Source organism: Oncorhynchus nerka, linkage group LG3 (assembly GCF_034236695.1).
Source record: "Oncorhynchus nerka isolate Pitt River linkage group LG3, Oner_Uvic_2.0, whole genome shotgun sequence".
NCBI lineage: Eukaryota > Metazoa > Chordata > Actinopteri > Salmoniformes > Salmonidae > Oncorhynchus > Oncorhynchus nerka.
Genome location: NC_088398.1, coordinates 54,295,683 through 54,367,771, shown reverse-complemented (window position 1 = coordinate 54,367,771; position 72,089 = coordinate 54,295,683). Strand labels below are relative to the sequence as shown.

Genomic DNA, 72,089 nt, shown 5'->3' with positions numbered 1-72,089 from the left:
ATTTGCAGCAAGTAAATTACCCCTGATTACATTAAGTGGGTAAGGGACCTCAGCATGTCACAGGGATAATATAGTCCCCCAGAATCCCCCTCTGTCACATGGTACAGGAAACAAGAAGAGGTCATGATGCAGCAGAAACCAGCTGCCCAAACAAAACAGCCTGCTTCCCTCTATAATCTATACTAGGGGAATTCAACACTTACCCTACAGCCTGCTGGTTTTCTATTCTACCAGATAATGAATTGTACCCACCTGGTGTCCCAGGTCTAATACAGTCCCCGGGCAAGAGGTGAACAATGAAAAAACACAGTGGAACTGGCTTCGAGGTCCAGAGTTGAGTTTGATGGGTCTATGCCACAGGAGGTTGGTAGCACCTTAATTGGGGCGGATGGGCTCGTGTTAATGGCTAGAGCGAATAGGTGGTATAGTATTAAATACATGGTTTCTATGTGTTTGATGCCATTCCATTTGCTCCATTCCAGGCATTATTATGAGCTGTCCTCCCATCAGCAGCCTCCACTGGTCTATGCAATGGCACAGTAGTCCACCAGGCAAATCATTCATGTGTCTCCTTTAACACCAAGACTTACTGTGGGAGAAGTGGTCTGATGAACCAATGTACATATCTTGAAAATAGCTCCATCCCATGAAGGGTGTGTATATTTGGCATGGGTCCTCAGATCCTCAAGAAGTTCTACAGCTGCACCATCGAGAGCATCCTCACTGCTGGGATGGCATCTGCTTGGCCTCTGACCGCAAGGCACTACAGAGGGTAGTGCATCACAGTACATCACTGGGGCAAAGCTTCCTGCCATCCAGGACCTCTATACCAGGCCATCAGAGGAAGGCCCTAAAAATTGTCAAGACTCCAGCCACCCAAGTCATAGACTGTTCTCTCTGCTACCGCATGGCAAGCGGTACTGAAGTGCCAAGTCTAGATCCAAAAGACTTAACAGCTTCTATCCCCAAGCCATACTGTAAGACCCCTGAACAGCTAATCAAATGGCTGCTGAGACTATTTGCATTGCCCCCCCCCCCCTTTTATGCTGCTGCTACTCTCTGTTTATTATCTATGCATAGTCACTTTAACTCTACCTACATGTACATATTACCTCAATTACATCGACTAACCGGTGCCCCCTCACATTGACTCTGTACCGGTACCCCCTATATATAGCCTCACTATTGTTATTTAACTGCTTCTCTTTAATTATTTGTTACAGTTATTTTTTATTTAACACTTATTTTTCTTTAAACTGCATTGTTGGTTTAGGGCTTGTAAGTAAGCATTTCACTGTAGAGTTGTATTCGGCGCATGTGACAAATACATTTTGATTTAATATTTGGAGATATTCTTGTCTTTCATTGTGATTCAATTTATTTTTATGTTTCTACCTCAAGACCTGGTGTGACCAGTTTGCTTTTGTGGTGGCTAACTATCACATCATTTTAAATTGTTCGCACACATATCGTATAATTTAGGTTGATGCGCTTACTTTTTACATATGACAGAGAAACCACTGGACACTGGTGGTTCAACGAGTCCACCAACCTTACATCTCCAAAACCATCAAAAGGGTTCATTAACTATCATATGGATCGTGACAGAGTGTCATTGGCTCTCTCTCTCTCCATACATCGACCCCAAGTCAGGTTAGTGCCATGCACCAACATGAAAGGCATCTCTCCTGCAGTACACTGAACATCCCCCAGGAGAGGCCCTAGTGGTTCAGACGGAAAATCTTCTCCGTAATTAAAATTTTACTGAGTGTCAGAGAGCTAGCTGAGTTAGCTGAGGCTCGACGCCTGGGGGTTTGTTCAGAAGGCATTTTAGATCGTGATCGCCTGAGGTGTCTTGAAGATGTTTCTATTGATATTCACTTTAACAAGCTACATGTGCAGACAACTAAGACACCCCAGAAAAGAAAAGCAGATGATTTTGCTAGCTACTAGCACATAACAGTGCGAACATAACCCCTTACATGGCCGGTGATAAAATAGTAGAAACCATTTTACATGGCCTTGTGGTTTTGCTTCCAGTTTATATGAGAGTATTATTCTTGTGAAAGTTAGGAAGGTCATTCTTTCAAACCACTTGCATGCGCCCTAACAAATACACAGTTAATTATGAAGTTATAAAACAATGTGTTTGTGTGTGCGTGCTTCTCCGCATTTGTGTGCTCTTCAGTTCTCCACCAGCGTGGCTTTACAAGGAATGCTAAATAAAACGCTGTGCTGTGGCCAGCAGTTCACATTTACCTAAAATGGACTCCAGCTGTACAGCAGAGTAGAGCAGTGAGGTTTCCCAGCTGTGGTGCGATGCAGACATGGGTTCAAATACTATTTGAAATCTTTCAAATACTTTGAGTGTTTTCTTTAGCCTGTCTGGAGTGCCAGGTGGGTGGAGTTTGTACTTTTGCGACTATTGTATTTTATCCATTGCGACAGGCAAGATCAATCAAGCCCAGCTAATGTATTTGAAATGATGACAAATAGTATTTGAACCCACCCAGCTGTGGTGCGATGCTGACAGCGCTGACAGGCCTATCTGCCCAGAGCCCCCGCCTGCCTGCATGCCCTCCTGCCCTCACACAGGAACAGGAAACCCATCTCTGTACCAACAGCTCTAGCAGGAGCAATCAGCATACCCCAAGACAGCCATGTTATTTCACAACCAATCAGTTTTCAGGGAACTCTAGGAAGACACTTGTTTGGTATTCTCCAGTGTAGTGCCTATGTTGGGTAAAAGTGTTCACTAGTCCTTTTACTTTTTCACTTTGGTCATACATGTCAGAATGAAAATGTACACACAATTGATGAACAAATAAAAGATGAACAGCAAACAGATAACTGCAAATAGAGACAGCTCGTTTTACTACTTTAAAATGTTTTATCTTTCCTTACACACAGACATGTTAACAAAGCTAAAGAGGTCTACCACCGTGGCACTCGAACCGTAGATCCCACTGGGCACAGACGTTAATTACATGTCGATTCCACATTGGTTCAACGTCATTTCATTTAAATGACGTGGAAACAACATTGATTCAACCAGTGTATTCCCAGTCGGATGTCACTGTATAATCCACCTGTAATTATTCATGATATTGCCCTTTGCAAATCAGCATCTGTTGTTCAATATCCCTCCAGCTGCCTAAGTGACTCTGTTGCACTTGGGAGTTTATTAAGACAACATAAAACAAGCTCTGATTAATACACAGTAATGACACTGATCATTATTTCATCTAGATGCCCAAGACACTGAAATAGCACTGAACAAACAAATCAATAAATTCATAAAATCAGCATTAGAAAGGCAATTCTAGTTACACTTTAAGTGTTGATTCTTATGTCGACCTGTGCTACTTGCTACTAGCCCCCCAGAACATGTACAATACCCTCAGTCATTCTGCCCATAGGGATGGAGAGAGACACTTACTAGTGTAATTTAAGCATAGTGCTAAACCCCACACCAATATCTGGGCTTTTAGCACTAGCAACATGTCAAAACCTTCCATTTTAGGTGGGAAAGGATTCTCACACGTCGCATCAACATGGGTGGGGGTGCAGGGCCAAAACAGTTGGACTGGACTGGCATTATCACTAGCTAGAGACTTTGGTGGCTATCACTGTGGTACTGTGCATTCCTCTGGACATCCTTGTTAGTGAATTTAGTCCTCACAGTTAAACCTGACTCTCATGTTAAACAACACATTTATCATAAACATATGAATATTATCATTTGCAAACAATTATTGACTATTTTATCCAGGAATCTTATAAGCAAACCACAAGCCTAAGTACAGTGCATTCGATAAGTATTCAGACCCCTTGACTTTTTCCACATTTTATTTGTTTGTTATACAGCCTTATTCTAAAATTGATTAAATTGTTTTTTTCCACCTCATCAATCTAAACACAAAATCCCACAATGACAAAGCAAAAACATGTTTTTAGAAATTGAAATATCACATTTACATAAGTATTCAGAAGCACCTTTGGCAGCGATTACAGACTCACGTCTTGGATATGATGCTACAAGCTTGGCACACCTTTATTTGGGGAGTTTATCCCATTCTTCTCTGCAGATCCTCACAAGCTCTGTCAGGTTGGATGGGGAGCGTAGCTGGATGGGGAGTGTATTTTCAGGTCTCTCCAGAAATGTTAAATTGGGTTCAAGTCCGGGCTCTGGCTGGGCCACTCAAGGACATTGAGACTTGTCCCAATACCAATCCTGCGTTGTCCTTCCTGTGTGATTAGGGCTGTTGTCCTGTTGGAAGGTGAAACTTCGCCCCAGTCTGAGGTCCTGAGCACTCTGGAGCAGGTTTTCATCAAGGATCTCTCTGTACCCTACTCCGTTCATCTTTCCCTCGATCCTGACTACTCCCAGTCCCTGCTGCTGAAAAACGTCTCCACAGAATTATGCTGCCACCACCATACTTCAGCGTAGGGATGGTGCCAGGTTTCCGCCAGATGTGACGCTTGGCATTCAGGCCAAAGAGTTCAATCTTGGTTTCATCAGACCAGAGAATCTTGTTTCTCATGGTCTGAGTCCTTTAGATGCCTTTTGGCAAACTCCAAGCGGGCTGTCATGTACCTAATACTGAGGAGTGGCCTCCATCCGGCCACTCTACCATAAAGGCCTCATTGGTGGAGTGCTGCAGAGATGGTTGTCCTTCTGGAAGGTTCTCCCATCAGGAACTCTGGAGCTTTGTCAGAGTGACCATTGGGTTCTTGGTCACCTCCCTGACCAAGGCCCTTCTCCCCCGATTGCTAGGTTTGCCCAGATCTGTGCCTTGACACAATCCTGTCTCGGAGCTCTCTGACAATTCCTTCGATCTCATGGCTTGGTTTTTGCTCTGACATGCACTGTCAACTGTGGGACCTTATATAGATAGGTGTGTGCCTTTCCAAATCATGTCCAATCAATTGAATTTACCACAGGTAGACCACAGTCAAGTTGTAAAAACATCTCAAGGATGATCACTGGAAACAGGATGCACCTCAAATCAAATCAAATCAAATCAAATCAAATTGTATTTGTCACATACACATGGTTAGCAGATGTTAATGCGAGTGTAGCGAAATGCTTGTGCTTCTAGTTCCGACAATGCAGTGATAACCAACAAGTAATCTAACTAACAATTCCAAAACTACTGTCTTATACACAGTGTAAGGGGATAAGGAATATGTACATAAGGATATATGAATGAGTGATGGTACAGAGCAGCATACAGTAGATGGTATCGAGTACAGTATATACATATGAGATGAGTATGTAGACAAAGTAAACAAAGTGGCATAGTTAAAGTGGCTAGTGACATAAGAATGCAGTCGATGATCTAGAGTACAGTATATACATATGCATATGAGATGAATAGTGTAGGGTAAGTAACATTATATAAGGTAGCATTGTTTAAAGTGGCTAGTGATATATTTACATCATTTCCCATCAATTCCCATTTTTAAAGTGGCTGGAGTTGGGTCAGTGTCAATGAGCTCAATTTCGAGTCTCATAGCAAAGGGTTTGAATACTTACGTAAATAAGGTATTTCTGTTTTTTATTTGTAATAAATTTGCAAACATTTCTAATATGAAACTAATATGTAATCAATTCTAGATTAAGGCTGTAACGTAACAAAATGTGTAAAAAGGCAAGGGGTTTGAATACTTTCTGAGTGCACTGTATGTTGTCAAACAAATAAAGTGAAATATTTTTGACAAACCAATCATTCTTGAAAAAATCCACCATGATTGCTATGGGTTTTAGCCACTAATCATAGGCCAGTTTAATGGTCATGAAGACGCCCATTATATTCTGTGGCAATTATGGGGCCAGTTGTTGCAGAGGGAACGTGATCCCCAGGTCCAGGAATATTGGCCTCTCCCACCACTCTCTTCGGCCCTATCAACCATTGACTAAAGACATCTGTGGAAGACATCTTTATCACTGGATAACCAGAGGATATTGTGAGAACATTGGCCTGGCCTGGGCTGTCCCTTAAGTACACTGTTAGAACAAGGTCTCGGAGGACAAAGGGGTTTCTGGTCTAAAGCCAGCTGGAAGAAGAATAAATGAGGTTAGGACATAACTGGAGTGATTGTCCTTTAAATGTGATCCAACTGTGGGGCAGAAAGAATGTGAGGGATGTTCTGTCACAGAGTGAGCATGTGCGCAGCACGCATGCACATGCTCACATGTTAATACTTATGGCTTAATACTATCTGTAGTTGGTATCAGCCAACAGTCAATAAATATGAGATACAAGAAGAATACAGCCTCTCCTATCCTAGTAAATCACTTGCCTGGCTACCCAGGCTCCTTGCACTGGCCAAATGCTACGGCAAGCCTACGGACATTAGTTTCTTGTCTACAATGAGTCTGGATCTTAGTACCTCCCTGACCCTTCACTGAATGAGAACACATTCTGGGCTGTCTGATTGGTGCAGACACCAATGGGTTGTGGGCCAGAGCCAGATCACACATGGGTAAAGTGGCGGATTAAAAACGTGTCATTGGTTTTGATACTCTGGTCAGAGATGATTCAGTCGCCCCTCGTCACCACAAAGGACTTCAATGATGGCAGTCTTAGACTAAAGTATGTAGCAAAGAATTTTGTGTGAGTCGTCAGGCTAGTAAATCACATACGTGGACTAAACCAATAAAACATTTCATTTCATATCAGTGTAGTCTATACATCTCCTCTCCCACCAGACCACGTTTTAAAATCCATGGATAACAGACAGACAAAATGAAGACAAAATAATGATCTGGCAGCGATACAGACAGAGCTCTCTCTGACTTAGTGACAGTCTGAAAATCCTGCTCTCTCACTCTGAATAGAATAAAAAATCTGCCTGCTTTGTATTTCAGAGTTAAAAACCTTACTGTGGTTTTCCATTTTCCTCTTTCCGGCCACACCACTAGCCAGGGCCGGATTACCGAACAGGCACGCAGGGAAATGTGTAGAATAGCAGTACATTTTCTTTAAAACTGAAAACATTTATCTCAGCCTCATGGAAAAATGGGAACAGAAGCATGAGATGACCTATAAAACAAACAAAAAATAGTTGCCACATAGAAAAAAAGCGTTGAATTAAAACATTTTCTCTTGAAATGCAGTAAGTTAGCTGAGGGTGGTTGGGAGGTTGGTGCCCTGGTGCCCCAAATGCAGTAGTCCGGCCCTGCCACTAACCTTTGTGACAGCACAGTTCCAGGACCCAGAATCCCTACTGGGTTTTGGCCATTAGCAATGCAGAGAAAGAGACATTTACTGAAAAACAAACAACAACAAACAAAAGTGAGCGGGGGGACAAAAATAAACTTGCACATGACATAAAATAATTGCCAGTCACAATTTCAAACAGATGTGTGTTTAGATGGAGTTGGCCCGGCCAGGCGGCTCAGCGGCTAGTGTCCCTGTTAAATATAGTAATTTGATTCGAAAAACAAGCAGTGAGTGAGTGTGAGATGGGCTGAGGGCCAATGGGACCATTCAGAGAGCATTCTAATGACTCTGGAGGTCAGGGGTCGTCAGAGTAAAAGCAGATCAGAGAGGATGTGAGGCCGGCGGCCAGGACAAGGCCCATAAATCCACCCATCTCAGCTCCCCTCTCTCTTTTGGAGGAAGCCATCTTTTCGCTTGCCATTAGAATTAAAACACAATCACAAGCCTCATATTGTGCTACAGCCAGGGCCAATCCTAGCGGTTATAATTCAAAGAGGTCAATGAGGTCATGTATTTTAAGAGCATTTGAGGAGCATTGTGTTGCTGGCTCCTCTCTGGGTGACTGAAGGGTTGTGGGAAACTGGCCTGGACTTTATTTGAATTAAAACTGAGTGAACAGTGCATGCACTCTGTAATGTGGAATACAACATGATTTGGGACATTTTCTGTAAGTAATTATTCTACAAATGCTGCATATTACAAACATAAAAATGCAATATTTCAATCAATTAGGATAAAAAATTCAAGAAGACTGCCATGAGAACAGTGTTGTATTAAATGTCCTCTAAATCACTGTAACAAAAAATATATGCGAGTGCAAGAAAATAAACAAACCGTCTCCAGGGAAAATCCCAGAATTAAATAGTTATTCTTCCTATTTTCAGCCAGCCAGTCAGCCATTCGTTCAGCCAGACAGCCATACAGAAATGTTTTAACACTGAGCGGACAGCTGCAGTTTATGGCAGAAATGGTGCAAGACGATCAGGGTCATTTTCATGGCTTGGCCCTTGAGAGAACACACACACGCCTTTCAATCCTGCATGTAAAAACTTTCAGCAGGACGGCAAACAATGTCTGAGAAAAAGTGTGAAGAAGGGAAAATGGTTCTTTCACTCAACAACAGCTCAGGCCAACTTGAGTGCTCGGAGTACTTCACTGTAGAATAGCTGTGATATGCCCTCTAGTGGTGAAGGAGTAGAATGGTTCCTTTTAAAATTCCAAACTGGAGGAAAAAGCAGATTGGGTTTTGTTCCGATACAATCCATGAGTTACAAAGAGTAGATACAGACACCAAGTATCTCTGAAAAAGACATATAGAACATCCAATCAAACATTTCAAAGAATAAGCATGTGAAGCTAAGATCAGTCATTGTAGATCACATGTTTTACACAATATCAGCCATTATCATCATGAACAGTATGTATATGTGTTCCCTTTCCACGTGAGAAATTACTCTCTGAAGCATACTATCCCCACATTCCTAGCCCCCCCACCACCCGGCCCTCAGGGGCTGACAGAAATAAACACAGAACAGGGGGCATAATGTCACACTCTGTGGCCCTGCATGGGGCATGACCCTTGGACCTGATGAAGACCTGAGTGGTCAAAACATTGTTAAATAAATCACATGGGAGCATAGAATGCAATGACTGAACTGTAGAGACTCTTTTCACCCTTGGAGCCCCAACCATGACTATCTCTAGGACTCTGCAGCAACATGCCACCCCTCACATCCCAGTCTTCAACCAGCTCCAGTGGATTCACCTCTAACCTCTGACCCCTTACTTCTAACCTCCTGACCCTCAGCCCATGACATGGTGTGGATTCCTTTAAGCTTGGCCACTCACCCCTGTCCACTAGAACCTAGAACATGAACTCTGGGTAACCAACGTGCTATGGCGTTAATGCTATCTACTGACATCCACCAGGCCTCACCATATAGATAGCTCAACCTAATGTCAGATGAAGATCTGTGAGTTTGGCTGGTGTAAGAGGAGCTGGGGCATCTCTGGAATGCTTTAGAGCTGCTGTGATGTGTCGTTTTTCAGTGGCAGATATTGTAAAACGCAGGTGGACATCTTTGTTTTAGACCCTAGAACAAATCTCGGAAACGGAACAGTCTGTCACAAACAAGAAATGACCCTAAATAATACAATATCTCAGGAGTCATGCTGCTAGAAAATCTGATAACAATTCAATAGGATGTCAGTGAAATAAGGACTTACAAACCCCAAACTATTTTTTGTTGTAATTTTGTTAAATCTAGAGGAATCTTAAATAATAGCTCTACCGTATGTTAAGTACTCAGTATTCAGACTCCCACAGCCTAACACCCCCACCCCTGGACCAACTTTGGGAAACCCTGACCCAGAGAATACTGTCATAAAGAGATACGTTTGTCATCATAATATCATTCTGGCAGCTCTCAATCCCCTGAGCATGAGGGAGACCTCAGTCATGACCATAGACATACATACATCATTGGCCATTACCACCACATCCACATTAAGCAGGTGTCTCCAGACCTTCATAAATAGGGAGACCTAGCAGGTGACACGGTTCCCAGAAGGATCAATCACACGCCTGTCTGTCATTCATCCAGTCAGGTACTGAGAAGAGGAAAGTGGACACAGGTAGAAGAATATGGGCCAGATTTAATAAGCTTTCCCCTACGTTTGAATCTATTTCAAAAGGGAATTTAACAGGTGATTTGTCCCTATTGGTGCAAACGCTTAGGACATCTGGCTTTTGTATCTCTTTGTGTCTGATCAGGCACCATCTTCTGTGCAGTGACCCTGCAGACCTCAAAAGTCTGCCACAATCTACAATGTCCCAGCATGCAAAGGGACATGTCACCTCCCATGAGCTTCTCCGATTGCAGCCATCTGCCACTGTAATGTATGGACTACAATTACCTGCTAATCATCAGGACACGACACCTTTGAGTCACTCAGGCTACCATCAAAAGTCTTACCACCCTCGCAAAGCCTCCAACTATTTATTGTCCATATTTGGGAGATTGGCTCTCAGTAGTACTTCATTTTGGTCTAGAAATATCTTGGTTCAGTAATGACCGAGGGCACTTACAGTTATCGTTTATTTGTATTGATGAGTAGTTACTTGTCATAGGTGACTTACTTCTTGTAAAACGCAAAATAAATAATGCATATACAATCCTTTTTGAACACTCACACAAAACAGGACAAACTATTTTCATGCCACACCGATACAGCTATGACCCGAAGTGGTTTTCCTAGCAGGTGACGAGAGCATTTTTTCACTAACCCATTTCCTAACCTTAACCTAATTCTCCTATAACCTGCTACAAAAAAGTTACTTCCGGTTGTAGCTGTATCGAAGTGGCATGAAAAGGGTGTTTGAATTTCTCTTAGACCCATAGAGATAGATAGAGGACTCTTCATGGATATAACTTGTTTTAGCATTGACATTGCCATTGCTATTGGGCATTGCCATCACCCACCATGTTAAAGTAGTCAATTGTGTGGGGATTGCTGTAAGTTGTAGCCTCAATGGTGTTGCTCATGCTGTCACAGACGTTACAATGGCACAGATATAAATATGATTCCTCTATCTCTATGGTTGGACCTTGCGTATAAGGGGCACACTCTTTTCATGGCACTTGGATACAACGATGACTGGAAGTGATTTTCCTAGCAGTTTTCCTAGTCTTAACCTAATTATTCTAACCTGCTACGTTCATTCTCCTAACCGTATGCCTAAATTCTCCTAACCTGCTACAAAAAAAAGTAACTTCTTCTTTTAGGGTACCTGTTAGTCCCCTCTTGTGCTTGAGGCGCCATCATCTGTCAGACTTGGGCAGTGCGTCCTTCTTCAAAGAGAGCATGATGCCTCCGATGCCAGCATTATTGTGCTCTGTTTTGGAAATAAATGTACAAGTTAGATTTGACTCACTTCATTCAATGGGACCACATAGAACAGTTGATCACTGCCTGCAATCTTATGCTGTACTATGGGTAAACTGGAGCACCAATGTTGGATACTGTGACATATTTGACAAATCCTCATGTCACCATGATAAACTAGTTCTTCGACTTTAGTCACTGCATCAATGTGTCTTCTTGCATTGTTGAAAATACAGAATCTGCCTATCAAATGCAGAAAGGACATAGTAGCCTACATATATGATTAAACCAAAATAACATATACTAAAACCTGAGGCAAATAAAAGATACAGGGTTAATTTGGGAGATACCTGAGATTCTCCAGACGTTCTGTCTGGAGAGTCGGTCATATATTTATTATGGTAGTTGCTTGGGGAAAATATCAAAAAAAATTTAGCCATACAGTAGCAAGACATTGAGTGTTGGCCTGATGTGAGAATGTGGAGGGTAAGAATGGTCTGCAAATAAAGGTCTGAGCTTTCAGCATGAGTGAAATATATCAGCATATACCAAGGTTGTACAGTACCAGTCAAAAGTTTGGACACACCTACTCATTCCAGGGTTTTTCTTAATTTTAACTATTTTATACATTGTATAATAATATTGAAGACATCAAAACTATGAAATAACACATGGAATCATGTACTAACCAAAAAAGTGTGAAACAAATCAAAATCAAAATCAAAATACATTTTATATTTGAGATTCTTCAAAGTAGTAGTAGTAGTAGTTCATTAGAGTTACCAGCCTCAGAAATTGCAGCCCAAATAAATGCAGAGTTCAAGTGACAGACACATCTCAACATCAACTGTTCAGAAGAGACTACGTGAACCAGGCCTTCATAGTCAAATTGCTGCAAAGAAACCTCTTCTAAAGGACACCAATAAGAAGAAGAGACTTGCTTGGTCAAAGAAACACGAGCAATGGACATTAGACCGGTGGAAATCTGTTCTTTGGTCTGATGAGTCCAAATTTGCGATTTTTGGTTCCAACCGCTGTGTCTTTGTGAGACGCAGAGTGGTGAACGGATGATCTCCGCATGTACGGTTCCAACCGTAAAGCATGGAGGAGGTGGTGTAATGGTGTGGGGGTAATGGTAACATTGTCAGTGATTTATTTAGAATTCAAGGCGCACTTAACCAACATGGCTACCACAGCATTCTGCAGCAATACGCCATCCCATCTGGTTTGCGCTTAGTGGGATTATCATTTGTTTTTTAACAGAACAATGGCCCAACACACCTCGATGCTGTGTAAGGGCTATTTGACCAAGAAGGAGAGTGATGGAGTGCTGCATCAGATTGCCTGGCCGCCACAATCACCTGACTTCAACCGAATTGAGATGGTTTGGGATGAGTTGGACTGCAGAGTGAAGGAAAAGCAGCCAACAAATGCTCAGAATATGTGGGAACTTCAAGACTGTTGGAAAAGCATTCCAGGTGAAGCTGGTTGAGAGAATGCTGAGTGTGCAAAGCTGTCATCAAGGCAAAGGGTGGCTATTTGAAGAATATGTCCCATCTCTGAAACTGCCGTACAGACTAAGGAGAGGCGAATGTCGAGAGCCGTGCATCCTCCGAAACACAACCCAGCCAAGCCACACTGCTTTTTGACACAACACCCGCTTAACCTGGAAGCCAGCTGTACCAATGTGTTGGAGGAAGCACCATACACTTAGCGACCGTGTCAGTGTGCATTGCGCCCGGCCCACCACTGGAGTCACTAGTGTGCGATGGGACAGGAACATCCCTGCCAGCCAAACCCTGCCCTAACCCGGGCGATGCTGGGCCAATAGTGCACCCCCACATGGGTCTCCCAGTCATGGATGGCTGCAACAGAGAACTAGATTCGAACCAGGTTCTCTAGTGGCACAGCTTTAGACCACTGCGCCACTCGGGAGGCCCTTTCCATAGACTTTTTTGGTTACTACATGATTCCATGTTATTTCTTAGTTGTGATGTCTTTACTATTATTCTGCAATGTAGAAAATAGTCCAAATAAAGAAAAACCTTTGAATGAGTAGGTGTGTCCAAACATTTGACTGTTACTGTATGTTTGCAAAGTAGATCCCTAGTCTGGATTTTCATATCATTTGTGTAGAGAACAGGGGATAAAACTCAATACAGCACTACATCAACAGTGCATATCCATTATTTTCAGGTCAGTAGAACAGATGTAGCACAGAAAATAAGGAGATTGGGGAAGCCACTTTTACTAGTAAAATACATCTCAAATTAAGTTTCGTTTCAACTGAAACGCGCCGAATTGAGGAAGTCGAAGGAAGGAATACCATTTTTCCAGAAGAGACGGACAGCTAAAGCTCACCTCCGCATGCCATTTTTTCAGTATAACACATACTCATTTAAAATACCTATTTCAACCAAGTCTTTGAAAATCTGTAATATTTCTATACTAGTGTTCAATATAATTGGTTTGGAAAGACTTGCTATTATTTACACCATATTTCAGCGAAGACGAAAACTTGCCAAATTGCCTACAGACAACGGCCCCCATCTTCCGCATTCTTAGGTTTATTCTCTTTCGACCTAATCGAACAATTTCCACACCGACCGTCGTTTCTGCTTACCAGTGAGACCGGAAAACTATTTCATGTTGCTGTCAGGAAAGCTATAATAATGAAAGGTAAGTTTGCAGTTTTACATAACGTTATAGGCTACATAGACAACGTTTTACATTGTAAAATATGTTCAGTCTGTAGTATCGAACACCTCTCGCAGTTAGGCTATACATTATCCGGATATTACATACATTTCTAGAGTTAATGCCATTAAAACGCCTATTTGAACCGATTTTCGTGCATTATGAAAATCAATGACATGATGCATATTAAACTTGAGAAGCCTAACATAACATAATATAACGCCTAAACTATAAGAAAAGTGGTGGCCTACACTACTTTTTAAACATTTAAAGCCTCAACACTCTTAGTTAAATAATTCAATTCTCAACACTCTTAGTTCGTGATTCAGCCAATATGCAGCCCTGCCACACTTGCTATAAAAGTGAGAAATGGGTCTGGAGAAATGTAACCACTCAAATTGATAGAGAGAGCTGGTATGGTTGCAATGACGGACAGCCCATGAGATCAACATGTTTACATACATTTGAACAAGAAGGCAGTTTGTTTACATGGGCCTAAATTATATTTTTTAAGAATCAATTAATCTTAATTGAAATGACTACTGAACAGCAGTTAAATTGTATTTCTGTTACATGGTATTTACTTGGTACTTAGAAATGACATGGTAAAAGTAATGCAATTTTTTTATCAGACGTACATTTGCGGTTTTGTCTATTCTCTCCTGAACCAACCTGATTTTCACAACCACATCTTGCCTTATACAGAGTGGCTGCTATATAGTAAGCATTCAGAGACTGAATCCAAACTGAATTGCTTCATTTCACTTTTGTTTCACTTCATGATTTAATATATTAATTGAAACTGATTGTGTCTGTAATGAGGGGCATTAAAGCGATTGGATCAGCGAGTGCGCCACACCTTGGTTAGAATGTTTGTGGTGGTATCCTTACAGTTTCACAATAATATCATCTACCCTTACTGGTTTTATGTTTACAGCATGTTGCAGCTACACGGCAGCACAGCATTTATGCGGAAATGGTGAAAACAGAAAACAAAGTGGTAAATCACGTTTTTTGTTTCATGGTATTTCTCTCTGGTTTATTCAATGGGTGACTGACTATATTGCATTTCATGTACTAAACTATTTTTCCATTTTTCCATCAGTTTGACTGAGAAACCAGTTCACTGACAAGGATCCAAAGGATTTCAGTAAGGCTGAACAAGTCCAAATGGAGGTATTTATCATCTAATTCATAACAAAAATAAGAATAATATTTACTGTACCAGTTTTACACTTTTCTGTTTACTACATGATTCCATGTGTGTTATTTCATAGTTTTGATGTCATCACTATTATTCTAGAAAATAGTAACAAAATAAAGAAAAAACCTTGAATGAGTAGTTGTACAAACTTTGGACTGGTACTGTATATATACACTACTGTTCAAATGTTTGGGGTCAATTAGAAATGTCCTTGTTTTTTAAAGCAAGGCACATTTTTTGTCCATTAAAATCACATCAAATGGATCAGAAATACAGTGTAGAAATGTTTAATGTTGTAAATGACTATTGTAGCTGGAAACGACAGATTTTTTATGGATTATCTACATAGGCGTACAGAGGCCCATTATCAGCAACCATCACTCCTGTGTTCCAATGGCACGTTGTGTTAGCTCATCCAAGTTTATCATTTTAAAAGGCTAATTGATCATTAGAAAACACTTTTGCAATTATGTTAGCACAGTTGAAAACTGTTGTTCTGATTAAAGCAGCAATAAAATTGGCCTTCTTTAGACTAGTTGAGTATCTGCAGAATGAGCATTTGTGGGTTCGATTACAGGCTCAAAATGGCCAGAAACAAAGTACTTTCTTCTGAAACTCGTCAGTCTATTCTTGTTCTGAGAAATGAAGGCTATTGTGTCCGAGAAATTGCCAAGAAACTGAAGATCTCGTACAACGCTGTGAACTACTCCATTCACAGAACAGCGCAAACCGGCTTTAACCAGAATAGAAAGAGGAGTGGGAGGCCCCGGTGCACAACTGAGCAAGAGGACAAGTACATTATAGAGTCTAGCTTGAGAAACAGATGCCTCACAAGACCTCAATTGGTAGCTTCATTAAATAGTACCTGCAAAACACCAGTCTCAACGTCAACAGTGAAGAGGCGACTCCGGGATGCTGGCCTTCTAGGCAGAGTTCCTCTGTCCAGTGTCTGTGTTCTTTTGCCCATCTTAATCTTTTCTTTTTATTGGCCAGTCTGAGATATGGCTTTTTCTTTGCAACTCTGCCAAAAAGGCCAGCATCTCGGAGTCGCCTCTTCACTGTTAAAATTGAGACTGGTGTTTTGCGGGTACTATTTAATGAAGCTGCCAGTTGGGGACTTGTGAGGCATCTGCTTTTTTTGCTTTTCTTTTGAAAACAAGGACATTTCTAAGTGACCCTAAACTTTTGAACGTAAGTGTGTGTGTGTGTGTGTGTGTGTATACATATATATCAGCAAAAAAATTAACTCCTCACTTTCAACTGCGTTTATTTTCAGCATACTTAATTAACATGTGTAAATATTTGTATGAACATAACAAGATTCAACAACTGAGACATAAACTGAACAAGTTCCACAGACATGTGACGAACAGAAATTGAATAATGTGTCCCTGAACAAAGGGGGGGTTCAAAATCAAAAGTAACAGTCAGTATCTGGTGTGGCCACCAGCTGCATTAAGTACTGCAGTGCATCTTCCCCTCATGGACTGCACCAGATTTGCAAGTTCTTGCTGTGAGATATTACCTCACTCTTCCACCAAGGCACCTGCAAGTTCCCGAAAATTTCTGCGGGAATGGCCCTAGACCTCACCCTCCGATCCAACAGGTCCCAGACGTGCTCAATGGGATTGAGATCCGGGCCATGGCAGAACACTGACATTCCTGTTTTACAGGAAATCACGCACAGAACGAGCAGTATGGCTGGTGGCATTGTCATGCTGGAGGGTCATGTCAGGATGAGTCTGCAGGAAGGGTAGCACATGAGGGAGGAGGATGTCTTCCCTGTAACGCACAGCGTTGAGATTGCCTGCAATGATAACAAGCTCAGTCCGATGATGCTGTGACACACCTCCCCAGACCATGACGGACCCTCCACCTTCAAATCGATCCTGCTCCAGAGTACAGGCCTCGGTGTAACGTTCATTCCTTCGACGATGAACGCGATTCCGACCATTACCCCTGGTGAGACAAAACCGTGATTCGTCAGTGAAGAGCACTTTTTGCCAGTCCTGTCTGGTCCAGCGACGGTGGGTTTGTGCCCATAGACGCTGTTGTTGCCGGTGATGTCTGGTGAGGACCTGCCTTAGAACAAGCCTACAAGCCCTCACTCCAGCCTCTCTCAGCCTACTGCGGACAGTTTGAGCACTGATGGAGGGATTGTGCGTTCCTGGTGTAACTCAGCCAGTTGTTGTTGCCATCCTGTACCTTTCCCACAGGTGATGTTCGGATGTACCGATCCTGTGCAGGTGTTGTTACACGTGGTCTACCACTGCGAGGACGATCAGCTGTCCGTCCTGTCTCCCTATAGCGCTGTTTTAGGCGTCTCACAGTATGGATATTGCAATTTATTGCCCTGGTCACATCTGCCGTCCTCATGCCTCCTTGCAGCATGCCTAAGGCACGTTCATGCAGATGAGCAGGGACCCTGGGCATCTTTCCTTTGGTGTTTTTCCAGAGTCAGTAGAAAGGCCTCTTTAGTGTCCTAAGTTTTCATAACTGACCTTAATTGCCTACCGTCTGTAAGCTGTTAATGTCTTAACGACCGTTCCACAGGTGCATGTTCATTAATTGTTTATGGTTCATTGAACAAGCATGGGAAACGGTGTTTAAACCCTTTACAATGAAGATCTGTGAAGTTATTTGGATTTGTACGAATTATCTTTGAAAGACAGGGTCCTGAAAAGGGGACGTTTCTTTTTTTGCTGAGTGTATGTGTGTATATACATATATCTCTCAAATAAAATATATACAGTTGAAGTCGGAAGTTTACATACACTTAGGTTGGAGTCAATAAGCTCGTTTTTCAACCACTCCACAAATTTCTTGTTAACAAGGTATAGGTTTGGCAAGTCGGTTAGGACATCTACTTTGTGCATGACACAAGTAATTTTTCCAACAATTGTTCAGACAGATTATTTCACTTATAATTTACTGTATCACAATTCCAGTGGGTCAGAAGTTTACATACACTAAGTTGACTGTGCCTTTAACCAGCTTGGAAAATTCCAGAAAATTATGACATGGCTTTAGAAGCTTCTGATAGACTAATTGACATCATTTGAGTCAATTGGAGGTGTACCTGTGGATGTATTTCAAGGCCTACCTTCAATCTCAGTGCCTCTTTGCTTGCTATCATGGGAAAATCAAAAGAGATCATCCAAGACCTCAGAAGAAAAATGGTAGTCCTCCACAAGTCTGGTTCATCCTTGGGAGCAATTTCCAAACGCCCGAAGGTACCACGTTCATCTATACAAACAATAGTACGCAAGTATGAACACCATAGGACCACGTAGCCGTCATTCCGCTCAGGAAGGAGACGCGTTCTGTCTCTTAGAGATTAACGTACTTTGGTGTGAGAAGTGCAATTCAATCCCAGAACAACAGCAAAGGACCTTGTGAAGATGCTGGAAGAAACAGGTACAAGAGTATCTACAGTACCTTGCGAAAGTATTCGGCCCCCTTGAATTTTGCGACCTTTTGCCACATTTCAGGCTTCAAACATAAAGATATAAAACTGTATTTTTTTGTGAAGAATCAACAACAAGTGGGACACAATCATGAAGTGGAACGACATTTATTGGATATTTCAAACAAAAACTGAAAAATTGGTAGTGCAAAATTATTCAGCCCCCTTAAGTTAATACTTTGTAGCGCCACCTTTTGCTGCGATTACAGCTGTAAGTCGCTTGGGGTATGTCTCTATCAGTTTTGCACATCGAGAGACTGAAATGTATTCCCATTCCTCCTTGCAAAACAGCTCGAGCTCAGTGAGGTTGGATGGAGAGCATTTGTGAACAGCAGTTTTCAGTTCTATCCACAGATTCTCGATTGGATTCAGGTCTGGACTTTGACTTGGCCATTCTAACACCTGGATATGTTTATTTTTTAACCATTCCATTGTAGATTTTGCTTTATGTTTTGGATCATTGTCTTGTTGGAAGACAAATCTCCGTCCCAGTCTCAGGTCTTTTGCAGACTCCATCAGGTTTTCTTCCAGAATGGTCCTGTATTTGGCTCCATCCATCTTCCCATCAATTGTAACCATCTTCCCTGTCCCTGCTGAAGAAAAGCAGGCCCAAACCATGATGCTGCCACCACCATGTTTGACAGTGGGGATGGTGTGTTCAGGGTGATGGGCTGTGTTGCTTTTACGCCAAACATAACGTTTTGCATTGTTGCCAAAAAGTTCAATTTTGGTTTCATTTGACCAGAGCACCTTCTTCCACATGTTTGGTGTGTCTCCCAGGTGGCTTGTGGCAAACTTTAAACAACACTTTTTATGGATATCTTTAAGAAATGGCTTACTTCTTGCCACTCTTCCATAAGGCCAGATTTGTGCAATATACGACTGATTGTTGTCCTATGGACAGAGTCTCCCACCTCAGCTGTACATCTCTGCAGTTCATCCAGAGTGATCATGGGCCTCTTGGCTGCATCTCTGATCAGTCTTCTCCTTGTATGAGCTGAAAGTTTAGAGGGACGGCCAGGTCTTGGAAGATTTGCAGTGGTCTTATACTCCTTCCATTTCAATATTATCGCTTGCACAGTGCTCCTTCGGATGTTTAAAGCTTGGGAAATCTTTTTGTATCCAAATCCGGCTTTAAACTTCTTCACAACAGTATCTCGGACCTGCCTGGTGTGTTCCTTGTTCTTCATGATGCTCTCTGCGCTTTTAACGGACCTCTGAGACTATCACAGTGCAGGTGCATTTATACGGAGACTTGATTACACACAGGTGGATTGTATTTATCATCATTAGTCATTTAGGTCAACATTGGATCATTCAGAGATCCTCACTGAACTTCTGGAGAGTTTGCTGCACTGAAAGTAAAGGGGCTGAATAATTTTGCACGCCCAATTTTATTTGTTAAAAAAGTTTGAAATATCCAATAAATGTCGTTCCACTTCATGATTGTGTCCCACTTGTTGTTGATTCTTCACAAAAAAATACAGTTTTATATCTTTATGTTTGAAGCCTGAAATGTGGCAAAAGGTCGCAAAGTTCAAGGGGGCCGAATACTTTCGCAAGGCACTGTATATCCACAGTAAAACGAGTCCTATATCGACATATCCTGAAAAGCTGCTCCGCAAGGAAGAAGCCACTGTTCTGGGGGGGGGGGCTTGCAAGCCGAAGAACAGCATCCCAAACGTGAAGCACGGGGAGGGGGGCAGCATCATGTTGTGGGGTTGCTTTGCTGCAGGAGGGACTGGTGCACTTCACAAAATAGATGGCATCATGATGGAGGAAAATTACGTGGATATATTGAAGCAACATCTCAAGACATCAGTCAGGAAGTTAAAGCTTGATCGCAAATGGGTCTTCCAAATGGACAATGACCCCAAGCATACATTTACATTTACATTTAAGTCATTTAGCAGACGCTCTTATCCAGAGCGACTTACAAATTGGTGCGTTCACCTTAAGACATCCAGTGGAACAGCCACTTTACAATAGTGCATCTAAATCTTTTAAGGGGGTGAGAAGGATTACTTTATCCTATCCTAGGTATTCCTGAAAGAGGTGGGGTTTCAGGTGTCTCCGGAAGGTGGTGATTGACTCCGCTGTCCTGGCGTCGTGAGGGAGTTTGTTCCACCATTGGGGGGCCAGAGCAGCGAACAGTTTTGACTGGGCTGCGCGGGAACTGTACTTCCTCAGTGGTAGGGAGGCGAGCAGGCCAGAGGTGGATGAACGCAGTGCCCTTGTTTGGGTGTAGGGCCTGATCAGAGCCTGGAGGTACTGAGGTGCCGTTCCCCTCACAGCTCCGTAGGCAAGCACCATGGTCTTGTAGCGGATGCGAGCTTCAACTGGAAGCCAGTGGAGAGAGCGGAGGAGCGGGGTGACGTGAGAGAACTTGGGAAGGTTGAACACCAGACGGGCTGCGGCGTTCTGGATGAGTTGTAGGGGTTTAATGGCACAGGCAGGGAGCCCAGCCAACAGCGAGTTGCAGTAATCCAGACGGGAGATGACAAGTGCCTGGATTAGGACCTGCGCTGCTTCCTGTGTGAGGCAGGGTCGTACTCTGCGGATGTTGTAGAGCATGAACCTACAAGAACGGGCCACCGCCTTGATGTTAGTTGAGAACGACAGGGTGTTGTTCAGGATCACGCCAAGGTTCTTAGCGCTCTGGGAGGAGGACACAATGGAGTTGTCAACCGTGATGGCGAGATCATGGAACGGGCAGTCCTTCCCCGGGAGGAAGAGCAGCTCCGTCTTTCCGAGGTTCAGCTTGAGGTGGTGATCCGTCATCCACACTGATATGTCTGCCAGACATGCAGAGATGCATACTTCCAAAGTTGTGGCGAAAACGCTTAAGGACAACAAAGTCAAGGTATTGGAGTGGCCATCACAAAGCCCTGACCTCAATCCTATAGAAAATGTGTAGGCAGAACTGAAAAAGCGTGTGCGAGCAAGGAGGCCTAGAAACATGACTCCGTTACACCAGCTTTGTCAGGAGGAATGGGCCAAAATTCACCCAACTTATTGTGGGAAGCTTGTGGAAGGCTACCTGAAACGTTTGACCCAAGTTTATAAATTTAAAGGCAATGCTAGCTAAATACTAATTGAGTGTATGTAAACTTCTGACGCACTGGGAATGTGATGAAAGAAATAAAAGCTGAAATAAATCATTCTCTCTACTATTATTCTGACATTTCACATTCTTAAAATAAAGTGGTGATCCTAACTGACCTAAAACGGGGAATTTTTACGAGGATTAAATGTCAGGAATTGTGAAAAACTGAGTTTAAATGTATTTATCTAAAGTGTATGTAAACTTCCGACTTCAACTCTATATATGCACTACCGGTCAAACGTTTTAGAACACCTAGTCATTCAAGGATTTGTATTTATTTTTACTATTTTCTTTCTACATTGTAGAATAATATTGAAGACATCACAACTATGAAATAACACAAATGGAATCATGTAGTAACCAGAAAAGTGTTAAACAAATCAAAATGTTTTATATTTGAGATTCTTCAAATAGCAACCCTTTGCCTTGATGACAGCTTTGCACACTCTTTGCAGTAGTAGTATACACATCACATATTTGGCTTGTGGGTAGAGATGAATATGCGCTAAAACACCAACAAATGTTGAGTAAACCTGCTCAATTGTGAATGATTTTGTTGTTAACATCTTTACGGCTTATGAATTTCAATCAAATCAGCCTATTTATTTTCAGAATGAAGAGGAAGGCAAACCAACTGACCTGCCAGATGACATTAAGGATTGGAATAAACATCACGTGAAACAATGGGCTCTCGACAAGGCTTGTGTGGATGGTGAATTTGCGGATATCTTGCTTCAGCAGAACATTAATGGGCCCAGTCTTTTACTTTTAGAAAAATCTGATTTACTAGAGGTGGGTGTCACACTGGGGCCTGCAAAGTTGATCATTCACAAGAGGGATGAACATTTGAAATTTAAGAAAGAGCAGTTGAGTAGCCCAACAACAAATCAGTCTGGGAGACCGTGCAAGCCGTACCCTTTTCATCGACACCATGATGCCTGCAGATACAAGGCGAACAGCGTTCTTGATGTAACAGAATCCGGTGCATCAGACTATATCGAACCCTGTCATGAATATAAAGGATACATCCATATGTCAGAGGCAGCTGTGGAGAGCAAAATGAAAAAGTTCACTGATGAGGTTATTCGATTTGCAGCAGCCTGCATGAATAGCCGCACTAATGGCACCATACATTTTGGAGTTGGTGACAAGCCAGACTTTGTTCATGGGCAAGTTTTGGGAGTTAGAGTCCCGGACAAAGAGGCATATGTCAATGCTCTGCCACAAGCCATTGAGGGTCATTTTGAGAATAGACATATCCAGACAGCCAAGATATGCATCAAACCACCTCGATTTGTTGAGGTTCTCAATCCTGATATGACATCCTCAGAGAAGTATGTGATAGAAGTAGACATCGTGCCAGACTTTGTGATCTGTCAAGAGAACTTGTATCACGTTTCCCGCTTGGCTACAAGGAAATCAAAGAAGTCCAAATGCAAAGAAACAGAGAAAGAGGAGAAAAAACTCTTCTTCATTCGTGATCACAGCAGCAGCAGGGATCTCCTTGCACTAACCACTTTTGCCAAGCCAAAGGAAGAATACAATAGGTTTCTCGACGATGTGCCACAGCTGTCACTGCTAAGAAAACAAGCGGAGGAAAATCGCCTTAGTGTGGTTAAAAGTAGTGTCCAGGGCTCCAGACTAAGTGAAATGATAACAGGTGGATCCCAATCCTTAGACAAGTCCCACTTCGAGCGGTATTTGATAGTGACAAACAAATCACATTTAGTTCAATTGGAATCCCTGGGATTTATTCCTGAACTAAACCCAACTGCTGTTTTGGACTTTGACCCTGAGTCGGCAAAACATGGATTGATGAAGCACTTTGAAGAGCAGAGTACAATAAATATCCACTTGCCAGTACAATATAAAATCACAGAGGCTGTCGAGGACATTGCTAGCAAGCTAAAACTGACTCGAAACACCAGCTGGATCCTCTGCAATGGGGGTATCGAAAGAGAGAGACCCTCAGATGTAGATGACTGGTTAATAGAGAAAGGAGCGTCTGTACGAAATGTGATTTCATTTCTGTGTCGGAAAGATGTGCTACCACACAAGAGATTCCTGGTTATTTTTATATTGCTGTCTACTGTGAGTGAGAAAATGGACCCTCTGCTTGAGACCTTCAGCACATTCTGGCAGGAGCTCAGAGGAACAGAGCAAATACTTTGCATCTGTGAAAATGAAGAAGCATTCACCTGCTGGAGGGACCTGATTGAATCCCGCTGTGGATTAGACATTAAAGCAAGATCAATCTATGAGCTCAGTTTTGCTGAAGTTAACGGCACCGTCCTCAGCCTGTGGTCAGACAACCGGAAATCCAGCCGTTTCCTACCCTGTGGAGGAGGCAGCAAAGTGATGTTAACAAAGAAAGAAGAGGGCAGCCTAGACCTCCTGAATGTTCTGTGTGTGAATCAGTGTGAGGGAGGAAATGAAGACAAGGCCATCATACAGGAGAAGTTCTACAAAGGAGGAAAGGTGTTATGGTGGAACTTCTATTTCTCTGAGCAGCCAGGATCCATGCCATTCATCAAACGGGACAAGTTTGACTTCATCATGAACACTGTCCTACCAGCTTTGAGCTCTTTGAGAAAAGCTTGTGTGTCCTTCAAACTTTTGCATGTCCCAGGATGTGGTGGAACTACACTAGCCATGCATATATTATGGGCACTGAAAGACAAGTTCCGTTGTGCTGTTCTGAGGGACAGAACCGCGGATCATGTTGTTGTTGCCGAGCAGGTGGTCAAGCTACTGATGTATGAGACAAAAGAACAATCTCCCCGGATTCCTGTGTTGCTCATGCTAGATGACTTTGAGGAGATGGATGACGCATATGATTTGCAGCAGCTCATTGAGAAGGAATGTGTCAAGAAGGACATTGGATCTAGGTCCCCGCAGGTCATTCTACTCAATTGCATGAGGACTGAGTCTTGGGAGAAGACTGAATCAACTGAAGACACTGTGTTCATTGGCAATAACCTCTCTGAAATGGAGCAGAGGCAGTTCGAGAAAAAACTGGAGGAGATTGAGAAGACCTACAAGAATGCAGATACATTCTACGCTTTCATGATCATGAAGAAGAACTTTTCACCCGAGTATATACAGGGTGTGGCTCGCAACACCCTAAAGAGCTTCAACATAAATCACAAACATGCACAACTCATTGCTGTTCTGGTCTTGTTGAATGTCTACTGCAAGGGTGCAACACTCTCAGTCTCTCTCTGTGAAGAGTTTCTTGGCCTCCAGACCAAGCCACATAGTGGGTCCTCTGATGTTAAGGCTGGATTTGGGAAGTTTTCCACTCTAGTGACCTGCTGCACAGAGGAGGCTAAGGTTGTATTCGAGGCAGTGAGAATGATCCACTCAAGCATGGCCGTGCACTGTTTGAAGGAGCTTACAACCACATACAGTGTAACCAAAGCTGAGATCACTGATCTACTGCTCACCACAAACAAGCTTTATGAGTGCATACAGGGCAAAGATAAACTCATGAAGGATGTTCACACCATGTTAGTGAAAAGACATCACTCAGTCAAGGGTGAAGATTCTCACTTTTCACCTCTCATCCAGGATATTGCAAACGAGACACCAGGTGTTGAAGAAAATGTTCTATTCAATGCAGCCAAGCGCTTTGAAAAAGATGCTGTCATCTCTCAGCTTCTTGCCAGATACCAATACCTGAAGAAAAGGGATTTCAGGGAGGCAAAGGACTGGGCAAAGAATGCGAAAGATCTTTCCAGAGATAACTCCTACATTTCTGACACATCTGCACAAGTGATCAAGCATGAGCTAAAGAGTGAAATACAAAGTGACAAAGAAGATCCCATAAGACCTGAAAGGCTCAAAGGCTATCTTATAATGGCCCAGTCAGCAACAGAGGCCTTCAGGGATACACAGGACATTGCAAAGAAGGAGGCTACTCTGAGAGTACAAAACAAGAGAGACAACAGCCCTTTCAACACTGTAGGGTGCCTTGGAGAAATTCAGGTTGCAGTCATCATCATCAAAATACTGGAAAAATGTCCAGTGTTTTCTTCAGGCAATGTCCGTCATGACATTCTGAGTGAAGTTCTGTCTAGCAAAATTACAATCCAAGATGTTGCGAGGAATGATTCCAGACTTAACAAACATGCCTCATATTACCACATTCTCAGTCAATTTGAAGGTCTTCTGTGCAACCTTAAACATAACATGAAGAGGCACTTTGATTTTCTTGACAGCTTTTATGTCAACTTGGGTCCCAGGTTCACCCTGAAAGACAGTCGAGAGGAAAGAACTCGACAGGAGCTCTTCCAGTGCTTTCAAAGATACAGTGACCTCTTTTGCAAGACAGATTCCACAGAATTAATGAAAAACAAGAACCTGAAAATCAGCATCCAAATTCACAAGGCAAGGCAATTTTTGGAGAGTAGAAAAACTGATACTCATTCAGGGATTCTGGATTGCCTCTCCAACGATACCTCAGGTGACATGATGCAAAAGATAGTCCTGCAGTATGACTTCATTCTGAGTAAAGATCCTGAAAGGAGCGTTAGAGAAATGGTCAATTTCATCTATGCCAATGTTGTGCTAAGCTGTGTCAAACCTGAATCTCAACACCTTCGCCCGTATAAGATCCTCATTGATCTTCTTTGCCAGGTTCTTCAAGGTCAAATCCCATATGGTGAAAGTTTAGCATTGCACTTCATTGCTGTAGCTCTGCTGTGGCCACAACATATCCTCATGCCACAACCAGTGGCATCTCAGAAGTTGGGAAACTATGTGTCACAGATGAGGACATCATACTGGAACGAGATGAAATCTGTTTTCAATGGAAAGTTGCCTGTTGTCCATTTCTTCTTGGGGAAGAAGCCGGGCTATGCTTGCCTAGTTCGCCTTAGGGAAATCATGTGGTGTGTAAGACCAGAAGAAGACTTTGATTCACTTTGGACAAATGGCAAAATATGGAAGCATGAGAGAGTCAAGGAGCTCCTTTCCAGAGTGGAAGGGGAGGTACAAAGGAAATTCATTCTGGCAGATACCAGGAACGCAGGCTTAAAGATAGAAGTCAGTGCAATGTACAAAAGTCAACTCTGTGGAAAAAAGCAGGGATCAAAAGTATCATTTTTCATTGGTTTCTCAATGAAGGGCCCACTGGCTTTTGACATCGATTGAAGAAGAGCCCAATTGATATGCAGTCAGACATACACTATCATTTTTTTGTACATTAAAATAACATCAAATTGATCAGAAATACAGTGTAGACATTGTTAATGTTGTAAATTACTATTGTAGCTGGAAATGGCAGATTTGTTATGGAATATCTACATAGGCGTAGAGGCCCATTATTAGCAACCATCACTCCTGTGTTCCAATGGCACGTTGTGTTAGCTAATCCAAGTTTACCATTTTAAAAGGCCAATTGATCATTAGAAAACACTTTTGCAATTATGTTAGCACCGCTGAAAACTGTTGTTCTCATTAAAGCAGCAATAAAACCCGTCCTTCTTTAGACTAATTGAGTATTTGAAGCATCAGCATTTGTGGGTTCGATTACAGGCTCAAAATTACCAGAAACAAAGACCTTTGTTCTGAAACTTGTCAGTCTATTCTTGTTCTGAGAAATGAATGCTATTCCATGCGAGAAATTGCCAAGAAACTGAAGATCTCGTACAACGCTGTGTACTACTCCCTTCACAGAACAGCGCAAACGGCAAACGGTCTCTAACAGAATAGAAAGAGGAGTGGGAGGCTCAGGTGCACAACTGAGCAAGAGGACAAGTACATTAATGTCTAGTTTGAGCAACAGACGTCTCACAAGTCCTCAAATGGCAGCTTCATTAAATAGTACCCACAAAACACCAGTCCCAACGTCAACAGTGAAGAGGCGACTCCGGGATGCTGGCCTTCTAGGCAGAGTTCCTCTGTCCAGTGTCTGTGTTCTTTTGCCCATTTTAATATTTTCTTTTTATTGGCCAGTCTGAGATATGTATTTTTCTTTGCAACTCTGCCTAGAAGGCCAGCATCCCGGAGTCGCCTCTTCACTTGACATTAAGACTGGTGTTTTGCGGGTACTATTTAATGAAGCTGCCCGTTGAGGACTTGTGAGGCGTCTATGTTCACCGACTCGTTATCACAGGGCTCTCTCCCCCCGACGCTAACCCAAGCCTCCATCTCGTATACTTAAGAAAGATAAAGATCCGGCGGAATGTGGTGGATATCGGCCCATTTCACTTTTGAACGCTGATGTTAAATTATTAGCTAAGGTTCCAGCATGTCAGTTGGAACCCTGCCTTCAGGATCTCATATCTGATGATCAAACGGGTTTCATTAAAGGGTGACAACTGTTTTCCAATGTACGACGGCTTTTGAAAATTATACTGTCTCCTATCTCCCCAGACCCCCAAAAAGTTGTTTCTCTTGATGCGGAGAAGGCTTTCGACCGGGTGGGTCCAATTTCATCTCATGGATACGTCTGCTCTATTCTGCTCCTACGGCTAGTGTACACACAAACTTGCAACATTCAGAATACTGAACCCTCTCCAGAGGGACCCATCAAGGGTGCCCTATGTCCCCGATCCTTTTTGCTTTTGCGATAGAACCACATTCCTTGGTCTTAAATGTATCACCATCATTCACTGGAATCCACCGAGCTGGTGAAAAGCACAAAGTGTCACTGTATGCAGATGATCTACTATTATATACAGTTGAAGTCGGAGGTTTATATACACTTAGGTTAGAGTCATTAAAACTCGTTTTTCAACCACTTCACAAATTTCTTGTTAACAAAGTATAGGTTTGGCAAGTCGGTTAGGACAACAACAAAAAATTGCACAAGTAAAAATGTGTTTTACTCGTTTTTCAACGAGTAAATTGGAGGTGTACCTGTGGATGTATTTCAAGGCCTACCTTCACACTCAGTGCCTCTTTGCTTGACATCATGGGAAAATCAAAAGGAATCAGCCAAGACCTCAGAAAAAAATTGTAGACCTCCACCACAAGTCTGGTTCGTCCTTGGAAGCAATTTCCTAACACCTGAAGATACCACATTCATCTGTACAAACAATAGTGCGCAAGTATGAACACCATGGGACCACGCATCCATCATACCGCTCAGGAAGGATACTGTTAAGGGATTTTTTTTATCAATGATGACTAATTATGTATACATTTCAATCAGGACTGACTAATCAGAATACTATAATGTTACCGAATATGTACTAATCAGAATACTATTATGTTACTGTATATGTATGAATTTTCTTTTTAATCTTAGTACTGAATATAATGTGTGTAAATATAATCAAGAATTAGAACAATGACTGTCTGTACCATGGTAGAAATTAATGAACTTATAGCCAGTCTGGCTAGAAGGCTTATCTACACAAACTGACCTTGGCTCAGTCCATATATTATCTTAATAGGGAGAGACATGTGAGAACCATACAGCCATTGTACTAGAGAGGAGATGACACGGGCTGGTACTGAAACTAATGACGTCATTTTCAGTTTCTAACCTGTGGTAAAATGTGTAATGAGCAGTACTCTCGTGAATAAAAGCTGCTGGTTGACTTTAAGACTGGGCTCTATCCATTTTATACAAATAAGGGTCATACAAATCCTTATGAATTGACAGAGTGTTTGGATTTTAATTGGGTATTAAAACAGGAATTTAATTCCTGCAACAGATACGTGTTCTGTCTCCTAGAGATGAACGTACTTTTCTGCGAATCAATCCCAAAACAACAGCCAAGGACCTTGTGAAGATGCTGGAGGAAACATAACCTGAAAGGCCGCTCAGCACGGAAGAAGCCACTGCTCTAATACCGCCATAAAAAAGGCAGACTACGGTTTGCAACTGCACATGGGGACAAAGATCATACTTTTTGGAGAAATGTCCTCTGGTCTGATGAAACAAAAATAGAACTGTTTGGCCATAATGACCATTGTTATGTTTGGAGGGAAAAGGGGGAGGATTGCAAGCCGAAAAACACCATCTCAATTGTGAAGCTCGGGGGTGGCAGCATCATGTTGTGGGGGTGCTTTGCTGCAGGAGGGGCTAGCTCACTTTCACAAAATAGATGGCATCATGATGGAGGAAAATTATGTGGATATATTGAAGCAACATCTCAAGACATCAGTCATGAAGTTAAAGCTTGGTCGCAAATGGGTCTTCCAAATGGACAATGACCCCAAGCATACTTCCAAAGTTGTGGCGAAAAGGCTTAAGGACAACAAAGTCAAGGTATTGGAGTGGCCATCACAAAGCCCTGACCTCAAGCCTATAGAACATTTGTGGGCAGAACTGAAAAAGCGTGTGCGAGCAAGGAGGCCTACAAACCTGACTCCGTTACACCAGCTCTGTCAGGAGGAATGGGCCAAAATTCACCCAACTTATTATGGGAAGATTGTGGAAGGCTCCCTGAAACGTTTGACCCAAGTTAAACAATAACATGTTGTGATATTTTTTATTTTTGTGTATGTGTACATGTGTGCATATTTATATATTATTTCCAATCGTAAATATATTTTATTTTTGTATTTATGCTGCTTTTGTTGTTAAAGGGAGGGAGGTGGTTCAATAAGTATATGGGGTACAAGGATGTATCTGTTCAATTTTGTATTTTGTATTTCTTTATATGTCCAATAAACATTTAAAAAAAGAAATATAAAAATATATACTGTATATATATATATTTTTTTTTAAAAGACTAACTACCAATTGGGGAGAAAAAGGGCTATTTTAAATAATATGGTGTGTATATGGTATAGTGTGTTAAAGTGATCATTTGTCTCCTCGGGTGTCCCTTATTTTAGATGTGGTAGGGTGAGGTGCCCCATTATCAACAATTGCCATAAAAAGGTGTGCAGTTCAAGCATGCGAGAACTATAATATATTGATGCAATAACTCTTTTACAATAAAATACAAATAGCTTATTAATGATAACACTAAACATATATTTTGTCATACATTGATCAAAATATGTTCCTGATGCTTTTGTTATTTATTAATGTACAACATACTTTCACCACAACTTTTGTGTTGTGCTACAAAAGTGAACGTAATACTTCACAGGAAAAGCGCTCGAGAGAGAGAGAGATGCCAAATCATGTTGTCAAGTCTGGCCTTGAGGCTGGCCAGGCTGGTAACTGACAGCCACCAGCAGGATCTACTTGAACTGGCCCCAGGATCCTAACCAGCTACAGGCATGCTGGGTAAGCTGAGACCATGTTATGGAGAGATTGGTGTAAGGATAGCCTACATACAGAGGAACTCCCTTGGCTCAGGCCATCATCGCGGACCTTCTTTCCGTCCACACTCTCACTTCAGGCCAACAACTTAGGATGCCTTGCTATAAGAAAAACTTTTTTGAGATGTTTTGTCCCAGGTGCTGCTTGTTGTTACTTGACTACCTGACAAATTTACTTTTAATAACTGTTTAATCAAAATCTGCATTTAACACTATTACCAACGTCTTAGTTTTTTCCTCGCTCAACCTTTTTCACCCCAGACGCTTTATCTGGACATGGTTCTACAGGACCTCCACCAGCTGAAAAAGCTTTAACACTATGCCAAAAAAGCTTTAACATTAACACTATGAAAAAGCTTTAACATTAACACTATGAAAAAGCTTTAACATTAAAACTATGAAAAAGCTTTAACATTAACACTATGCCAAAAAAGCTTTAACATTAACACTATGAAAAAGCTTTAACATTAACACTATGAAAAAGCTTTAACATTAACACTATGAAAAAGCTTTAACATTAACACTATGAAAAAGCTTTAACATTAACACTATGAAAAAGCTTTAACATTAACACTATGAAAAAGCTTTAACATTAACACTATGCCAAAAAAGCTTTAACATTAAAACTATGAAAAAGCTTTAACATTAACACTATGAAAAAGCTTTAACACTATGAAAAAGCTTTAACATTAACACTATGAAAAAGCTTTAACACTATGAAAAAGCTTTAACATTAACACTATGAAAAAGCTTTAACACTATGAAAAAGCTTTAACATTAACACTATGAAAAAGCTTTAACATTAACACTATGAAAAAGCTTTAACACTAACACTATGCCATCTAATTGCATTCGCTGTACTCATAATTTACAGGAGAACTATCGCCTTATGGTGAGGATAGCTTCAGATGCAATTGTTAGGCATGGGAAAATTAAGTGTAGGAAAGGATAAAACATAATTTGTGCCACCAGTAAGTACAGATAGTAGTTCAAATGTCCCTGCGCAGTCCCCGCAGCCGGGCAATTTTCTCAAGGCTTCTGGAAAGAAACGCTGTTGGCATACTCAACCAGTGTCGCTCATTCAGCCTACAGAAACTTTCAACCGGTTCTCCCCATTAAGCTACGATTTGGAGTCTGAGGCCGAGCCTTCTCAGGTCTCTCCTCCACCTGTTACGGGGTCTGAGCCGCCAAAACCTCCCACCATAAGCTCTGACAAATTGAAAACCCTTGTCATTGGTGACTCCATTACATGCAATAGACTTAAAAAGAATCATCCAGCGATCATACACTGTTTACCAGGGGGCAGCCTGAGGCCCCACTAACCTAAGCCAGCCCAGGGCACAGGGGGACAAACAACCAACCCAGAGCCTCTGGAGGAGATAACCTAACAACATGACGACCTCAAACCCTAGCTAGCACTCCTCACTGTTCCTCACCCTCATCACTACTCACTGATAGAAACACACTACACATGACCACAAAACCCCTAGTACTTCTCCATGGCATTTTCCCAAATGTCCTTGATACCTTGTGTCCTCCTCCTCAAAATGCATTGGAAGAGAAGGTCCAAGGAGAGGGACCTGTAACAGCCCAATCTGAGGTTCTAAAGCAAATTTTCATATGAACTCTGTACATGTCGTCAGATGTGTTTGTTTTTAGAAATGGTCTCATAAATAAATATAAACAATACAACTCTGCTTCCATACTTTCTCACCTCATCAGAGACCAGCACGTGGATCCCAGTAGGTCCTTGTCTGTAGATGTGGCTGATCTGCTGGGGAGTTACATTGTAAAGGAGAGCTATCTTCTCTGAGAGGTCCCCTTGTGGACATGGGTGGAAGAGATCGTCATCAGTTCAAACAGATTTCCCAAACAGATTTTTTCCAGCCTAGTCCTGGACTAAGAGGCATGTTCAATGGAGATTTTGTGGGATGTAACCTACCTTCACCCCCCCTGGCTTAGTCTGTGGTTGATTCCTTGCATGTTGCTGACACACATAGATGGTGAGGCGGAGCTGTATACATCAGTATAGAGGACGCAACGGGAATTAAATTGTTAAGATAGAGAGCTATGAACTTGACCAAAGAACTAAACATGTGAAAATGTGTTGCATTATGTTGGTGTGTTATTGGTACTTTTCCTGCCACTGTAGTTTTAAACACGCACACAAAACCCCTGGTTCTAAAGGGGAATTTCGGTTGGACCTTATTTACAATTAATTGGACAATAAAGTAATCTTCTATTTTGCTCAAGGTGCCATCATGTGCCAGACTTGGGAAGTGTGTCCTTATTCAAAGAAAAAAGGACACCCCATTATATATGGGGTGGCAGGGTAGCCTAGTTGTTAGAGCATGGGACTAGTAACCGGAAGTTGCAAGTTCAAACCCCCGAGCTGACAAGGTACAAATCTGTCATTCTGCCCCTGGACAGGCAGTTCACCCACTGTTCCTAGGCCGTCATTGAAAATAAGAATTTGTTCTTAACTGACTTGCCTAGTTAAATAAAGGTAAAAAAAATACAATATTGCTCTGAACAAACATGACCGCAATGTGATATCTGCAAATTATTGAAATAATTAATCAATGCACACATTTGATCAGTAGGCTAGTTTGAGAAATGTGAGTCAGATTTGACCCACTTCATTCAATGAGATGGGACAGTCATTCACTACAAATAACATGATGTGGCTCAGTGGCTGTAACCTAACTGCAGTACTGTAGATAAATTGGAACGGCAATTTAGACACTGTGAAAACATTTTTTTTTAAAATACTCACGTCACCATAAGCTGGATCTTTAATTATAGTCACTGCATCAATGTGTCTTCTTGCATTGTTGAAAATACAGTCTGTAATATCAAATGTAGAAAGGCCATAGTACATGAACAAACCCCAAAATCGACCAAACCTGAGGCAAATACAAAATACAGTATGTGAGGGTTGATATGGGAGTAAGACTAACAGGTGGAAGTTCTGTCTGGAGAATCTGTCATACCATTAAGCTATTTGTATTTTATTGTAGCAGAGATATTGCATCAATATATTATTATAGTTCTAGCCTGCTTGAACTTTACACCTTTTTATGGCAGTGATGGTCACCTTACTGATTATATGATTACTGTAACACACCATAATCTTGGCATTTAATACAGAACAAATAAGTAAATGTAATTTTTATTCAGGAAACATGATTGGAGTATTTACTACATGGTTATGATACCGAGTGCTTTGGAGTTATTTTAACAAATAATAATTTTTACAAACATCAGTGCATTTAGAAACACATGAATCAAAATGTCTCACTGGATAGCTGCACTGCACATATAAACATAAAACAATTATATCAATATAATTTTAAAAACAAACAGTAAAACAGTCAAATAAAATTGGAATGCATATACTAAATGGTAAAACCAAGGAAATATAAGCATTAGCACAGTACAAACAGTAAATCAAACTTGGAATGCATATAGTACTAACAGTAAATGGTAAAACCAAAGAACAGCAAAACAGTACAAACAGTCAAATGAAATTGGAACACATATACAGTAGTAGTAATAGTAAATGGTAAAATAGTAATATTTCCTTACTCAATATTAAACCTAAATATGTGCTTGAAAGAAATACATCCTGGAGTGTTTGCTAGAGATATAATATTGCAACAATGTGACAAAAACCCAGATTAGATCATGTATACAGTACATTTTATATTTACACTACCGGTCAAAAGTTTTAGAACACCTACTCATTCAAGGGTTTTAATTTATTTGTACTATTTTCTACATTGTAGAATAATAGTGAAGACATCAAAACTATGAAATAACACATATGGTATCATGTCGTAACCAAAAAAGTGTTAAACATATCAAAATATATTTTATATTTGAGATTCTTCAAATAGCCACACTTCGACTTGATGACAGCTGAGCACACTGTTGGCATTCTCTCAACCAGCTTCATGAGGTAGTCACCCAAAATGGAATTTCTTTCCTTATTAATGTGTTTGAGACAGTTGCGGTTGAGATCAGTTGTGTTGTGACAAGGTAGGGGTGGTATACAGAAGATAGCCCTATTTGGTAATAGATTGAGTACATATTATGACAAGAACAGCTCAAATAAGCAAAGAGAAACGACAGTCCATCATTACTTTAAGACATGAAGGTCAGTCAATACGGAACATTTCAAGAACTTTGAAAGTTTCTTCAAATGCAGTCGCAAAAACCATCAAGCGCTATGATGAAACTGGCTCTCATGAGGACCGCCACAGGAATGGAAGACCCAGAGTTACCTCTGCTGCATAGGATAAGTTCACTAGAGTTACCAGTCTCAGAAATTGCAGCCCATATAAATGATTCACAGAGTTCAAGTAACAGACACATCTCAACATCAACTGTTCAGAGGAGACTGTGTGAATCAGGCCTCTGTGGTCGAATTGCTGCAAAGAAACCACTACTAAAGGACACCAATAATAAGAAGAGACATGCTTGGGCCAAGAAACATGAACAATGGACATTAGACCAGTGGAAATTTGTCCTTTGGTCTGGAATCCAAATTGGAGATTTTTGGTTCCAACCGCCGTGTCTTTGTGAGACGCGGTGTGGGTGAATGGATTATCTCTGCATGTGTGGTTCCCACCCTAAAGCATGGAGGAGGAGGAGTTTATGGTGTAAGGGTGCTTTGCTGATGACAGTCTGTGATGTATTAGAATTCAAGGCACCCTTAACCAGCATGCCTACCACAGCATTCTGCAGTGATACGCCATCCCATCTGGTTTGGGCTTAGTGGGACTATCATTTGATTTTCAACAGGACAATGACCCAACACACCTCAAGGCTGTGTAAGGGCTTTTTCACCAAGAATGAGAGTGATGGAGTGCTGCATCAGATGACCTGGCCTCCACAATTGAAATGGTTTGGGAGGAGTCAGACCGCAGAGTGAAGGAAAAGCAGCCAACAAGTTCTCAGCATATGTGGGAACTCCTTCAAGACTGTTGGAAAAGCATTCCAGATGAAGCTGGTTGAGAGAATGCCAAGAGTGTGCAAAGCTGTCATCAAGTTGAAGGGTGGCTATTTTAAGAATCTCAAATATAAAATATATTTTTAATTTGTTTAACACTTTTTTGGTTACTGCATGATTCCATATGTGTTATTTCATAGTTTTGATGTCTTTACTATTATTCTACAATGTAGAAAATAGTAAAAAATAAAGAAAAACCCTTGAATGAGTAGGTGTTCTAAAACTTTTGACCGGTAGTGTACATTTTAGTCATTTAACAGACACAGTTAGTGCATTCATCTTAAAATAGCTACATGGAACAGCCTCATATCAGTCATAGTTAGCTACTTTGAGGAAAAATGTACTATCAGCAAAGTCAGAGTTAAAAGGGTAAAAGGGGGGGATAAAGTGTGAGTGTTAGTTAATGTTAACAGTAGGTTTATAATAGGATTCAATGTTGAACCAATTTTTAACACTCTGGCCGGGATTGCATCCGTTACGCTGTTCTAGATGTTCAATATATGTCAAAAGCCAGTGGGCCCTTCATTGAGAAACCAATGACAAAAGACACATTTTCTCCCTCAATTTTTCCACAAAGCTGGCTTTTGAACATTGGAATGACTTCGATCTTTGAGCCTGTGTTCCAGGGAACTGCCAAAATTAATTTTCTTTGAACCCATCCTGTCACCCTGCAAAGGAGCTCCTTGACCCTCTCATGCTTCCATATTTTGCCATTTTCCCAGAGCGAAGCAAAGTTTTCTTGTGGGCTTACACACCTCTCAAGTTCTCCAAGGTGGATAAGACGGTCATAGCCCTGTTTCTTCCCCAAGAAGAAATGGACAACAGGCGACTTTCCATTCAACACAGATTTCATCTCATTCCAGAATGATGTCCTCATCTGTGACACATAGCTTCCCAACTTCTGAGACTCCACAGTTTGTGACATAAAGATCTGTTGTGGCCACAGCAGAGCTACAGCAATGAAGTGCAATGCCAAGGTCTCACCAGATGGGATTTGACCTTGAAGAACCTGGCAAAGAAGATCAATGAGGATCTTATACGGGCGAAGGTGTTGAGATTCAGGTTTGACACAGCTTAGCACAACATTGGCATAGATGAAATTGATCATTTCTCTCACGCTCCTTTCAGGAGTTTTACTCAGAATGAAGTCATACTGCAGGACTATCTTTACCATCATGTCAGTTGAGGTAACATTAGAGAGACAATTTAGAATCCCAGAGTAAGTATCAGCTTTTCTCATCTCCAAAAATTGCCTTGCCTTGTGAATTTGGAGCATGATGCTCAGGTTCTTGTTTTTCATTAATTCTGTGGAATCTGTCTTGCAAAAGAGGTCACTGTATCTTTGAAAGCACCGGAAGAGCTCCTGTCGAGTTCTTTCCTCTCGACTGTCTTTCAGGGTGAACCTGGGACCCAAATTGACATGAAAGCTGTCAAGAAAATCAAAATGCCTCTTCATGTTATGTCTGAGGTTGTACAAAAGATCTTCAAATTCACGGAGAATGCAGTAATACAAGGCATGTTTGTGATGTTTGGAATCATTCCTCGCAACATCTTGGATTGTAAATCTGCCAGACAGAACTTCACTCAGAATATCATGATGGCAATTGCCTGAAGAAAACACTGGACATTTTTCCAGTATTTCGATGATGATGATTGCAACCTGAATTTCTCCAAGGCACCCTGCAGTGTTGAAAGGGCTGTTGTCTCTCTTGTTTTGTACTCTCAGAGTAGCCTCCTTCTTTGCAATTTCCTGTGTATCCCTGAAGGCCTCTGTTGCTGACTGGGCCATTCTAAGATAGCCTTTGAGCCTTTCAGGTCTTATGGGATCTTCTTTGTCACTTTGTATTTCACTCTTTAGCTCATGCTTGATCACTTGTGCAGATGTGTCAGAAATGTAGGAGTTATCTCTGGAAAGATCTTTCGCATTCTTTGCCCAGTCCTTTGCCTCCCTGAAATCCCTTTTCTTCAGGTATTGGTATCTGGCAAGAAGCTGAGAGATGACAGCATCTTTTTCAAAGCGCTTGGCTGCATTGAATAGAACATTTTCTTCAACACCTGGTGTCTCCTTTGCAATATCCTGGATGAGAGGTGAAAATTGAGAATCTTCACCCTTGACTGAGTGATGTCTTTTCACTAACATGGTGTGAACATCCTTCATGAGTTTATCTTTGCCCTGTATGCACTCATAAAGCTTGTCTGTGGTGAGCAGTAGATCAGTGATCTCAGCTTTGGTTACACTGTATGTGGTTGTAAGCTCCTTCAAACAGTGCACGGCCATGCTTGAGTGGATCATTCTCACTGCCTCGAATACAACCTTAGCCTCCTCTGTGCAGCAGGTCACTAGAGTGGAAAACTTCCCAAATCCAGCCTTAACATCAGAGGACCCACTATGTGGCTTGGTCTGGAGGCCAAGAAACTCTTCACAGAGAGAGACTGAGAGTGTTGCACCCTTGCAGTAGACATTCAACAAGACCAGAACAGCAATGAGTTGTGCATGTTTGTGATTTATGTTGAAGCTCTTTAGGGTGTTGCGAGCCACACCCTGTATATACTCGGGTGAAAAGTTCTTCTTCATGATCATGAAAGCGTAGAATGTATCTGCATTCTTGTAGGTCTTCTCAATCTCCTCCAGTTTTTTCTCGAACTGCCTCTGCTCCATTTCAGAGAGGTTATTGCCAATGAACACAGTGTCTTCAGTTGATTCAGTCTTCTCCCAAGACTCAGTCCTCATGCAATTGAGTAGAATGACCTGCGGGGACCTAGATCCAATGTCCTTCTTGACACATTCCTTCTCAATGAGCTGCTGCAAATCATATGCGTCATCCATCTCCTCAAAGTCATCTAGCATGAGCAACACAGGAATCCGGGGAGATTGTTCTTTTGTCTCATACATCAGTAGCTTGACCACCTGCTCGGCAACAACAACATGATCCGCGGTTCTGTCCCTCAGAACAGCACAACGGAACTTGTCTTTCAGTGCCCATAATATATGCATGGCTAGTGTAGTTCCACCACATCCTGGGACATGCAAAAGTTTGAAGGACACACAAGCTTTTCTCAAAGAGCTCAAAGCTGGTAGGACAGTGTTCATGATGAAGTCAAACTTGTCCCGTTTGATGAATGGCATGGATCCTGGCTGCTCAGAGAAATAGAAGTTCCACCATAACACCTTTCCTCCTTTGTAGAACTTCTCCTGTATGATGGCCTTGTCTTCATTTCCTCCCTCACACTGATTCACACACAGAACATTCAGGATGTCTAAGCTGCCCTCTTCTTTCTTTTTTAACATCACTTTGCTGCCTCCTCCACAGGGTAGGAAACGGCTGGATTTCCGGTTGTCTGACCACAGGCTGAGGACGGTGCCGTTAACTTCAGCAAAACTGAGCTCATAGATTGATCTTGCTTTAATGTCTAATCCATAGCGGGATTCAATCAGGTCCCTCCAGCAGGTGAATGCTTCTTCATTTTCACAGATGCAAAGTATTTGCTCTGTTCCTCTGAGCTCCTGCCAGAATGTGCTGAAGGTCTCAAGCAGAGGGTCCATTTTCTCACTCACAGTAGACAGCAATATAAAAATAACCAGGAATCTCTTGTGTGGTAGCACATCTTTCCGACACAGAAATGAAATCACATTTCGTACAGACGCTCCTTTCTCTATTAACCAGTCATCTACATCTGAGGGTCTCTCTCTTTTGATACCCCCATTGCAGAGGATCCAGCTGGTGTTTCGAGTCAGTTTTAGCTTGCTAGCAATGTCCTCGACAGCCTCTGTGATTTTATATTGTACTGGCAAGTGGATATTTATTGTACTCTGCTCTTCAAAGTGTTTCATCAATCCATGTTTTGCCGACTCAGGGTCAAAGTCCAAAACAGCAGTTGGGTTTAGTTCAGGAATAAATCCCAGGGATTCCAATTGAACTAAATGTGATTTGTTTGTCACTATCAAATACCGCTCGAAGTGGGACTTGTCTAAGGATTGGGATCCACCTGTTATCATTTCACTTAGTCTGGAGCCCTGGACACTACTTTTAACCACACTAAGGCGATTTTCCTCCGCTTGTTTTCTTAGCAGTGACAGCTGTGGCACATCGTCGAGAAACCTATTGTATTCTTCCTTTGGCTTGGCAAAAGTGGTTAGTGCAAGGAGATCCCTGCTGCTGCTGTGATCACGAATGAAGAAGAGTTTTTTCTCCTCTTTCTCTGTTTCTTTGCATTTGGACTTCTTTGATTTCCTTGTATCCAAGCGGAAAACGTGATAGAAGTTCTCTTGACAGATCACAAAGTCTGGCACGATGTCCACTTCTATCACATACTTCTCTGAGGATGTCATATCAGGATTGAGAACCTCAACAAATCGAGGTGGTTTGATGCACATCTTGGCTGTCTGGATATGTCTATACTCAAAATGACCCTTAATGGCTTGTGGCAGAGCATTGACATATGCCTCTTTATCCAGGACGCTAACTCCCAAAACATGCCCATGAACAAAGTCTGGCTTGTCACCAACTCCAAAATGTATGGTGCCATTAGTGCGGCTATTCATGCAGGCTGCTGCAAATCGAATAACCTCATCAGTGAACTTTTCCATTTTGCTCTCCACAGCTGCCTCTGACATATGGATGTATCCTTTATATTCATGACAGGGTTCGATATAGTCTGATGCACCGGATTCTGTTACATCAAGAACGCTGTTCGCCTTGTATCTGCAGGCATCATGGTGTCGATGAAAAGGGTACGGCTTGCACGGTCTCCCAGACTGATTTGTTGTTGGGCTACTCAACTGCTCTTTCTTAAATTTCAAATGTTCATCCCTCTTGTGAATGATCAACTTTGCAGGCCCCAGTGTGACACCCACCTCTAGTAAATCAGATTTTTCTAAAAGTAAAAGACTGGGCCCATTAATGTTCTGCTGAAGCAAGATATTTGCAGATTCACCATCCACACAAGCCTTGTTGAGAGCCCATTGTTTCACGTGATGTTTATTCCAATCCTTAATCTCATCTGGCAGGTCAGTTGGTTTGTCATCTTCATTCTGAAATAAAATAGTCAAATTTCATTCAAATGTATAAGCCACTGTATATGGATGTTAACAATAAGATTATTGACAGCTGATTTAACAGTGTTTTATCCCATCTAAAGCTATGACCACAAGCAGAACATAACCGATGTGTATACTGTATAAACCAAGCAGAAAAAAAATTGAAAGACAACCCCAGATTCTGAATGTAGTTTTGGTGTTTCTGAAAAAACAGCATATTGTGGAGAGATTATTTATTATTTGTTATATACCTTGATTTCGACTTGTTCAGCCATACTGAAATCCATTGAATCCTTTTCACTGAAGTAGTTCTTCAGTCAAACTTATAGAGAAGCTGAAAAACATTGCAACATTATATTCCATTACATGAAATTCAGTATAGTCACCCGTTGAATAGGCCAGAGAGATTCAGAATTAAACCAACAAAACTTGATTTACCCAATTTCTTTCTGTCTTCACCATACCTGCATAAAGGCTGTGCTGCCGTGTTGCTGTAAACATAAAACAAGGAGGGCAATAATATATTATCGTGAAAATGTAAAAGGATACCATCACAAACATTGTAACTAAGGTGGTGCACACTTGCTGATCCAATCACTTCCAAATTCGTTTTGAATAATGCCCGAGGCACAAACAGTTTCAATGAACAGATAAAATCACGAGGTCAAACAAAGTTAAATGAAACAATTGAGTTTCGATTCAGGCTCTGAATGTAGGCCAACTAGCAGCTACTCTGTGTAAGACAAGATGTAGCCGTGGTCTGCAAATCCCAAAAGAAGGGAGCTGGATGTCTAAGAAAAAAACACAAAATGGTACAAATATGCAGTTCTAATGATCCCAAAGAAACATATAATGAATACCTAATGCTGTTCAATGGTCATTTCAATTAATTATGTCATTTTGGGGGGATAATGACAGTGAGAAAGTCAGTTTTGGTGACTTTTTACAAGGACATTCTACTCCAAAATGAATTAAAATAAAATGATGCTGACATCTTAAACATAAAATGCTCCCAATAACATATTTGTCAATATTATCAGGCAGGACCCTATGATCACTTGGCTACATAGCTGATGCCTGCTGGACTGTTCATCAATCACGGTACTCCATTCTGTTTATTTGTCGGCCCCAGCCGCAAACTCAGGCTCTGTGTGTAGTTAACCGACCCTCTCTGCTCAATCATCGCCATTTTACCTGTTGTTGTTGTTTTAGCTGATTAGCTGTTGTTGTCTCACCCGTTGTTGTCTTAGCTAGCTCTCCCAATCAACACCTGTGATTACTTTATGCCTCGCTGTATGTCTCTCTCAAACGTCAATATGTCTTGTATACTGTTGTTTAGGTTAGTTATCATTGTTTTAGTTTACAATGGAGCCCCTAGTTCCACTCATCATACCTCTGATACCTCCTTTGTCCCACCTCCCACACATGCGGTGACCTCACCCATTATAACCAGCATGTCCAGAGATACAACCTCTCTTATCATCACTCAGTGCCTGGGCTTACCTCCTCTGTACCCACACCCCACCATACTCGTCTGCACATTATGCCCTGAATATATTCTACCACGCCCAGAAATTGCTCCTTTTATTCTTTGTCCCCAATGCTCTAGGCAACCAGTTTTGATAGCCTTTAGCCGTACCCTCATCCTACTCTTCCTCTGTTTATCTTTTGCAGACTCCATCAGGTTTTCTCCCAGAATGGTCCTGTATTTGGCTCCATCCATCTTCCCATCAATTTTAACCATCTTCCCTGTCCCTGCTGAAGAAAAGCAGGCCCAAACCATGATGCTGCCACCACCATGTTTGACAGTGGTGATGGTGTGTTCAGGGTGATGAGCTGTGTTGCTTTTACGCCAAACATAACATTTTGCATTGTTGCCAAAAAGTTCAATTTTGGTTTCATCTGACAGAGCACCTTCTTCCACATGTTTGGTGTGTCTCCCAGGTGGCTTGTGGCAAACTTTAAACAACACTTTTTATGGATATCTTTAAGAAATGGCTTTCTTCTTGCCACTCTTCCATAAAGGCCAGATTTGTGCAATATACGACTGATTGTTGTCCTATGGACAGAGTCTCCCACCTTAGCTGTAGATCTCTGCAGTTCATCCAGAGTGATCATGGGCCTCTTGGCTGCATCTCTGATCAGTCTTCTCCTTGTATGAGCTGAAAGTTTAGAGGGACGGCCAGGTCTTGGTAGATTTGCAGTGGTCTGATACTCCTTCCATTTCAATATTATCGCTTGCACAGTGCTCCTTGGGATGTTTAAAGCTTGGGAAATCTTTTTGTATCCAAATCCGGCTTTAAACTTCTTCACAACAGTATCTCGGACCTGCCTGGTGTGTTCCTTGTTCTTCATGATGCTCTCTGCGCTTTTAACGGACCTCTGAGACTATCACAGTGCAGGTGCATTTATATGGAGACTTGATTACACACAGGTGGATTGTATTTATCATCATTAGTAATTTAGGTCAACATTGGATCATTCAGAGATCCTCACTGAACTTCTGGAGAGAGTTTGCTGCACTGAAAGTAAAGGGGCTGAATAATTTTGCACGCCCAATTTTTCAGTTTTTGGTTTGTTAAAAAAGTTTGAAATATCCAATAAATGTCGTTCCACTTCATGATTGTGTCCCACTTGTTGTTGATTCTTCACAAAAAAATACAGTTTTATATCTTTATGTTTGAAGCCTGAAATGTGGCAAAAGGTCGCAAAGTTCAAGGGGGCCGAATACTTTCGCAAGGCACTGTATACCCCTGCTGTTTTCAATCAGGATCTCAGCGATCACTGCCTCATTGCCTGCATCCATAACGGGTCTGCGGTCAAACGACCACCCTTCATCACTATCAAACGCTCCCTAAAACACTTATGCGGGTATCCTGGAAGGATATTGACCTCATCCTGTCAGTTGAGGATGCCTGGTCATTCTTTGAAAGTAATTCCCTCACCATCTTAGATAAGCATGCCCCATTAAAAAAATGCAGAACTAAGAACAGATATAGCCCTTAGTTCACTCCAGACCTGACTGCCCTTGACCAGCACAAAAACATCCTGTGGCGGACTGCAATAGCATTGAATAGTCCCCGCGATATGCAATTGTTCAGGGAAGTCAGGAACCAATATACGCAGTCAGTCAGGAAAGCAAAGGCTAGCTTTTTCAATCAGAAATTTGCATCCTGTAGCTCTAACTCCAAAAAGTTTTGGGACACTGTAAAGCCTATGGAGAACAAGAGCACCTCCTCCCAACTGCCCACTGCACTGAGGCTAGGTAACACGGTCACCACCGATAATTCCATGAAAGTCAAAACTTTCAACAAGCATTTCTCAACGGCTGGCCATGCCTTCCTCCTGGCTACTCCAACCCCGGCCAACAACTCCAACTCCAACCCCGGCCAACAGCCCCCCCCCCCCTGGACAAAACCTGGACCCGTACAAATCAGCTGGGCTAGACAATCTGGACCCTCTGTTTCTAAAACTATCCGCCGCCATTGTTGCAACCCCTATTACCAGCCTGTTCAACCTGTCTTTCGTATCGTCCGAGATCCCTAAAGATTGGAAAGCTGCCGCGGTCACCCCCCCTCTTTAAAGGGGGTGACACCCTAGACCCAAACTGTTACAGACCTATATCCTGCCCTGCCTATCTAAAGTCTTCAAAAGCCAAGTTAATAAACCGATCACTGACCATTTCAAATCCCACTGTACCTTCTCCGCTGTGCAATCCGGTTTCCGAGCCGGTCACGAGTGCACCTCAGCCACGCTCAAGGTACTAAACGATATCATAACCGCCATCGATAAAAGACAGTACTGTGCAGCCGTCTTCATCGACCTGGCCAAGGCTTTCGACTCTGTCAATCACCGTATTCCAGACTCAATAGCCTTGGATTTTCTAATGACTGCCTCGCTTGGTTCACCAACTACTTTGCAGACAGAGTTCACTGTGTCAAATCGGAGGGCCTGTTGTCCGGACCTCTGGCAGTCTCTATGGGGGTACCACAGTGTTCAATTCTCGGGCCGACTCTTTTCTCTGTATATATCAATGATGACGCTCTTGCTGCGGGCGATTCCATGATCCACTTCTACGCAGATGGCACCATTCTGTATACTTCTGGCCCTTCCTTGGACACTGTGCTAACTAACCTCCAAACGAGCTTCAATGCCATACAACACTCCTTCGGTGGCCTCCAACTGCTCTAAAACGCTAGTAAAACCAAATGCATGCTTTTCAACCGTTCGCTGCCCACACCCGCCCATCCGACTAGCATCACCACCCTGGACGGTTCCGACCTAGAATATGTGGACAACTATAAATACCTAGGTGTCTGGTTAGAATGCAAACTCTCCTTCCAGACTCATATTAAACATCTCTAATCCAAAATCAAATCTAGAATCGGATTCCTATTTCGCAACAAAGCCTCCTTCACTCACGCCGCCAAACTTACCCTAGTAAAACTGACTATCCTACCGATCCTCGACTTCGGCAATGTCATCTACAAAATAGCTTCCAATACTCTACTCAGCAAAATGGATGCAGTCTATCACAGTGCAATCCATTTTGTTACCAAATCCCCTTATACCACCCACCACTGCGACCTGTATGCTCTAACCGGATGGCCCTCGCTACATATTAGTCGCCAGACCCACTGGCTCCAGGTCATCTATAAGTCTATGCTAGGTAAAGCTCCGCTTTATCTAAGTTCACTGGTCCATAACAACACCCACTCGTAGCACACGTTCCAGCAGGTATATCTCACTGATCATCCCCAAAGCCAACACCTCATTTGGCCGCCTTTCCTTCCAGGTCTCTGCTGCCAGTGACTGGAACGAATTGCAAAAATCGCTGAAGTTGGACAATTTTATTTCCCTCACTAACTTTAAACATCAGCTATCTGGGCAGCTAACCGATCGCTGCAGCTGTACATGGTTCATCTGTAAATAGCCCACCCAATCTACCTACCTCATCCCCATACTGTTTTTATTTTATTTACTTGTCTGCTCTTTTGCACACCAGTATCTCTACTTGCACATCATCATCTGCTCATTTATCACTCCAGTGTTAAACTGCTAAATTGTAATTATTCACTCCTTTGGCCTACTCATTGCCTACATCCTCATGCCTTTTGCACACACTGTATATAGACTTTCTTTTTTTCAACTGTGTCATTGACTTGTTTATTGTGCTATTGGCTTGTTTATAGTTTACTCCATGTGTAACTCTGTGTTGTTGTCTGTGTCATGCTGCTTTGCTTTATCTTGGCTAGGTCGCAGTTGTAAATGAGAACTTGTTCTCAACTAGCCTACCTGCTTAAATAAAGGTGAAATAAAAAATACAAAATTAAAAAGGTGTGCTATTTAGCAATAAGCATTATCACCTGATGCAGCACAGCAGCTATAAATAAATAGGTTGGGGGTTTCCCATCTACATTTACCGGATTGGGCTAATCAATAGCTAGATCACAAACTCTAAAGTCTAAACATAAGTTAGCAACATATTGATGACTTGAATGTCCAAAAGAAATGTTCCACTGGCATTCAGCCAACCAAGGATTATGTACTGTGAATATAATGTAGGCCTACCTGATAGGCTACACTTAGCCCTGGATACATAGCCAGGATTCAACACCACTGGCAATCGCTAAAGCGCATAATTCAATTGAGATTTTTTGTCACTGGCATACACACAATAACCCCATACTGTCAAAGTGGAATTATGTTTTTCTAAATGTTTAAAAAAAAGCTGAAATGTCTCAAGTCAATAAACATTCCACCCTCTTTTTTTTATAGCAATACTACGTTCAGGAGTAAAAATGTGCTTAACAAGTCAACTAATAAGTTGCATGGACTCTGTGTGCAATAATAGCACTTAACACTAGAACCACCTGGCCTTTTAGCCTATTAGTGCCCGCTAGAGAACGTTGAGAAGGTTGCCAGGTGTCCCATTTAGCATACGCGTCAGATGCATACCAACCTGCAAGGTACGCAAACATAAGCACCAAGACTTGATAAATAGTGCATAAACAATTCATTATAAAACATGAATTTCATGAAGAAATATTAGTCTAAATATATCCATGTAAAAATATAACAATAGTTATTGTTTTTAGATAGAGTCAAGGATATGTTTGTATAATTCTACAATGTCCTAGTGAAAAAAGTCCTAATTTTCCACACTTCCAGTCAATGACACATCAACATTTTAACAGTCTAATAATAACATTTCATATATGCTATTGAAAGAATAATTATTTGGTTGTCTTTATAAAGGTCTCAGGTAACATTAGAAAACTAAAAAAACAATTATTTCAAAGAACATAATAGCATTTTCATTAGTTTATGTTACTCTAGACCCCTCAAACTCAACTCTGGACCTCAACTCTGGCCTGCGTTTTTTCATTGTGCCCCTTATAATCAGGGACTGATTTAGACATGGGACACCAGGGGTGTGCAATTCATTATCAGGTAAGAGCAGAACAACAGCAGGCTCCGGTCCATCATAGGGAAAGAGTTGAATACCCCTGCTCTAGGCTTTATGTAAAAACGAGTCCATCACAAAGAAGTCCATTATACATTTGTTTTGGCAGGTTTAAAGCAAACATTGTGGAAATAAGAAAATGTATTTAAAAGATAACAGAATGGAGAATTGTATGTTTATGATGTTACTAGTCTGCTTAGCAGCCAGAGCATTGCTGCCACTGCTAGTGGTCAAGTAATGAAAGCATGGACAGCACAGATATTCTTGGAAAAAGTTACATTTGAAAATAGAACTGCATCTCTTGAATTTTGAGAGCTACTTGACAAAGGTAAGTGTCATAGAAACTGCAGAATATGCTCTTTCTGATACTACATAGAAATCTAAATGTTTTACCTGCATGTGACTGAAGGAGGATTTGATAAAGTAATGCTCCTTTCCCTGCATCTGTCAAATAAGATCTCTTCATGTATAATTTGACAACTGATAATAATGTCACTCATCAGACTACTGTCAATTTAATCGTGTCTATACGCTAACTCTTACTATTATAAGAGAAATTAGTTTCGGTACATTTTAGTTGTAGTTTTGATGGGTCTGGCTGACTGACATCAATTGTTTCCCCTTGCTCATCAACTTGCATTATTCTAAAGGCCTACTGCAACAGGTAGCATGTTTTAATTTCCCTTACAATAGATCTAATTAGTAATAGCATTATAGTAAATAAAACAGTCATTACCATTCTCTTTAAAGTAAAACGAAAAAGTATCAATCTGCAAGGCGCGCGGTTAAATTATTTGCTATAAACATGAGCACCAAAGCTGATAAATAGGCATAACACAAACTAATCATTACACTATTGTCTTTCTAAATTAAATTAACCTCTTCACCCTTCTTATCATTCAGTAAGGCCTAATTTAAATTAAATTGTGAAGTAACGTGCACAATTAACACCCATTCATTAATTTGCCATTCATTCAGTGAGGAGAGAGATACACATTAGCACCTGGCTGGGTATCAATGTCCTACACTGCATCGTCTTGGCGGGTTAGGTTCAGAATAGGTGTGGGAAAAAAGATTTCTGTTTGTGATATAAACATTCTGACAAACGGGCAATGTAAAACTCAAACATTTAGGAAAAGTCAGGGAAGGAGCAGGTTCTAGCTTTTTTGTGTGTGTGAGTGTGTGTGTGTGTGGGGGGGGGGGGTATTTACAAAATCAAACGTCAGTGGCCGTTAGCCTAATACCCTGACTACACCGCTCGCGCATGCGGCTGCAAAATAAATGTAGAAATGTATGTTATTCAATCATTGCACCCACACTCCTCACGCGGGTCAACGAGCGTCTGCGTTGCCAAGGGCTAAAATAGAAGTCCTTTCTATTTCTGACGCAGATCGCGATGCAAGTCCTGCCTCTCCTATCTCCTCATTGGTTTATAGAAGCAGGTACCCACGTGCCATCTCCTCATTGGTTATACCCACGTGGGTGATTGAAAGACGAACTGTGTTGCCAGTCGTCGTGGTAATACTATGAAAGTTTCGATGCCAATCACCATATAAATTCAAAGATGAAAAAGCTTGGAAGGAGAAGAGATGACTAGAAACGATTCGGTTGACCGTTTTATGTGTGGATTAAATTTGTCGGAGTAGAGAACCTTGTGCATTTCAGGTAAAATAACAACTCAATGTTTATATCCCAGGACAAATTAACTAGAAACAGCAAGCTAGCTAAATAGGACAAATGAGCTCGAAAGTGCAAGCTAACTAGCTAAATTGCCATAAATGTCTAATGCTTTTCGACCTGTCCCCAAATTAAGGTAATTGGCTCAGAGTTTGTTTTGATATTTTAACCTGAGTGTCGTGATCGCGTATGGTGTAGGGGGACAAAATAAATGTATGCACGATGGCGCACGCGCGAGGCCAGTTTGGGTTCCGTGTAAGGCGTTCTACATGATTTTTGAGTGACTACCTCATCTCTGTTGCCGACACACAATTATCTGTAAAGGTCCCTCAGCCGAGCAATGAATTTCAAACACAGATTTAACACACTGCTAAACACTACAAAGATACAAGCGTCCTTCCTAACTCAGTTGCCAGAGAGGAAGGAAACCACTCAGGGATTTAACCATGAGGCAAATTGTGACTTTAAAACTGTTACAGAGTTTAATGGCTGTGATAGGAGAAAACTGAGGATGGATCAAAAACATTGTAGTTACTCCACAATACTAACCTAATAGACAGAGGGAAAGGAAGGATGCCTGCAGAAAATAACAAAACATGTATCCTGTTTGCTTGGGCGAAATCCAATACCACGTTTTATTGAGTACCACTCTCCATATTTTCAAGCATAGTGGTGGCTGCATCATGCTATGAGTATGCTTGTAATTGTGAAGGACCGGTGAGTTTTCATGATAAAAAATAAACGGAATGGAGCTAAGTACAGGCAAAATCCTAGAGAAAAATCTGGTTCAGTCTGCTTTCCACCAGACACTGGGAGATCAATTCACGTTTCAGTAGGACAATTTACCTAAAACACAAGGCCAAATCTACACTGGAGTTGCTTACCAAGAAGACAGTGAATGTTCCTGAGTGGCCGAGTTACAGTTTTGACTTCAATAAAATTGCAAACGTTTCTAAAAACATTTTTTTCACTTTATCATTATGGGGTATTGTGTTACGATGGGTGAGAAAAAAATCTAATCCATTTTGGATTCAGGCTGTAACACAACAAAATGTGGAATAAGTCAAGGGGTATGAATACTTCCTGAAGGCACTGTATGTAGAAACTGTTTTTGTTGTATAGCACACTGTATTACTTATACAACTACTGCAAGGACATGTTACGTAGCTAGGAGTGGTGGGTGCGGAGTCAGGCGCAGAGAGCAGAGGGGTTTTTGGTTTGCCGTATTTTTTCCGGTAAGAATAAGGTCACGCCTACAACTCGGGTCTCAATTTACTGTTGAGAGTTAGAATAGTAGAATACACATGGTGCAATTTGGTTGTGAATCTGCAGTTTTCCTCATGTTATGTCAGTCACTGACAGTTCCTCGATAAGCCACGTCAGCTTACAAGTGTTTTTATTTTTACTATTTTCTACATTGTAGAATAAGACATCAAAACTATTAAATAACACATATGGAATCATGTAGTAACCAAAAAAGTGTTAAACAAATCAAAATATATTTTATATTTGAGATTCTTAAAAGTAGCCACCCTTTGCCTTGATGACAGCTTTGCACACTCTTGGCATTCTTTCAACCAGCTTCATGAGGTAGTCACCTGGAATGCATTTCAATTAACAGGTGTGCCTTGTTAAAAGTTAATTTGAGGAATTTCTTTCCTTCTTAATGCATTTGATCCAATCAGTTGTGTTGTGACAAGGTAGGGGTGGTATACAGAAGCCAACCCTATTTGGCTTCTGTAAAAGACCAAGTCCATATTGTAGCCAGAACAGCTAAAATAAGCAAAGAGAAGCAACAGCCCATCATTACTTTAAGACATGAAGGTCAGTCCATACGGAACATTTCAAGAACTTTGAAAGATGCTTCAAGTGCAGTCGCAAAAACCATCAAGCCCTATGATGAAACTGGCTCTCACGAGGACCGCCACAGGAAGACCCAGAGTTACCTCTGCTGCAGAGGATAAGTTGATTAGAGTTACCACCCTCAGAAATTGAAGCCCAAATAAATGCTTCACAGATTTCAACTAACAAACACAACTCAACATCAACTGTTCAGAGGAGACTGTGTGAGTCAGGCTTTCATGGTCAAATTTCTGCAAAGAAACCACTACTAAGCGACACCAATAAGAAGAAAATACTTGCTTGGGCCAAGAAACATGAGCAATGGACATTAGACCGGTGGAAATCTGCCCTTTGGTCTGATCAGTCCAAATTAGAGATTTTTGGTTCCAACCGCCATGTCTTTGTGAGATGCAGAGTAGATGAATGGATGATCTCTGCCTGTGTGGTTCCCACCGTGAAGCATGTAGGAGGAGGTGTGATGGTGCTTTGCTGGTGACACTGTCTGTGATTTATTTTGAATTCAAGGCACACTTCAGCAGCATGGATACCACAGCATTCTGCAGCGATATGCCATCCCATCTGGTTTGCGATTGGTGGGACTATTATTTTTTTCCAACAGGATAATGACCCAACACACCTCCAGGCTGTGTAAGGGCTATATGACTGAGGAGGAGGTGTGATGGAGTGCTGCATCAGATGACCTAGCCTCCACAATCACCCGATCTCAACCCAATTGAGATGGTTTGGGATGAGTTGGACAGCAGAGTGAAGGAAAAGCAGCAAACAAGTGCTCAGCATATGTGAGAACTCCTTCAAGACTGTTGGAAAGGAAATGACAGGTGAAGCTGGATGAGAATGCCAAGAGTGTGCAAAGCTGTCATCAAGGCAAAGTGTGGCTATTTTGAAGAATCTTAAATATTAAATATATTTAGATTTATTTAACACTTTGTTGGTCACTACATGATTCCATATTTGTTATTTAATAGTTTTGATGTCTTCACTATTATTCTACAATGTTGAAAATAGTAACATTAAAGAAAAACCCTTGAATGAGTAGGTGTGTCCAAACTTTTGACTGGTACTGTATGTGCGCAAGATCACGCAGCATGGAGCCAGAGTTGTTATACTTTGATGGAGATTGCTTGGTGGGTTTGCAGTATTCTGAAGTGTACATGTATGTATTTGCAGAATCAGCAAAGAGTTGTTCAACTTTGATGGAGAATTAACCGTGAAAGAGAACAGCACTGAGTCCTTCATCGATGAGCCATATGAGAGCCGTTACACAAGGTTTTGCACGCCAACAAAATCTTGCTTAAGGCCCCAAAAATGCTAGGGGTTGCCCTGCATAGAATGCAACAGGTTGAACAATCTAATTGGTAAACTATTCTACTATGGGATTGTCTGATTTTGCTGTATGGGATTGTCTGATTTTGCTGTTGCTTACAGGTGTTGTTGGCTGTGGAAAATTGAATGTGGACAAAAATATTTCATTACATAGGCCTACTACCGGGATAAAGCTGAAACACAAATTCAGGGTTGTGGCTTTAATTATATAAAATGTAAAAACTCCATGAAGAAGCCTCTGTAGAAAGGGTTCTACATTGAACCCAAAAAAGTTTATTCAAAGTTTATTCAAAGGGTTCTCCAATGGGGACAGCTGAGGAACCCTTTAAGGTTCTAGATAGCACCTTTCTTGTAGTTTTCGCCCTATATGTTAGGCTACTGTAGTTCAATCTGCAACATGTCCTTGATTTCCATAATACACGACAATCGGTTCCAACGGACGTTTTACTGTCATTAATAATAATAGGCCTATAGAAATTTGACATCCAGATCATGGATAACCTACGTGCGCGGGCTCGTCGATGTCAAATGAGGATCGATATCAGACTGAACATAAAACATATTTTATGTAAATTATAATTATATTGGATGCTTTCTTATAATGTAAAACGTAATGCAAACTTACCACTCGTGATTATAGTTTTGATAACAGCTTTCAACATGACATAGTTTGCTGGTCTTTGTGGTGAGAAGAAACGATGGTCTGGTGCTGAAAATATTTTTTTGAAAGGAGAAAGATCTGGAAGGATGCAGAAGACTCAAATAATATCACGGAGGGGCGGTCTGATGGCAAACATCTGACTTCACTGAATTAGTGTAAACCAATATGAAATTGTTGTTGACAAATTCAATCCAACACTATTATAGAAATATGAAAGATTTTCAAAGACTTTGTTAATTAAAATGGTTATTTTAAACGATTGTGTGTAATACTGAAACTGCGTGCGGGGGTGGGCTTTAGCGGTCTTCTCTGGGCAATCCCTTTTCTCGGTTTCCTCCTTAAACATTCCGAGCATTTCAGTTGAAACGAAACTTCACTTGGGGTGTATCTCAATAGTTCTCAGTGGTCCTCTCTTGGTCTTCTCTTTTTCTTCTGTGCTACTGAGTTGAAAGGAGAGGATATGTCCATGATGTATACCTGTACTTTAAGTTAATATTCTTATTTTTTACTATTTCTTATTGTTGTTGTATTGTCGAGATGTAACCTGCAAGTAAGCATTTTGTTGACAATGTATACCAAGCCTATCCCATACATAAGAATAATAAACTTGAAACGTGTACTGTGCCCTATCCAAATGTTCTCTACACAAATGATATGGAAATCCAGAGTAGGGATCTACTTGAAATGTATTCAAATGCAGACAAACCCAGCAAACATAGCCTACAACCTTGAAGCTGAAAGCTCAGACAGACCATTATTGTGGATCATTCTTAGTCCTCCTACCCTGGTCACAGGATCCGAACCAGCTACAGGACATGCATGCTGGAAGAAGCTGAAAGCCAAGTTGGAGACATTGGTGAGAGGACAGCCTACTGTCTGCTGCTCAATAACATACTATGAAACCTGATCGTATGACTAATTTGAACTTTGTTTTGTGACTCCAAATGCAGTCCTGGAATACTCTGTAATAACCATATATCCTGTCATTTATTCTGTATGTAATTCTATGGTGATAAAGTTATAAATACTTCATACACGTAATGTAAAACACCAATGAGTAGTGTAAACGGATCATCAGGTACAACTCAAATTGTTACTGTAGCCCAGCGAATTTATATAAAAAAATGATAAAATCAGCTGGGAGTATTAATGGTATTATAAGCAATTTTACATTGTTTTTCACAATGCAAATAGTTTATTACAATAATAATAGTAAGCCTTTAATCTGTCACATTCACTGATAAAATTGACTAAATTAGACAGACTAGATATTTCATGTAAAAAAAATACAGAATGGTGGTCCTCAAGAGCTTTTGATAGTGATTCGGTTGGACCCCGAAACGGAAGAGGTTGATAACCGCTGGCCGGTCCGACACAAAGTGGCATTGTTACCAAGTTGTCTGGTTCTGGTACTCCCTCTCTCTGTACCCCTTTTGACCAGACTGACCTCACTGCTACAGAGGAACTGGGAAGTTATGTCAGGGGTGAAGAAAACAGTGAATAGTCAACATCCCAATACCTAATGAGGGCCCTTAGACCAGGGATGGGCATCTTTGATAGGGGTGGGGGCCACCGAAAAACAGAACTCACCATGAGGGGTCGCAGTGGCTCGTGGGTCTGCATAACAGACCATCCACCTACCTTGCAAGAAACATTTATTTTTTGTTTTAAAGTTCATTTCCGGCAATTCTACACATTTTGTCATGGGGCTGAGAGAAGATTTAGCAATTGTATAACTAATTTCATGCAATTCTACTAATTTTGCCATAGGGTGGCGGCAAATGTTTGCCGTTTTTAATATGATAGCTGATTATCAATGTGACTCACCCCGGTCGGTAATTCGACCATGCTTACTACAAGGTTAGATAGCTGGCCGGTAGACTAATTTACCACTCTAATAAAATAAATGCTGACATGGGCTAATTGAGTGACTGCTGACGCACAACCAAATTTCTAAATTGCACCTTGTGTATTCTATTTTTCTAACTGTCAACAGTAGGTGAGACCCCGACTGAGTTCCTCACATAAAACAACCCCGACTGGGTTCCTAACATGTAACTCTCCATGAGCTAAACTCACGGAGAAGTCAGTCTGATGGCAAACAGCTGATTTAAATGAATTCGTGTAAAACAACAAGTAATTGTTGTGCAAAAATTCAATGGAACACTAATATAGAAGTATAAAAGATTTTCAAAGACTTAGTTAAAATAGGTATTTTAAATGATTATGTGTTACATTATAGTGAAACTGCGTGCGGGGTGGGCTTTCACTGTCTGTCTCCTCTGGGCAATCCCTTTCCTCAGTGTCCTCTTTACAAATTCAGAGCATTTCAGCGGAAACAAAACCTCACTCCCCTCCCCTCTTTAAAGGGAGAGTCCGTATGTTTTGTATAAATGCAAATAGCCATGTCTATGACGTAATAACCAGGGCAATTTTCCCAATAGCGATGGAAAGCTTACAAGTGTTTTTTATTTTATCTTTATTTAACCAGGTAGGCCAGTTAAGAACAAGTTCTCATTTACAACTGCGACCTGGCCAAGATAAAGCAGAGCAGTGCGACACAAACAACAACACAGAGTTACACATGGAATAAACAAACCTACCGACAATAACACAATAATAAAAAATCTATATACAGTGTGTACAAATGAGGTAAGATTAGTGAGGTAAGGCACTAAATAGGCCGTAGTGGCGAAGTAATTACAATTAAATACTGGAGTGAATGATGTGCGGACGATTTTAACGATTCATTGTTTCTATAACGGTCGAAGAACTCACGTTTCTCAAAACACCACGTACAGAGAACGTTCAATGAGTGAGTCTTTAAAGTATGTGTCGATACTGTTAGGATCCAAAGAAAGGCAGCACTGCTCTCAGATCAGTGTTCTCCATTCAAATCTTACCTTAACATTAGATACGACGGATCAGCTCCTAGAAATAAATGATCATCTATGGCTGCAAATATTAAGGCGAATTATTCTAATGCTTAGGCTATGCACTAAATCAAATGTTTGGAACATCATTGAGCACATGTTGTTAGGCCTACACATCATGAAATTGAGGCAAAAATTAGATACATTAGCCTACAATTAGCTAAATAAATCTACATTTATTGAACGTGAAATTGATTTAAATTTGATTTAAATATATAGGCCTACTGTATCTTTTAATGTGGTCATGTGACAAAACTGCACATAGAGTGGCCATTTGTTGCCAGCACAAGGTGAATCTGTGAAATGATCATGCTGTTTAATCAGCTTCTTGATATGCCACACCTGTCAGGTGGATGGATTATCTTGGCAAAGGAAAAATGCCCACTATGAGGGATGTAAACAAATTTCGGCACAACATTTGAGAGAAATAAGCTTTTTGTGCATATGGAACATTTCTGGGATCTTTTATTTCAGCTCATGAAACATGGGACCAAAACATTACATGTTGCATTTATATATTTTTTCAGTATACATGTTCATTTCACAGAGGTAATGAACTGCCCATTGATCAGCACAGCATTTTGATAAAACAGGACCATGTGTGCAAAACAACAGTTGCCGTACCAGGCGGTGATACAGCCCTACAGGATGCTCTCAATTGTTCATCTGTAAAAGTTTGTGAGGGTTTTTAGGTGCCAAGTCAAATTTGTTCAGCCTCCCGAGTTAGAGGCGCTGTTGCGCCTTCTTCCCCACACTGTCTGTGTGGGTGGACCATTTTAGTTTGTCCGTGATGTGTACGCCGAGGAACTTAAAACCTTCCACCTTCTCCACTGCTGTCCTGTCGATGTGCTCCTTCTGCTGTTTCCTGAAGTCCACGATCCTCTCCTTTGTTTTGTTGACGTTGAATGAGAGGTCGTTTTCCTGACACCACACTCAAGTGCCCTCACCTCCTCCCTGTAGGCTGTCTCGTCGTTGTTGGTAATCAAGCCTACTACTGTTGTGTCGTCTGCAAACTTGATGATTGAGTTGGAGGTGTGCAAGGCCACGCAGTCATGGGTGAACAGGGAGTACAGGAGGAGGCTGAGCACTCACCCTTGTGGGGCCCCAGTGTTGAGGATCAGAGAAGTGGAGATGTTGTTTCATACCTTTACCACCTGGTGGCAGTCTGTCAGTTTTGTTTGATATACAATAGACCAACATACAGTGGCTTGTGAAAGTATTCACCTTGGCCTTCTTCCTATTTTGTTGCCTTACAACCTGGAAAAACCTGGGGGTTTGTATAATTTGATTGACACAAACAACATGCCTACCACTTTGAAGATGCAAAATATTTTTATTGTGAAACAAACAAGAAATTAGACAAAAAAACAGAAAACTTGAGCGTGCTTAACTACTCCCTCCCCCGCCCCCCCTCCCCCCCCAAAGTCAATACTTCATAGAGCAACCTTTTGCAGCAATTACAGCTGCAAGTCTCTTGGGGTATGTCTCTATAAGCTTGGCACATCTAGCCACTGGGATTTTTGCCCATTCTTTAAGGCAAAACTGCTCCAGCTCCTTCAAATTAGATTGTGTACAGCAATCTTTAAGTCATACCACAGATTCTCAAATGGATTGAGGTCTGGGCTTTGACTAGGCCATTCCAAGACATTTAAATGTTTCCCTTAACCACTCAAGTGTTGCTTTAGCAGTATGCTTGGGGTCATTGTCCTGCTGGAAGTTGAACCTCCGTCCCAGTCCCAAATCTCTTGAAGACTGAATCATGTTTCCCTCAAGAATTTCCCTGTATTTAGCGCAATCCATCATTCCTTCAATTCTGACCAGTTTCCCGGTCCCTGTCGATGAAAAACATCCCCATAGCATGATGCTGCCACCACCATGCTTCACTGTGGGGATGGTGTTCTCAGGGTGATGAGAGGTGTTGGGTTTGCACCAGACATAGCGTTTTCCTTGATGGCCAAAAAGCTACATTTTAGTCTTGTATGACCAGAGTACCTTCTTCCAAATGTTTTGGGAGTCTCCCACATGCCTTTTGGCGAACACCAAACGTGTTTGCTTATTTTTTTCTTTAAGCAAATGCTTTTTTCTGGCCACTCTTCCATAAAGCGCAGCTCTGTGGAGGAAACAGCTTAACGCGATCCTATGGACAGATACTCCAATCTCCGCTGTGGAGCTTTGCAGCTCCTTCAGGGTTATCTTTGGTCTCTTTGATGCTCTATTTGCCTGGTCTGTGAGTTTTGCTGGGCGGCCCTCTCTTGGCAGGTTTGTTGTGGTGCCATATTCTTTCCATTTTTTAATATTGTATTTAATGGTGCTCCGTGGGAGGTTCAAGGTTTTGGATATTTTTTTATAACCCAATCCTGATCTGTACTTCTCCACAACTTTGTTCCTGACCTGTTTGTAGAGCTCCTTGATCTTCATGGTGCCGCTTTCTTGGTGGTGCCCCTTGCGTAGTGGTGTTGCAGACTCTGGGGCCTTTCAGAACAGGTATATATACTGAGATCATGTGACAGATCATGTGACACTTAGATTGCACACAGGTGGACTTTAACAAATTGTGTGACTACTGAAGGTAATTGGTTGCACCAGATCTTATTTAGGGGCTTCATAGCAAAGGTGTGAATACATATTCACGCACCACTTTTCAGTTTTTTATTTTGTATATTTTTTTAAAACAAAAAAAAAATGTAATTTCACTTCACTAATTTGGACTATTTTGTGTATGTTCATGACATGAAATCCAAATAAAAATCCATTTAAATTACAGGTTGTAATGCAACAAAATAGGAAAAACGCCAAAGGGGATGAATACTTACAGTGCAAGGCACTGTAGCTACTGTAGTAGCCCAAATATGTGTGCTGTAGAACCTTGGAAGAGCATGGGTGAAGTAGGCATTGTAGTGCTCATGTGAATTTCTTTTTCTGCTTCAGACAAATATCCTACTTCTCACTTAAAACATAGTTTTTTTGTTCTTAATTGAAGAGTAAACTGAACTCAGAAGAATAGTACAGAGCAGTGAAAAATATTTTATGTAGAGTGAAATTACATCATCGCAGTCAAGTCCAAATGTACGATTTGAATGTACGATGAACTTGAAACATTGGGGCGGTAATACTTTCCTTAACATGTTGGACAATATTAACCATTTACATTTCAGGACAGGTATGTGGAAGAACTGATATGCTGTACATAAAATGTTACATAAAATGAGAGATAAATAACAGAAGCAGAATAGAATCATTAGCTAAACATTATAAAGCTATAACATCTATATTATTTGGAAATTTGCCTTATCTGTAGTTCTGTATTGGAGGCTGAAATGTTTGTCTGGATTCTTTGAGCTCAAATATTTAAATCGTTAAAGCAATTCTGGTACGAAGCAAACAAAATACTTTACATCACTTTTGAAACATTAGTATAAAAAACAAGGCGCTTTTGAATAAAGACACACCATGTGGATAGGAAAGATATGATCATTTGAAGATGAAATCTTGAATATGAGAATGAATACTTTAGTGGCCCCCCAATGGTGGAACAAACTCCCTCACGACGCCAGGACAGCGGAGTCAATCACCACCTTCCGGAGACACCTGAAACCCCACCTCTTTAAGGAATACCTAGGATAGGATAAAGTAATCCCTCTCACCCCCCCCTTAAAAGATTTAGATGCACTACTGTTCCACTGGATGTCATAAGGTGAATGCACCAATTTGTAAGTCGCTCTGGATAAGAGCGTCTGCTAAATGACTTAAATGTAAATGTAACAAAACAGCTGGTCCTGTCGTGGAAATTCTAATCAATAATGAGGAGCGACAAGGTCAATCACCAATCAGGATATTACTTTATTCAAAACATATTAATAAGGAAAGCACAGAATATTAAACGATGGCTGGTTGACGAACCACCCTTAGATTACATAAAACAACCATTTGATGCTATCACATAATCTTGTAATTTTGCTCTCACAGACCCCACTCAATTTACTGTACGGATACTGCAGAAAATAATGTTAGCCTTCTAATACGTAACATCAAACAAATCAAAAACTATAGATTGTACCAAAGGAAGGCCAATCTAGTATATAAGTATTTGGGATTTCATTGAACAGCATTTCATGATACATTTGACAAACATGACTTAAGAGTGATTTTATATTGATTTTCATAGTATTGACTTGAAAAACATGTCAATTTTGCAGGAGTAATAAAGGTATTTATAATTAACCATGTTTTATAAACTAATTACACATCTCATCAAAATGAATCAGAACAGAAAATGATATATAGGGTGAGCTATAAACAATCTATAGAATTGCACCATTTAATGTTACAAAGTCTAATGCTCCTCAATAAGACCTATAGGTTCCAGACACTTGGACAGCGATCTTAAACCATCCACTCCAGAACTTTCCTCTAGTCACTTCATCATTATTTTCATCTGCAATTAGAAGACAATCAGGAAAAACTATTAGACTTTAAAAAATATATTTCAAAATTGCATATCTAGATGAGGTTCTGTGCTATTAAGTGAGGGAAATATATGACATTTTAGAGTGCTGATAACAAAGTTTCCTCAGTGAAGTTCTGCACCATCTGAGAAAGACGTTTGTTTTGTGATTAAAATGACATACTGTATCTTTCTCTCTATTGGTATGATTCTGGTAGTTAGAAAGAAAAGGTCGCCACACATTCTATTGCTCCGATCCAATTGATTTATTAATGAATTAACCAACGTTTTGACAGATGGCTGCCTTCATCTGGGTTTCGGTTGATGCTGGTAGTATCATCTACTTCACAGTATTATGAACAGTGTTATGTATAGAAGGGCCCTTCTGCTATGTTGCCCCAGAGCTTAGAGACCCCAAATATATATCAGTCAATCAGTAACTAGACATCATAATCAAGTGCATGGAAACAGCTGTGGCCAAAACAGCCAGGCCTGAGCAAGAGTTGATCCCGAATCCATAGGCCTACATACCCCTGTTCCCTACCAGACCAGGGCACAGAGGGACAAACAACCAACCGAGGGCCTCAGGATGTGGTTTACCTAACAACATGACGACCTCAAACCCTAGCTAGCACTCCTCACTGATCCCCGCCCTTATCACTACTCACAACTAGTAACATTATGACCCAACACACCTTGCTTTGGAGCATGTCAAAAAATGGTCTCATAAATAAATAAAAACCAATCCAACTCTGCGTCCATACTTTCTCACCTCATCAGAGACCAGCACGTGGATCCCAGTAGGTCCTTGTCTGTAGATGTGGCTGATCTGCTGGGGAGTTACATTGTAAAAGGAGAGCTATCTTCTCTGAGAGGGCTCACAGTGTTAGGTCCTCTAGATAGAGAGTGTGGTATACTGTGGACATGGGAGGGAAGAGATCCTAATCAGTTAAGAAATATCGGGCTGGTTTCCCAAACAGAGACAGATTTTGTACAGCCTAGTCCTGGACTAAGAGGAATGTTCAATGGAGATTTTGTGGGATGTAATAAGCTTGGTCTGTGGTGATTCAAGGCCTGTTGCTGACACACATAGATTGTGAGGCGGGGCTGTATACACATGCACAGTGGATTCCACAGGAATAGGCTTGTTAAGATATAGAGCTATACACTTGAACAAAGCACTAAACACATGAAGTGTTGCCATTTTGACGATTTACATTTAGACTGACGAGAGAAACTGAAGGAGAACCTAGTATGACCTCACAGCAGGCAGGTTAAATGTCATACTGAGGGTTTACATGAAAGAGACTGGAGATGACAATGTGGACTGGCTTCCCTGAGTTCAAACAGAGTGCAGTGAGGGAGAAATTTTGCGTACGCACACGGCCTGGAGACAACAACACACACACAGGGAGAGATGGACACACACACAGGGGGAGATGGACACACACACAGGGAGAGATGGACACACACACAGGGAGAGATGGACACACACACAGGGAGAGATGGACACACACAAAGGGAGAGATAGGCACAAACAAAGGGAGAGATGGGCACAAACAAAGGGAGAGATGGACACACACAAAGGGAGAGATGGACACACACAAAGGGAGAGATGGACACACACAAAGGGAGAGATGGACACACACAAAGGGAGAGATGGACACACACAGGGAGAGATGGACACACACAAAGGGAGAGATGGACACACACACAGGGAGAGATGGGCACAAACAAAGGGAGAGATGGGCAAAAACAAAGGGAGAGATGGGCACAAACAAAGGGAGAGATGGAAACAAAGAGATAGGCACAAACAAAGGGAGAGATGGGCACAAACAAAGGGAGAGATGGAAACAAACAAAGGGAGAGATGGACACACACAAAGGGAGAGATGGGCACAAACAAAGGGAGAGATGGACACACACAAAGGGAGAGATGGACACACAAAGGGAGAGATGGACACACACAAAGGGAGAGATGGACACAAACAAAGGGAGAGATGGGCACAAACAAAGGGAGAGATGGACACACACAAAGGGAGAGACGGACACACACAAAGGGAGAGATGGACACACACAAAGGGAGAGATGGACACACACAAAGGGAGAGATGGACACAAACAAAGGGAGAGATGGGCACAAACAAAGGGAGAGATGGACACACACAAAGGGAGAGATGGACACACACAAAGGGAGAGATGGACACACACAAATGGAGAGACGGACACACACAAAGGGAGAGATGGACACAAACAAAGGGAGAGATGGACACACACAAAAGGAAAGATGGACACACACACAAAGGGAAAGATGGACACACACAAAGGGAGAGATGGGCACAAACAAAGGGAGAGATGGGCACAAACAAAGGGAGAGATGGGCACAAACAAAGGGAGAGATGGACACACACAAAGGGAGAGATGGACACACACAGGGAGAGATGGACACACACAAAGGGAGAGATGGACACACACACAGGGAGAGATGGACAAACACACAGGGAGAGATGGACAAACACACAGGGAGAGATGGACAAACACACAGGGAGAGAACACACAAAGGGAGAGATGGACACACACAAAGGGAGAGATGGACACACACAGGGAGAGATGGACACACAGGAGAGATGGACACACACAGGGAGAGATGGACACACACAAAGGGAGAGATGGACACACACAAAGGGAGAGATGGACACAAACAAAGGGAGAGATGGACACACACAGGGAGAGATGGGCACAAACAAAGGGAGAGATGGACACACACAAAGGGAGAGATGGGCACAAACAAAGGGAGAGATGGGCACAAACAAAGGGAGAGATGGGCACAAACAAAGGGAGAGATGGACACACACAAAGGGAGAGATGGACACAAACAAAGGGAGAGATGGGCACAAACAAAGGGAGAGATGGACACACACAAAGGGAGAAATGGGCACAAACAAAGGGAGAGATGGTCACAAACAAAGGGAGAGATGGACACAAACAAAGGGAGAGATGGGCTCAAACAAAGGGAGATATGGACACACACAAAGGGAGAGATGGACACACACAAAGGGAGAGATGGACACAAACAAAGGGAGAGATGGACACAAACAAAGGGAGAGATGGACACACAAAGGGAGAGATGGACACACACAAAGGGAGAGATGGGCACACACAAAGGGAGAGATGGACACACAAAGGGAGAGATGGACACACACAAAGGGAGAGATGGACACAAACATAGGGAGAGGTGGACACAAACATAGGGAGAGATGGACACACAAAGGGAGAGATGGACACACAAAGGGAGAGATGGACACACACAAAGGGAGAGATGGACACACACAAAGGGAGAGATGGGCACACACAAAGGGAGAGATGGGCACACACAAAGGGAGAGATGGGCACAAACAAAGGGAGAGATGGGCACAAACAAAGGGAGAGATGGACACACACAAAGGGAGAGATGGACACACACAAAGGGAGAGATGGACACACACAAAGGGAGAGATGGACACACACAAAGGGAGAGATGGACACACACAAAGGGAGAGATGGACACACAAAGGGAGAGATGGACACACAAAGGGAGAGATGGACACACAAAGGGAGAGATGGACACACACAAAGGGAGAGATGGACACACACAAAGGGAGAGATGGACACACAAAGGGAGAGATGGGCACACACAAAGGGAGAGATGGGCACACACAAAGGGAGAGATGGGCACAAACAAAGGGAGAGATGGGCACAAACAAAGGAGAGATGGACACACACAAAGGGAGAGATGGACACACACAAAGGGAGAGATGGACACACACAAAGGGAGAGATGGACACACAAAGGGAGAGATGGACACACACAAAGGGAGAGATGGACACACACAAAGGGAGAGATGGACACACAAAGGGAGAGATGGGCACACACAAAGGGAGAGATGGGCACACACAAAGGGAGAGATGGGCACAAACAAAGGGAGAGATGGGCACAAACAAAGGGAGAGATGGACACACACAAAGGGAGAGATGGACACACACAAAGGGAGAGATGGACACACACAAAGGGAGAGATGGACACACAAAGGGAGAGATGGGCACACACAAAGGGAGAGATGGGCACAAACAAAGGGAGAGATGGACACACAAAGGGAGAGATGGACACACACAAAGGGAGAGATGGACACACACACAGGGAGAGATGGGCACAAACAAAGGGAGAGATGGGCAAAAACAAAGGGAGAGATGGGCACAAACAAAGGGAGAGATGGAAACAAAGAGATAGGCACAAACAAAGGGAGAGATGGGCACAAACAAAGGGAGAGATGGACACACACAAAGGGAGAGATGGACACACACAAAGGGAGAGATGGACACACACAAAGGGAGAGATGGACACACACAAAGGGAGAGATGGACACACACAAAGGGAGAGATGGACACACAAAGGAGAGATGGACACACAAAGGAGAGATGGACACACAAAGGAGAGATGGACACACAAAGGGAGAGATGGACACACAAAAGGAGAGATGGACACACACAAAGGGGAGAGATGGACACACAAAGGGAGAGATGGGCACACACAAAGGGAGAGATGGGCACACAAAGGGAGAGATGGGCACAAACAAAGGGAGAGATGGGCACAAACAAAGGAGAGATGGACACACACAAAGGGAGAGATGGACACACACAAAGGAGAGATGGACACACACAAAGGAGAGATGGACACACAAAAGGGAGAGATGGGCACACACAAAGGGAGAGATGGGCACAAACAAAGGGAGAGATGGACACACAAAGGAGAGATGGACACACACAAAGGGAGAGATGGACACACACACAGGGAGAGATGGGCACAAACAAAGGGAGAGATGGGCAAAACAAAGGGAGAGATGGGCACAAACAAAGGGAGAGATGGAAACAAAGAGATAGGCACAAACAAAGGGAGAGATGGGCACAAACAAAGGAGAGATGGAAACAAACAAAGGGAGAGATGGACACACACAAAGGGAGAGATGGGCACAAACAAAGGGAGAGATGGACACACACAAAGGGAGAGATGGACACACAAAGGGAGAGATGGACACACAAAGGGAGAGATGGACACACACAAAGGGAGAGATGGACACAAACAAAGGGAGAGATGGGCACAAACAAAGGGAGAGATGGACACACACAAAGGGAGAGACGGACACACACAAAGGGAGAGATGGACACACACAAAGGGAGAGATGGACACACACAAAGGGAGAGATGGACACAAACAAAGGGAGAGATGGGCACAAACAAAGGGAGAGATGGACACACACAAAGGGAGAGATGGACACACACAAAGGGAGAGATGGACACACACAAATGGAGAGACGGACACACACAAAGGGAGAGACGGACACAAACAAAGGGAGAGATGGACACACACACAAAGGGAAAGATGGACACACACACACAAAGGGAAAGATGGACACACACAAAGGGAGAGATGGGCACAAACAAAGGGAGAGATGGGCACAAACAAAGGGAGAGATGGGCACAAACAAAGGGAGAGATGGACACACACAAAGGGAGAGATGGACACACACAGGGAGAGATGGACACACACAAAGGGAGAGATGGACACACACACAGGGAGAGATGGACAAACACACAGGGAGAGATGGACAAACACACAGGGAGAGATGGACAAACACACAGGGAGAGAACACACAAAGGGAGAGATGGACACACACAAAGGGAGAGATGGACACACACAGGGAGAGATGGACACACACAGGGAGAGATGGACACACACAGGGAGAGATGGACACACACAAAGGGAGAGATGGACACACACAAAGGGAGAGATGGACACAAACAAAGGGAGAGATGGACACACACAGGGAGAGATGGGCACAAACAAAGGGAGAGATGGACACACACAAAGGGAGAGATGGGCACAAACAAAGGGAGAGATGGGCACAAACAAAGGGAGAGATGGGCACAAACAAAGGGAGAGATGGACACACACAAAGGGAGAGATGGACACACACAAAGGGAGAGATGGACACAAACAAAGGGAGAGATGGGCACAAACAAAGGGAGAGATGGACACACACAAAGGGAGAAATGGGCACAAACAAAGGGAGAGATGGTCACAAACAAAGGGAGAGATGGACACAAACAAAGGGAGAGATGGGCACAAACAAAGGGAGATATGGACACACACAAGGGAGAGATGGACACACACAAAGGGAGAGATGGACACAAACAAAGGGAGAGATGGACACAAACAAAGGGAGATGGACACACAAAGGAGAGATGGACACACACAAAGGAGAGATGGGCACACACAAAGGGAGAGATGGACACACAAAGGGAGAGATGGACACACACAAAGGGAGAGATGGACACAAACATAGGGAGAGGTGGACACAAACATAGGGAGAGATGGACACACAAAGGGAGAGATGGACACACAAAGGGAGAGATGGACACACACAAAGGGAGAGATGGACACACACAAAGGGAGAGATGGGCACACAAAAGAGATGGAGGGAGATGGGCACAAACAAAGGGAGAGATGGGCACAAACAAAGGGAGAGATGGACACACACAAAGGGAGAGATGGACACACACAAAGGAGAGATGGACACAAACAAAGGGAGAGATGGACACACACAAAGGAGAGATGGACACACACAAAGGAGAGATGGACACACAAAGGAGAGATGGACACACAAAGGAGAGATGGACACACAAAGGAGAGATGGACACACAAAGGAGAGATGGACACACACAAAGGGAGAGATGGACACACACAAAGGGAGAGATGGACACACAAAGGGAGAGATGGGCACACACAAAGGGAGAGATGGGCACACACAAAGGGAGAGATGGGCACAAACAAAGGGAGAGATGGGCACAAACAAAGGGAGAGATGGACACACACAAAGGGAGAGATGGACACACACAAAGGGAGAGATGGACACACACAAAGGGAGAGATGGACACACAAAGGGAGAGATGGGCACACACAAAGGGAGAGATGGGCACAAACAAAGGGAGAGATGGACACACAAAGGGAGAGATGGACGCACACAAAGGGAGAGATGGACGCACACAAAGGGAGAGATGGACACACACAAAGGGAGAGATGGACACACACAAAGGGAGAGATGGACACACACAAAGGGAGAGATTGGCACACACAAAGGGAGAGATGGGCACACACAAAGGGAGAGATGGACACACACAAAGGGAGAGATGGACACACACAAAGGGAGAGATGGACACACACAAAGGGAGAGATGGACACACACAAAGGGAGAGATGGACACACACAAAGGGAGAGATGGACACACACAAAGGGAGAGATGGACACACACAAAGGGAGAGATGGACACACACAAAGGGAGAGATGGACACACACAAAGGGAGAGATGGACACACACAAAGGAGAGATGGACACACACAAAGGGAGAGATGGGCACACACAAAGGAGAGATGGGCACACACCAAGGGAGAGATGGGCACACACAAAGGAGAGATGGGCACACACAAAGGGAGAGATGGGCACACACAAAGGGAGAGATGGACACACACAAAGGGAGAGATGGACACACAAAAGGAGAGATGGACACAAACATAGGGAGAGATGGACACACACAAAGGGAGAGATGGACACACACAAAGGGAGAGATGGACACACACAAAGGAGAGATGGACACACACAAAGGGAGAGATGGACACACACAAAGGAAAGATGGACACAAACAAAGGGAGAGATGGATACAAACAAAGGGAGAGATGGACACACACAAAGGGAGAGATGGGCACACACAAAGGGAGAGATGGGCACAAACAAAGGGAGAGATGGACACACACAAAGGGAGAGATGGACACACACAAAGGGAGAGATGGACACACACAAAGGGAGAGATGGACACACACAAAGGGAGAGATGGACACACACAGGGAGAGATGGACACACACAGGGAGAGATGGACACACACAAAGGGAGAGATGGACACAAACAAAGGGAGAGATGGACACACACAAAGGGAGAGATGGACACACAAAGGGAGAGATGGGCACACACAAAGGGAGAGATGGGCACACACAAAGGGAGAGATGGGCACAAACAAAGGGAGAGATGGGCACAAACAAAGGGAGAGATGGACACACACAAAGGGAGAGATGGACACACACAAAGGGAGAGATGGACACACACAAAGGGAGAGATGGACACAAACAAAGGGAGAGATGGACACAAACAAAGGGAGAGATGGACACACAAAGGGAGAGATGGACACACACAAAGGGAGAGATGGGCACACACAAAGGGAGAGATGGACACACAAAGGGAGAGATGGACACACACAAAGGGAGAGATGGACACAAACATAGGGAGAGGTGGACACAAACATAGGGAGAGATGGACACACAAAGGGAGAGATGGACACACAAAGGGAGGGATGGACACACACAAAGGGAGAGATGGACACAAACAAAGGGAGAGATGGACACACACAAAGGGAGAGATGGACACACACAAAGGGAGAGATGGACACACAAAGGGAGAGATGGACACACAAAGGGAGAGATGGACACACAAAGGGAGAGATGGACACACAAAGGGAGAGATGGACACACACAAAGGGAGAGATGGACACACACAAAGGGAGAGATGGACACACAAAGGGAGAGATGGGCACACACAAAGGGAGAGATGGGCACACACAAAGGGAGAGATGGGCACAAACAAAGGGAGAGATGGGCACAAACAAAGGGAGAGATGGACACACACAAAGGGAGAGATGGACACACACAAAGGGAGAGATGGACACACACAAAGGGAGAGATGGACACACAAAGGGAGAGATGGGCACACACAAAGGGAGAGATGGGCACAAACAAAGGGAGAGATGGACACACAAAGGGAGAGATGGACGCACACAAAGGGAGAGATGGACGCACACAAAGGGAGAGATGGACACACACAAAGGGAGAGATGGACACACACAAAGGGAGAGATGGACACACACAAAGGAGAGATTGGCACACACAAAGGGAGAGATGGGCACACACAAAGGGAGAGATGGACACACACAAAGGGAGAGATGGACACACACAAAGGGAGAGATGGACACACACAAAGGGAGAGATGGACACACACAAGGGAGAGAGATGGACACACACAAAGGGAGAGATGGACACACACAAAGGGAGAGATGGACACACACAAAGGGAGAGATGGACACACACAAAGGGAGAGATGGACACACACAAAGGGAGAGATGGACACACACAAAGGGAGAGATGGACACACACAAAGGGAGAGATGGGCACACACAAAGGGAGAGATGGGCACACACCAAGGGAGAGATGGGCACACACAAAGGGAGAGATGGGCACACACAAAGGGAGAGATGGGCACACACAAAGGGAGAGATGGACACACACAAAGGGAGAGATGGACACACACAAAGGGAGAGATGGACACAAACATAGGGAGAGATGGACACACACAAAGGGAGAGATGGACACACACAAAGGGAGAGATGGACACACACAAAGGGAGAGATGGACACACACAAAGGGAGAGATGGACACACACAAAGGGAAAGATGGACACAAACAAAGGGAGAGATGGATACAAACAAAGGGAGAGATGGACACACACAAAGGGAGAGATGGGCACACACAAAGGGAGAGATGGGCACAAACAAAGGGAGAGATGGACACACACAAAGGGAGAGATGGACACACACAAAGGGAGAGATGGACACACACAAAGGGAGAGATGGACACACACAAAGGGAGAGATGGACACACACAGGGAGAGATGGACACACACAGGGAGAGATGGACACACACAAAGGGAGAGATGGACACAAACAAAGGGAGAGATGGACACACACAAAGGGAGAGATGGACACACAAAGGGAGAGATGGGCACACACAAAGGGAGAGATGGGCACACACAAAGGGAGAGATGGGCACAAACAAAGGGAGAGATGGGCACAAACAAAGGGAGAGATGGACACACACAAAGGAGAGATGGACACACACAAAGGGGAGAGATGGACACACAAAGGGAGAGATGGACACAAACAAAGGGAGAGATGGACACAAACAAAGGGAGAGATGGACACACAAAGGGAGAGATGGACACACACAAAGGGAGAGATGGGCACACACAAAGGGAGAGATGGACACACAAAGGGAGAGATGGACACACACAAAGGGAGAGATGGACACAAACATAGGAGAGGTGGACACAAACATAGGAGAGATGGACACACAAAGGAGAGATGGACACACAAAGGGAGGGATGGACACACACAAAGGGAGAGATGGACACACACAAAGGGAGAGATGGGCACACACAAAGGGAGAGATGGGCACACACAAAGGGAGAGATGGGCACAAACAAAGGGAGAGATGGGCACAAACAAAGGAGAGATGGACACACAAAAGGGAGAGATGGACACACACAAAGGGAGAGATGGACACACACAAAGGAGAGATGGACACACACAAAGGAGAGATGGACACACAAAGGGAGAGATGGACACACACAAAGGGAGAGATGGACACACAAAGGGAGAGATGGACACACAAAGGGAGAGATGGACACACAAAGGGAGAGATGGACACACACAAAGGGAGAGATGGACACACACAAAGGGAGAGATGGACACACAAAGGGAGAGATGGGCACACAAAAGGAGAGATGGGCACACACAAAGGGAGAGATGGGCACAAACAAAGGGAGAGATGGGCACACACAAAGGGAGAGATGGGCACACACAAAGGGAGAGATGGGCACAAAAAGGGAAGATGGACAAAGGGAGAGATGGGCACAAACAAAGGGAGAGATGGACACACACAAAGGGAGAGGGACACACACAAAGGAGAGATGGACACACAAAAGGAGAGATGGACACACACAAAGGGAGATGGACACACAAAGGGAGAGATGGGCACACACAAAGGGAGAGATGGGCACAAACAAAGGGAGAGATGGACACACAAAGGAGAGATGGACACACACAAAGGGAGAGATGGACACACACAAAAGGGAGAGATGGACACACACAAAGGAGAGATGGACACACACAAAGGGAGAGATGGACACACAAAAGGAGAGATGGGCACACACAAAGGGAGAGATGGACACACACCAAGGGAGAGATGGGCACACACAAAGGGAGAGATGGGCACACACAAAGGAGAGATGGGCACACACAAAGGGAGAGATGGACACACACAAAGGGAGAGATGGACACACACAAAGGAGAGATGGACACAAACATAGGGAGAGATGGACACACACAAAGGGAGAGATGGACACACACAAAGGGAGAGATGGACACACACAAAGGGAGAGATGGACACACACAAAGGGAGAGATGGACACACACAAAGGGAAAGATGGACACAAACAAAGGGAGAGATGGATACAAACAAAGGGAGAGATGGACACACACAAAGGAGAGATGGGCACACACAAAGGGAGAGATGGGCACAAACAAAGGGAGAGATGGACACACACAAAGGGAGAGATGGACACACACAAAGGGAGAGAGATGGACACACACAAAGGGAGAGATGGACACACACAAAGGGAGAGATGGACACACACAGGGAGAGATGGACACACACAAAGAGATGGACACACACAAAGGAGAGATGGACACACACAAAGGGAGAGATGGACACACACAAAGGAGAGATGGACACACACAAAGGGAGAGATGGACACACAAAAGGGAGAGATGGACACACACAAAGGGAGAGATGGACACACACAGGGAGAGATGGACACAACAAAGGGAGAGATGGACACACAAAGGGAGGACACACACAAAGATGGACACACACAAAGGGAG

General features: G+C 42.5%; 2 protein-coding genes across 3 annotated transcripts; one reads left to right on the top strand and one right to left on the bottom strand.

Annotated features, from left to right (window-relative positions):
• The first annotated feature begins 13,429 nt into the window (after positions 1-13,429).
• Positions 13,430-29,143, top strand: LOC115111111 (sterile alpha motif domain-containing protein 9-like). 2 transcript variants are annotated; one of them, XM_029636994.2, is made up of 4 exons: positions 13,430-13,793; positions 14,749-14,811; positions 14,917-14,987; positions 22,200-29,143. In XM_029636994.2, exons 3-4 carry the CDS (start codon positions 14,982-14,984, stop codon positions 26,739-26,741), a joined length of 4,548 nt encoding a protein of 1,515 aa, XP_029492854.1. In that variant the 5' UTR covers positions 13,430-13,793; positions 14,749-14,811; positions 14,917-14,981; the 3' UTR covers positions 26,742-29,143. The 2 variants fall into 2 exon arrangements, with proteins under 2 accessions (XP_029492854.1, XP_064869650.1); XM_065013578.1 differs by having other exon boundaries at positions 22,185-29,143.
• Positions 29,144-33,978: 4,835 nt separating this feature from the next.
• LOC115111095 (sterile alpha motif domain-containing protein 9-like) lies at positions 33,979-53,096 on the bottom strand. The gene is made up of 4 exons (XM_029636978.2): positions 52,825-53,096; positions 41,309-41,361; positions 41,122-41,204; positions 33,979-40,864 (listed from the first exon to the last, which is right to left on the bottom strand). Exons 3-4 carry the CDS (start codon positions 41,155-41,157, stop codon positions 36,326-36,328), a joined length of 4,575 nt encoding a protein of 1,524 aa, XP_029492838.2. The 5' UTR covers positions 41,158-41,204; positions 41,309-41,361; positions 52,825-53,096; the 3' UTR covers positions 33,979-36,325.
• Positions 53,097-72,089: the final 18,993 nt, after the last annotated feature.

What these genes read in the sequence shown, in the direction of transcription:
- LOC115111095 (XM_029636978.2), bottom strand. Translation starts at nt 41,157, where the DNA reads ATGGATTTCAGTATGGCTGAACAAGTCGAAATCAAG. An exon ending in CTGAACAAGTCGAAATCAAG is followed by an intron (nt 40,865 to 41,121) that starts GTATATAACAAA and finishes ATTTTATTTCAG; the next exon opens with AATGAAGATGACAAACCAAC.